This window comes from Lutjanus erythropterus, chromosome 5, assembly GCF_056507025.1.
Source record: "Lutjanus erythropterus isolate fLutEry1 chromosome 5, fLutEry1.hap2, whole genome shotgun sequence".
In the NCBI taxonomy this organism is placed as follows: Eukaryota; Metazoa; Chordata; class Actinopteri; order Lutjaniformes; family Lutjanidae; genus Lutjanus; species Lutjanus erythropterus.
The window spans coordinates 35,073,707-35,145,795 of NC_139321.1; the positions used below are offsets into that span (position 1 = coordinate 35,073,707).

Below are 72,089 nucleotides of genomic sequence, written 5' to 3' on the forward strand. Positions count from 1 at the left end.
AAAGGTGATAAAGGATAAGTGGTCACACAGCTGGTTGTCAACCCAGGGTTTCCAAGTCTAGACACGAGTGCGTTCACATAAACGGGGCAGCGTTTGCCGCATCTGACCAATCACAGCATGGACAAACCTACTGACAGCACATCAGCATACTTTACAAGTGAAGAGCAAACTATAATATTCATCAAATAATAAAGAAGAAGGTGATCATAATCCAGACTAAAGGAAACACCCCTGCAGCTGCCACATGCAGGAAGGACAGACAGCATTTTTTTTAAATCGCAGACTGTGTGAATAATAATAATAATAAAATGATGATTTATTTATTCTATTGTGCACTTTTCAGGATGATTTACACTTTTAAAGGACTACAGAGGATACTTTATGCTTTTAAATGTGTAAATTAATAGTCTTCACACTGCGTCTCCAAAGCCTCTCATGTGCTCGCTGCTGGGTATTTTCACAATGGTGCCTGATGTTTTCAGCTGGGGAAAAAAAAAAAAATCACTGTGGACAAAGAACCTTAAAATATCACTGCTCCATCATTAGAGCCTGACTATAATTACATCTGTCCAGTCCGTTAAATTAACGTGCTGCTTCTGTGTATTCTTGAGACAGTTTTAGTCTTATTCTTTCAGCAGCACTCAGCGGTGTCAAACTGACATGGGAGAGAAATCGACCATTTAATACCTCTGATGATCATCTGTCTGTCTGATCAGCAGACAGATGTTCAAACATATTAAATGATGTGCTTGTGAGTGTGATCCAGTATTCTTAATGCACCAGCTGGTTAGAGCAGATTTGGTGCAAATAAAAAATAAACCTAAAAACACAATTCAAAGCGGTTAGCAGGCTGACTTTCAAATGTTTTTTGAAGTGCAAGTACAAGGCTTTAGGGCTTCAATCAGTCTCAGTTGTTGGATGATATTGATATATAAAAACTTTTAAATAACACTTTTCCCTCTCGTGATCCAGGGACTGTGAGCCAAGCTCCACAGGATCTTGGTGACGCCCAGTCCTGTTCAATAAAGTGATTTTATTGGTCAGCAGGTGGTGCTTTATCCATATCGATGTCTTATCTGGAACATAACCTGCTCTGGAGCAGGTTAGGCATTCATCGTAAGTTACCATGGCAATCTATCCCGGTAAGAAGTGAACCACGGTCGTAGTACCAAAAACTTAGGGTTAGCCCTGAAAGTTACCTTGTTAACCACAAATCCTGCTTTGTAGTAAGGGCTCCAGAAATGGCATAAAACTTCTGGCATCCAAAATGCTGCTTCAATGCTGCTTGCATCTTTAATTGTAACTTATTTACTCACCATTTTTTAATCACTCTCTTTTTGTTGTTTTTTTTTTTCATTTTGCCTGTATTTTATCAACATAAGCACTTTGTAACTATGTTAAGATAGGTACTTTACAAATAAAGATTTTTTATTTATATATTATATAATATAATATATATTTTATAGCGAAAATGATTTGTCCTGCTCCTGGCTGCTCAGCTTCACCTCTTGGACAGAGGGTCTGCTAACTTAGCTGCCATCAGTGGGCAACAGAGACAGGCTCATCCGCCTACCAGTGTTACGAATTCAACCAGGAGGACCCAAATGCAGACAACGGGAAGCAGAGGGGAGAGTTCAAAAGAAATTTAATTAACAAAAGACCAAAAAAGCTTACATGAATGGTGCAGGGGAATCCAATATCCAGGCAGGGAGAAACAACCAAAAATCCATACATAGGAGAATGAAAATCACAAGGAAACACTGACAAGCACGGAGACAAGACGAGAGAATGAATCAACAAAGTAAAGAGGACAAGACACAGGATTAAATACACTAGGGAGGTGGGGGGGGGCAAGACACAGGTGAGGGCAGTCAAAGACAGGTAAAAATAATTACTGAATGCAAAGGGTGGGAAAACAGACAAAGACAGGAAGTAAAAACAGATACACGAGGGAGGACCAGAAACTACCAAAATAAAACAGGAAATAACAAACAAAATCCCAAACCATGACACCCAGTGAGACGGACAGGGCAAACAGTGCTGAAATCATTACTGAAGTCATTCAGGCTATTGGTTACTACGAGATGTCCTTCCCTTGCTGCCTGTTTTAACAGGTACAGTAATGCATTAATATGCAGCAGCAAATAGCACTCTGATTTCAGTTTAATGTGACTTGAATGAATCATCAGTGAATGTTTCCTGATTAACTCTGATTCAAGGAGTGTAGTAGATAATGATGAGTTACGGAGAACAGACTTTTGTGTCATGATTATTAAAAAGGGTATAAAAGTAATGGTCAGTCATGAGGTATTGAGGGACTATTTAACTACTTAGTACTACTTAATCAGCCCGAGTGGCACAAAATAGTAATGACTCCTTCATTAGTTACTCTTCTTGTACGCCCTTCAGTAAAGTGATTCATTTTCCTAAGTAGTAACATGTGGCTGGTCATTACCTCATGTTTAACATACCATTACTTAATCTGTTCTCAAGTAACTCATCATTATTTACTGTGTAGTGCCTGTCAAGGGAACACAGTTGACAGTTAACCATGATGGTTAAACTGGCAAATGTACAGAAATGTTTATTAATGTGCATTACCCCAGAGTTATTTAGGAATTCATTGATTGTTGATTCATTACTCATTCCTTAGTAAATGTGTTACTAATGACTCGTTGGTAGCTGTTGACCATTTGACCAATACAGTTGTGTGTAAGTTTGGAAGCAGGATGGGCAGTCATATGCCATGAATGTCAGGATCAGCAGGATTTTATTCTAAAAAACTCAAACCCCGAGACAGAAAGCATAATATATAATCCATGATGTCCCCTCCTGTGATCTGTGGATAGGTTGAAAACCTAGATAGTCTCCTGCCTCTGAGGCATGTCTTGATTTCCCTCCCCTGGTATAGAATATACAGTAACTGCCTTGTCTATGACTTACGATCTTTCTATAGCTCATACATGAGGCCCAGTCAAGTTCAAAGTACTGCTGCTGGCACAGTTTTGACCCCAGATAGACGAGTCAGGAATGGGATAGGTGAGGAATGTTTGGTGCCTCCCGCTCCAGGCTGTTCACACCTTCAGTCAGTGAATGCACATGGTTGTGTCAGTTTAACAGAAGGCACTGTCAGTTTAAGAAAAATGGCTTGTGTTTTTATATCGTAAGGTATTTTTTTCCCTCTTGGTCTGGGTTTTCTACAAGAGATGGATGGCGGGCAGTTTTCTCCAGCGTCCAAAACAGGACCATAGAGACTATAGCACATGGTGTGAAGTTATATGGCAATGAAAATACTTGATACCTTAAACCAAACACAAATATTAAAAAGTCTGTTATTTAAAAACTGTGCCATAAATCATTTAATTTCCTTTAATTATATCAATCAGCTAACATTAATGCTATTCATTCCCTGACACTTCATTTTCCACAATCCCCTGATCCACGTTATTTGACAAAACTGACAGCATCCAATCAAGTTGCAGGAGAAAACCATGAAGAGTTAACACTGTGTTACTGAGCTCCAGTTGGAAAAAATTATACCAAAGATAATTTTGTTACAGCGAGCTAATGCTAAGCTAACATTAGCTTAACAGTTAATAACTTTGTAAATTAATGAGGCTGGAAACTTACTTGTTTGCAGAGTTGGCAAAAGTATACTGATTCTTTCCTCGAGTCGTATTTATTCAACTTCTTTACTCAAATAAAAGTGAAAAAGTACAGGTTCTGAAATGTACTCAAAGTATATAAAAGTAAACAAGTAGCCCTCTGGGAACATTTCTACTGGCTGTTTCTGTGCAAAGCTAACTGAACCTCACCTGTTCTTTGTGGTCGAGTTCTGTTTTGTCTTATTATGTCTTCGTTTCCATCTTCTTATGTCTTTTACACAATTTCCGTCCTATGTCTTTTATGTTGTTTTTCATCTGTTAATGTCATTCACGTAATTTTAATTCCTTTTCATCTTATTCTTCTTGTTACATTTCTTACGTTGTCTTGTTATGCCAGTTGTGTGTGATATGCAGTGATGGATATACAAAGAAATTGTCTTCTCTGTGTGTTTTTGTCCCATCTAGTTTGGTTGAAATCAGTCTTGATGCTGGAAAGGCAGTACTCAATAATGCAAAATAAAAATAATCAATAATTCCCCTCGAATGCATTTAAACAAAAGTAACATGTCTGTTTTGAAAATGAACAGAGTAGACAGTGCAGATATTTCTGTTAAAATGAAGTAAAAGTAAAAAGCTGTTTACTCAAGTTAAGTACAGATACCAGAAAAATCTACTTACTAATTTACATACTTAGTTACTTCCCACTTCTGCTTGTTTGGAACTCAAAACTCAAAGTTTAGGACTTGTGACTTGTCAGTCTTGACTTGTGATTTGACTCGGGACTGTCGTCTTGACTTAGGAGTTGAGTTAACTCTAACATTTCTCTAACATTTTCTTCAGCATTTCTGACTCAGAGGAAGACTGCTGGGAAAAGTGGCTGTTGTGACTCAACCTGTTATTTTGGTTTGAGATGAAGGCTTTGTCTGCCAGGATATTTTCGAAAAGTGGACATCACATGCTCACGAAATGCTGCCAAGTGGAGCAGAGCTCTTCACTGTGAGAATAATTATTGCAGTAATCTCCACACTTCTGCAAATGGAGTCCTTAAAAAAAACTTCTGCTGTGCACCAGAAAAACAGTTTGACATAACCAACAAGTTCCTAATTGAGGAGACGTCACCAGATACATCTTATCATGTTTCCTTCCAAATCAGGTCTCTAAAAAAATTTAAAAAAAAGATCAAAAACAAAAGCCCTTCGTGTGATTTCCTGGGAGTTAATGTCTTAAATCACATGAGCAATCATCCTCAGTGGTCTCATTGAGAGTCTGCCTGCATGCTCCACATGCCACACTTCTCTCATCACACAATCTCTAAATATAGAATGTGACATATTCAGCCCACAACTGTTTGATTACCCCGTATATCTCGGGGAGCAGATGTTTGAGATGCCAGTCCACGGTCATGCCTCACCCCAGTTTTTAGCATGTGCGCTCATCCCTTTAATGTAGCTCCACGGCTTTAGATGTCCCTGCCCGCGTTTAGACCTCAAGTTATATGAGGAAGGTTCATCTCTGACCACGACCTGTAAAAACTGCGAGGACGTTTTATTTTCATTCTCAATTTGAGTGTTTTTATGCCATTTCTCAGGCTTTTTTCTGAGCAACACTTCATAATAGCCACCATACCACGTGGTGAACTGATAATTATATAATAATAATAAGTTCATAGTTATTTCACTGTTAACAGACAATAATAGGTTTGTGTTAATGATTTCCAAATGATTTGTAAACTTTAAGAAATCATTACAAAGAGAGATGCACCAGATATTTGTAACATGCTGATGATGGTTAGTAATTAGTTTGTAAACCAACAACAATGGATGACTTTTATAAAAATGCAGCCTGTGATTATAATACGATTCCTACTTACACGTTAAGTTGGACTAGGCTAAATTACAGTACATTCAATACGTTACGTGAACTTACATAAGTATGTATTTACTTTAAACTGATGCATGATCTTTTCCTAAACCTACCCAAGTAGTTTTTGTACCTTTATTTTGAAAGTCAACTCAGACATTGCAAATTTAGTATTGCTAATTTCACATGCAAAACTGTGTCACAGTTTGAAGCTTGACTCATTGAGAGTGAGAACATGTTGTCTATAAACATTATTTTGTTATTGTAAATTTATTGCAACTAATGTTTGTAATACTTTGCAAATAGTTAATAAATACTGTGTAGTGCATCTATAAACATTATTTAAATGTCATTGTTGCAACTAATGTTTATAAAACTGCTTAATAGATTATATAGCATATAAAACATTATATGAATGTTTGTTAGCAGTGAAATAACTCTTAACTAAAGTTTAATTAACTATAGGTTCATTAATGCTTACTGAGTAGTGAACTTTAGAAGAATTCCACTGTGTTTCAATTGAGAGCTTCATCCTGTTACCAGGGGAGCATTCAAGTGTTCCTGGGTTAGTTGAATAGGATGTCACGCCATAATAAGAATATTACTTGAGGGAAACACTGAATTTGAATGATATTTTGGAATGAATGATGTTAAAGTTAATGGCTGAAAATGTGAAAATATTGATAACATCAGCTTTCAAATATTTCATGCTGTCTTAAAAAATGAATTTAAGACAACATCAGTCCAGGTAAAGGCTGATGTTGCATAATGCTATTTAGCAAATAAACCATGAATATGTATGTATGTATATATGTTGTCCAATGTTACTTTCAGTACTTTAATGCTGAATTACCAGGAAAAGTGGGCTACTACTCTGTTTCAGTGTGTGCATAGTTTATGGTAATTTAATTAGTTTAAATGTGTTTGTTCATACTGTACCACAAAATTATTATTGTATTGTTGGATCATCTCATTCTTGTAAACATTATATCTGAAGAACGCCTTGAGGGAATTTCTTCAAACTTGACACGAATTTCCGCTTGGGCTCAAAAATGAGCTGCTTGGATTTTGGTGGTCAAAGGTCAAAGGTCACTGTGACCTCACAAAACTCAAGAATGGCTATAACTCAAGAATTCATATGCTAAATATGACATAATTTCACACAAGCAGTGTTAGATGCTAGATTACAGTTGGAGGGCTTTCATCGATGGCCTACCAGTCCTTTTATCCCCTCAGGGAAATGCTCAATTTGTGACTGTAGTCGTTCATTACAAAAACATTGAAATTAATGACACTTGTATTAAATATTTATAGAAATGTTTATTTTATGGTTACTGCTTTGTCAACTATTGATTGTGCAGTTTATAATAATTAATTAATTTAGTGTTGACATTAAGTAGTTTTCAAGACTATGATGTTAATAATTACAAATATTCCTTTTTGGATTGGCAGGCGGAGATCTGCACTCTACTGAGTGCACTCTTTTAGATTTTTTTCCTTCAAATTTTCTCTTTATATTGTGATATATCTGCTCTTCCTGTGGCCATGAGAATTGTGTAGTGAAAATCTGATATATGGCATCTGTAGCAGAGACATAGAGTTTTTCTGCAGTTAACATTACAATTCAGGGATTTAATGCAGCGGGAAGAGATTGAACATGAAGTATTCATTAGATGTGTGCATCTAGGCCGACAAAAATATTTTTTGTACTGTAGGTTGGTGAAGGTCAAGATTTTTAATGAGATGGAGTTTATGTTTCTTTAAGTCTGCCTCCATCTCAGCTACAGCTGAATAGAGTAAATTCACAGCATTGAGGTTCTGGTGCTGTATGAACCTTCCTCATCAGGGTCAGCTGTTTTCAGCATTACATGTTGACAGGGAAATTACTCCCTAACTCTCCCGTTGCAGCTGCAAAATGAAAGCAGGGCTGATGGGTGGTTGGACTGACTGACACTTGGATTGATCCCCAGTGACCTCAGATGTCCTGCACATATCTGCTTGAGCTACACACTGAATTTGAACCAGCTCCGGGAGAAATGTTCTGCAACCGACCCCACTCCTGACCTCCAGAACTCCTCCATAATCAGAAGTATGAAAAGTAAGTAGGAGACATGAGGCTAAGGTCTGGTTACACACCACAGTGGAGTCATTAATCCATGCAGCTGGCAGGCCTCTGCATCGTGCTTATAATCTTGTCTTGGATATATCAAAAATCATCACACTGAAGGGAGTTGCTCACTCGCTTTCTTCTCAGTCTGTCACAGATGAGCCTGAAGCGATTCACCCTTACCTCTTCACATGAGATATGGATTTTCAAGATGTTTAAAAATCAGAAACTCCGCCAGTGGCATCTGAGTCGGTTACTATTCAGCGCCCAGGTCAAGTTGATTCTCGACCTACTGCTTTTATTGAATCAGCTTTAAAAGATTACTGATATGTAGTGCTGGTACACCACCTCCGGCAAAACCTTTTCATTTGGATGCATTCCTACCTGACAGAGGGCTTTCTGAATCGGCTTCAGTTTTAACTGCAGCTTAAGTTTTGAGTGAACTTTTGCTGGGATTATTCACTCAGTATTCACTCATTACATTTATTTCTCAAGCAGTCGTTCTCAAATGAGGGGTTGAGACCTCCAAGGGGGTCAAAAGATAACTTTAGGTAATGCCAGATGCTTGTGGAGAATAAAATAAAATACTGTGGTAAGCGGCACAGATTGAGAGCCAAGAAACAGTCCTCAAGCCCATAAAGAACAAGCACTCAAAAATATGTAAAATATAGCTGGCCGCAACAGCCACCTCACCACGGACCTTTTCACACCACGGATGAAACGAAAAAAAAAAAAAATGTGGAATATTTTTTAACATTTTTTGTGCACCCAAACTTTTCCCACCAAAAAGTTAATTTATGCATCATCACAAAATGGACACTTCAAGCAGCAGCGGTTGCAACAAGGAATTTATTTTCTCCTTTTTAGTTGTAACTACATTAGGGATTTTACGCAAATAAATGGCACAAAACTGCAAATATTTCAGAGGCCAAATTTTTTGACATGCTTTCAGGACCATTCACAGCAAGTATGACATGATTTTGCAAATAAATTATTAAGCTTATGAAAAAAAAAAACTCACTCCAGCACACACCCTGACGGCTCAAAACAGGTTGTGAATCAGAATCAGATGAATAGCTCTCAAAAGAGGATAAGCTTTAATCTCTCAACGGCGTTGTGAAAAGAAAATGGTCAAAGCTATGCACTCTAAGAAATAAGGGTCCTTTCTGAAGGGTTCTATGGTACCCAGAACCATTTGCTTCTGAAGAACCCTTTTGTGCAGAAAGGGTTTGTCAAGTTCTTTGGAAGACTTAATGGATCTTCACATGATAAGAGAGGCAAAGTACAGAGCTAGAACCTCTACATCCTGCCTGCCTGCTATACAAACAGCTGAGCCACTTTTAGCATTCGATTTATCTAACTTCATAAGCTATATGATCTACAAATCTTATCGCCCACCCTGACTTTTAACATTTTGTTATGCATTACGTTTACTAGCAAGATCTTAGTCTGTTTTTCATTTTGTGTTATAGAGTTTGGGGAACCCTGAAACATTTTTCTTCAGTCTTGTGAGATTTGCGTATGTTGTTCCTTCATTGAAACGTCGCAGAAACGTAAAAATGATCCCTCTTGAGAGATCTTCCGTGGGTCTGGCGTTCCCTTCAAGACTCTCCCTCCTCTGCTTGTGTCACCTCCGTACATCTGTTGTCTCTTCTGCCTGCGTCGTCACATGCAGCTGTTATCTCACTGGCTGTGCTTTGAAAGGTCAGCGGCAAACGAGGTCAAAGTTCAAATAATTTCAGCAGATCCGAGTGGTGTGTCACACCGAGGGCAGCAGCGCTGTTTAGTCAGGCGCCGCTGCTCTCTCCATAGGAAAACAATGGGACAGCCAGCACAAAATGTATGTGGGGACCTTTAAGGTTCCTTGAAGAACCTTTTTCATGTAAAGTACCCTTTTTGGAAGAAAGAGCTCCTCAAGGATTACTGAAATTGTTGAAGAACTCTTTCATCAAGGGTTCTTTGTACCATTATATAAACGGGTCCTTGGTAGAATCCCCTGGGTATGTTCTCGATAAAACCATTGGAATTTGAAAGGGTTCTTACTAGAACCCCTGCAAAGGTTCTAGATGAAACCTTCAGAGTATAAAACTCCTGGATGTCTATATATAAAATATTCTGGAGAGGCTTGTGGAAGGAACCATTACAACGTAGAAGGGTTCTCTTTTAGAACCTCTCATAGGAGGTTCTGGGTGAAACTTTTCACAGATGGCTCTAGGTATAACCCTTAATGTTGGGTTCTAGATATGTTGGGTTGGATTCTAGATTCCACTTCTGCCCCAAGTGGAATCTATCTACAAGGTTCTACCAGGAACCGAAAAGGGTTCTCATAAGGGGACAAGCAGAAGGATCTTTGATGGTTCTAGTGAACACTTTTATTTTTAAGAGAGTACAGTTTGGACAATATGTGGAACAAGCAATCAACATGCCCCAAATCAGAAATATGCTTTTAAATGAATAAAATATCAAAAGAAATAAATGTTTAGTTTTTGTCTTCTCCTCATGTTGTATTAAAAGAACTAACAAAGGGAACTTTTAGAGAGGAAAGAGCAAAAAAATCTAAAAGGAGATGAGTTCCATTTCAACAGACAAGTGATGAAATATTCTAACACTCAAGGAATGAGAGGAAAGATCAGATATTTTCAGTCAGGACAGCTGAGCTAAATCCCCTCAGTCTTGTTCTTTTTCACAAAGAGGGGATGAGATTAAAGATCCAGGCAGCGTGCCAGGCCCGAAATGTTCCTACATGTAGCTAAAGTCATCAAAAAGACTATTATTCATCATGTGCCCTGCTTCCATAAACCTTCAAGCAAGGAATAATGTGGCCATTTAGTGAAACACGCAAGTTTTGACACGACTTCATGTGACACATGTTGACATTCTTTCTCCTCCAAAGTTCTTATCAGCATAAAGAACTTCCTTTCTAACAGCGAAAGAGGCAACGTGGCAGGATATTTTGTTGTGTCTGTGGGTTTTTGCGTTGAGGGAGACCAAAGAGAATCATTCTGGTGTTTTTTTCTCTTGTTATCCCCCCATATAATCCACCTCTGGAGTGCTCTGACAGTGACCACCCAGGTGCTGTGTTGATGAAACACTCCTGGAGACTCTTGGCAGTGAAAGGCAGTGCAGTGTCCCAGATGCTCTCCAGACTACACAGTCTAAGAATTATGAAGGACTTTTAAAAAAACAGCAATACCCATGACAGCTTCAAAGAAATATGAGAGCTGGCTAATCAGAGAAACAGAGCTGCAACAGATAAAAAGCTCCACTCCCCAAAATTAGTAATCCACTCTTTAATTCTTATGTTAATTTTAAAGGTTTTGGGATATTTGATATTTGTTTTCTTGCAGAGAGTCAGATGAGAAGATTGACTCTGACATCTGTCCTTTAAAGGACTGATGCGTAGGATTTAGTGTCATCCGACAGCTTGCAGCAGTCCCTAAATGTTTCACTCAGCAGGCACTGAGGACAATGTCCCAGGTTTCACTGTAAAAAAAAACATAGCCAATAACCAATCCAGAAGTCAAGAATGTGGGGGGGCTGTGTATGCACCTGCTGAGGTAAACGTCTTTGCTATTGGTCAAGGCTGTGACTCCGCCCCCTAAAAGTTCACCAAAGCTGAACTTGATGCAAGGACAGGATACAAAGTCACAGCCACTCCCCTTGATTAGAGTATGTATGACCGACCCCACAGCAGGGACTGTTGTGTCCAATAATGTGTACCCTTGAAAAAAAAAAGGCTAGTTAGCGGCCATTCTCACCACTAACTATTTTGCATTTAGAAATTCCCAAATGATCTGTAGGTGGCGAAATCTTAGATTATGTGGTTTCGTGACAGTGGCTTCCAGATGCAAACACCTCGCCTCACCCTCCTCTTCCAAGTGTGTAGGAGAACCATGAAAGTCATGTAAAATGTCATATTTAGAGCCAGTGTTCGGTTTGTCCATTCTGGGCTACTGTAGAAACATGTAGGTGCAACTTGGTGACCTGCACCTCTCATTCTAAGCTAACAAAATGATTCTTATTTCCTGGTGATGATACACCAGTGAAAATACACTTACAAATATTATATTCCATATCCACCATGGTCTGCTTATAAATCCCTGTAAATATTATATGCTAGACCTTTAACTTTTAAATGATATGTAGCATAGAATGTTTTAGAAAATTAATGAATTTCTTTTTTCTAAAGTATCTCAGCTGAAATAACACATTTTCATGATTTTAATCAACATCTGACCTTTAGTTAATAAATTAGACTCTAAGATTATCTGTGTAAAGAATCTGTTTGTTGCTTTCTTTCAAGTTTTGCATAAATGAGTTTTAAAAAGTGAAAAAAATAGTTATTCACATATATTTGGAACGCTGTAAACAAATCTAATCTTTGATTAAATAATGAGCTATTAAGATTTATAGACAAAACATCTTACTCTTCCATCCTCCCTGTGGTTCCACTACACTAGCAAAGTCCTACCAGCCATGAAAGTGAAGAAAAAGAGAAAAGTCTGAAGCATTTTGACCAGCGGCACCACAAAAATATGCATACACTCATAAATTAATCAATAATACAAAATTAAGAGTAAAATAAAGAGTAATAAATAATTCACACCTTTATATTATTGATCCTGTGTAGAGTAGGACAATATAACCTCCAGGATACAAACATTCAATATGTAATTATCAAAGTGGTGAAAATCTAATTCTTTATTTTGCAGCAGGAACATATAAAATCATACTTAAAAAACTAACAAAGTTGCCCAAAACTATAATAAACTTGAAAAATAACAACACTTGCCATTTTGAATTTTTGATGCAAATTTTGAGTATACTGATGAAAGCTGGGATGAAGTCACATTACACGAATACTTGACCCATCTTACATGCTGGACCTTTAAAACTGTGAGCTGTGGAGGTGCTGGTAGGGGGATATTATTTCCTTTGAACAAAAGGAAGCTAGCTGTTTCTCTCGTCTTATAATCTTTATGCTAAGCTCAGCTAACCAGCTGCTTTGTATTCAGTAGTCAGTGTACAGATACGAATGATATCAATCATCTCATCTAATGAAAAAGTCAGAAAGTGTATATCCCAAACTCCCTGGAAGCATCATGGACCAACTGGACAGTCTGTACTGAAATGTTCTAATATACGATAACAAAGCAGTTTGGCAAAGATGCTGAAAATGTGTGGAGTTCTTTGTGCAGTTACAAATGTATTACCTCGCAAAAAAAAGAAGAAAGAAGAAGAAAAAATCCATTGATTTAAAAATCTGCTCATTCAGTATATTCAGGTAGAGAGCATAGTTTTTGGTCACATGACGTTGCTGAACCTCGACCTGAGCAACTGAAGCAACCCCAGATCATAACACTGACCCCACAGGCTTGTACAGTAAACACTAGGTATGATTGGAGCATCACTTCATCTGCCTCTCTTCTCACCCTGATGCCCCCATCACTCTGGAACAGGGTAAATCTGGACTCATCAGACCACATGACCTTTTTCCATCACTGCAGAGTCCAAACTTTATGCTCCCTCGCAAACTGAAGCCTTTTCTTCCAATAAGCCTCACTGATAAGTGGTTGTCTCTCCACAGCTGTTTAGTCCCAATCCCATGAGTTCTCTTTATACTGTGTGTGTGAAAATGCTCTTACCTTCACTATTAAACATAGTCTTGAGTTGTACTGGTGATTTTTTATGATTTGATTTCACCAAACGTTGCAGTTATCTCTGACCGCTCAAGATTTTTTTCCTGCCACATTTCTTTCTTGAAGATGATGGTTCCCCACTCTCCTTCCAGGTTTTAATAATGCGTTGGACAGTTTTTAACTAATTTTAGTAGTTTCATCAGTCTCCTCAGTAGTTTTCTCTCCTTGATGCAGGCCAATGATTTGACCCTTCTGAAACAGAGTAACATCTTGTTAACATGGTTGTGTAAGAAATAAGAAGCTCCTCACTGCATCAGTTAGAGTTAAATTACTTGTTGCCAGCTGAAACATTAAATACTGCAGTAATCATCCAATTGAAGGCTCTTACTCATGTGCTTAGTTAAATCCAGGTGCTGACTGAGAGAAAACCAATTAAAAACATAAATGAATAAATGTCACAATAAATAAGTTGCTCTCACCAGCACAGTCAGAGTTCAATCAAGGTCAGTGGCAAACTCAGGAGAGCAGCGAATGGGAGAAGTGACATCATGGTAGAGCAGAGTGATTATCACCAGTGAGCTGAGGTTACGAGAATAAAGAGCTCCTCTGTTTGGATGCTGTTTGGAGTCAGACCAGGCAGCAACCAGCTGGGCACAGCTGAGATCAACCGTCCCAAATTATTCTCATCCACTGCCTCAGAGACAAAATCCTCTCCATTTCTAAAGTGAACTTGTGGGGTAAGAAGAAGAAGTGAAGGGCGAAGAAGAAAAGCAGACACGCTATGAGGCAAACCGAGCAACAGGTTCATTATCTGTGTAGACAAGAGTAAACACGCCATGCCTGTCGTATATAAAAAAAGAAACAATCAATGAAAGTTATTTTGTACTTTTCACCACCAAACCATTCCTGAAGCTAAACCTTGTAAAGTTTCCCGAAAGCTGATGCAAAAATAGTCGACTTTCCCAGCTTGACAAAAGCACAAACTTCCTCAGTGCTCAAGTCAAAACCAACTTAATGAAAAGTGGAAACTGAACCTCAGAGCACACTGCCTCTTTAATGTATTTCAAACTGAACAACTTGCCCGAGGAAATACAAATTGCAAACACTGCATTTTCCTTTAAGGCACTGAAGCTTTAAAGTGATGCATATATTAACCTTTCACTATAGATTTAACTGATTTTGTTGGTTGATGATTAAATACAATTTCTGTGTTTTGATAAATGGGCCTTAACCTATAAGAATGACTCAGCAGAATAAATCCATGTTAACAAAAGCAAACAAAGGTGTTATTTTATGTCACTGCACTTGTGCCTATTATATATATTCTATAGATCTATCTGTTTTATATCTATCAGTGACTTCAGTCAGTCCTGAAAGAGTGTGGCACAAACCCCGCCATCAAAAGGTGAATTTGCACAACTAAAACCAAAGTTATATAAGAAGATATTTACTGTGCTATATGTGGTACTATGCAGATTTTGCTACCTTTGTTTCCAGTATTGCTAAGCTAAGCTAGGCTTACCAAATGTTGGCTCCAGCTATATATTTACCATTTGAACATAAATGACATAAATCTTCTCCTGTAACTCTCTGCAACAAAGTGATTTTCTCAAAATGTTGAGCTAATCCTCTAAATGCTGCTTGGGATAATTCAGTATAATTGGCCCTTCCTAAGTCCCGCCCCTCTTCACTCTGCTCCCGTAACAGTTGAGCAAGCTTGATGTGAGGCGGAGCCGCTGTCAACTTTCTTCTCTTCCGTTTCCTGCCCTTCGATGTGCTATGTGCTAGGCTCATATATTCTGAAAAGAAAAACAAGTTTTAAAGATGATTTAAAGATGTCATGTCTTTTAACCATCATCAAAATTTGGTTAGTACAGAAAAAAGGAGGCAATTGACTGAGATTCAATCAAGGCTGTGCTTGTTCACAGTGACACAAATAAACAACACAAAACTGTGATTATTTCATTAGTAAAACTTTCAAATTTCAATCAAGCATGACATGATTTTGCAAATAACTTATTAAGCTTCTAAAAATAAATCCCACAGTGCAACAAAGATGCAATCAACATCAAGTGAGCATGACCGGGCGCTCTTTTTACTTAATAAAAAGAAGAAAAAGAACAAGATACCTGGGTACATCCAATATAGAGAAAGAGAGGACAGCTGCTTGGTTCAGGAGCTGCAAATGAAAAACAGCCACTTCAGGATGCGTGTCAGAACGGCACCAAACTTGGAGGAGCAGAGGGGTAATTTCAGAGAGCTGATTCATCCGGTATTATATGATTTGAAGAGTTCCACCTGTTTAACCTATTCATGAGTGGAAATGTTACACTTTTTGCCGTCTGCTTGTTTCAGTGTAAACCAGTCAAACCAGAGTCCCTGCTCAGACAAAAACCTAGTATAAAAATATTTCAATATATCGTAAAGCGCAGGTTACTTCAATGTATAATTTCACCACTTTCTCTCCAGACTTTACAGCACGTTTTCATTCAGTTGTTTACACACTACATCACATGAGACAAGATCACGAGTGCAGCTCTTGTTGCTCTGCCATCTTTTCAGTAGTTTTGACATCATGTCTGTTGCCTCTACCCAGCAAAGTGAATAAAAGATGTCATGGATTTTGATTTCTGGATTTCATGAGTGAGCGGAGAGGAATGAATACCTTCTCCTCAATGCCTGCAGTGCATTTTTCTGCTAATCTTAAATAACGCTGCACAGCACACTGTTGCTTACGTGAGTGTGTATGAGATGACTTAGTATCTGCTTGTAAAGGCTTGTTTGTCAGTTTGGAGTGCAGCATTTGACCTGCAGAACTTTACACACTGTTGTTGCAGTATTCTGATTTCACTCAGTGGGAGTGAATGTGGGGAAACTGTCAGGGAAGGTCAAGGCCCTAATGCTTGTGTGTGTGTGTGTGTGTGAGTGTTTTTACATATATTGTTGCATACATATATTGGTCAAAAGTCATCTTTTGTCTGTGTGTATGTTATTGTGTGAGTATATGTATACACGCACATGTGTAAAGAAAAGTAAGTTCCGCTGCAGAGCAGTCTGGGAACTAGAGGGGTCTTTCTAACACAAACACACAGAGGCATGGACCCCACTGACGCACTAATGCGGGTGCAGAGGGGTTAAAACAACAGCCGAGTGAATGCCCGGCACGGACACGAGAAAATAACCTACAAAGCCCCGTCGACTCCAACTCTCAGAGCCCCAAGCACACTGTTTACGACAGCATGAAGAGCAGACACCACGCTCGGGCTCAGATTTCAGAGCCACAGACTATTTCTGACCATGCTTTGACTGATGCTGTGTGGACATGAGAAAAAATGTCTTTGCTAATGCATTTTATAGATTTGATCTACTTTTAATAGTTATTTGATGGTGGTTTTGTCATTTAAGACAATATAAGTGACAATCTGAGTAAAGTGGCTCAAAATACAATTACAGGCCTGTTTGTGACTGACAAATGTTTTATAGTTATTGCTACTAAAAGGAGTTTTAATATTTTGTTGATGTTGAAGGCCCTTTGGACAAAAGCAGTAGTGTTTCCACAGTTATAACCACAAAATATAATGCCAAAAATAAAATTAAATAAATATAAATCTCCTCCTCCTTCTTTTTAACTGGCTAATGTATGACACACTGTAATTCTGTGTGGAAAAACATAAATACAGGCTTGTTTCTTCTGATTTCAAGCCAACCCACTGAGAGGCATTAAGAATAACTACATAGAAAAATCCACTCTTCTTGCAAACATCTGGTCAGCTTCTGCACAACCCCAATACCTATTATTCAAAGATTCAGAGAATCCAGAGAAATCTCTGCACGTAGGGAGCAAGGCCGAATACACGACCTGTGACCACTCAGACAGCACTGCATTGAACACCCACACAATTGTATAAAGGATACTACATGGGCTTGGAAACACTTTGTGACACAGTTTGACGCTGTTTCTACAAATGCAAGTTAAGACTCTATGATACAAAGTGAAAGCCGTCTACGAACATCATCCAGAAATTCTGCCGACTTCTCCGGGCCTCAGTTTATCTGAGATGGACTCGTGCAAATTGGAAATAAAAATACGACAACAGAGACCCCTGACTGTTGAGCTACTGAAGTCGTATATCAAGAATGGAAAAGAATTTCACTTTCAAAACTTCAACAATTAGTTTCTTCTGGTCCAAACACTTACTGAGTGTTGCAGGCATCAAATTTAAAATGTCTGTATATTTACAAAAAAACACTAAAGTTAATACTATCCCGTCTTTGTACTGTATTCAATTGAATGTAGGTAATTTTTTTGCAAATCAATGCAATCTGTTTGTTTTACACAACATCCCAACTTTTTTGGAATTGGGGTTGTAGGTCATACACAGCAGTGGCATCAGCATAAACTGAGACTGTATCATAACCAGTTAAAACTGCTTGTAGTAGCTTTAAGTAAAAATGAAAAGCTGAAAATCACCATTACTGACCCTTAAAATGATTTTATTGATCAAAGGTCAAATATTTGACAAACATATCTGTTCAACAATGTTCAACAATTAAAAAAGATAATACAAAAATAAATAAATACAGTGAAAATGGTCACAGCTAAAGCTGTTAATGTAGTTATATAAGAGTGCATATAAATGAGAATAGCACCATCTGATTCCCATCTGAAAGTTCTTCAGTTTATAATGTCAAATTGCTATGCCTAGTTCTGTCCAAACATGTTTCATTATGTACAATATTCATGAAAATAAGAAGAAAATATTTTTCTTTCAGTGTATGATAATATGTGATTCATGCCAATCAAGCCGAGAGCATCTGCGTGGTGGCTTGTTAGCTATGCTAAGACGCTTTATCAACATCTTAATTCCTGCCACTCAGTTGAGGAGCAGAGAAGAAAATAACATACCATTTAGTGCATTCCATTAACATGCAAATGGAACTTGCTGGAGGGCTGTAGGAGGAGCAAACGTTATAACCGCAGCGTATTGTGTACATAATGATGCCAGTGCAGTCGCCTCTGGGAAAGAAAGACATCGACTTAAGACATGAAAGAAGGAGATGAAAAATAGTATACATTAAGCGCATTTTAAATGTAAGAATTAGTTCAATTAAAGTCTCACTCAGTATATTATGCAAATGACATGTTTATGATTTCCTTTAATCTTAAATGACTTGCACAGCTTGTGCTATGGTGCTTTGCAAGGACAGAGACCAAGTCCTTCATTATGGTGTCATTTTTACAAACATGTAAAGAAAAAATATAAAATTACTCATTAATCTTGCTTCATTTTCCCAATATTTCCTTGTAAAATCCCACTGTCCTGAGGATTGGGGTCAGTTGTCAGAAATTACAGTACAACAATTTTAGACTTTATCTGATGTTTTTTATCCACACCTACTTTGAAAATAAACCTATTGTAGATAAAGCTCCAGTGTCTTTTAAAAGGACATTCTTAAAAGGACAAAGCGAAGTCAGATGCAGGAATCAATCCATTAATTTACTTTATCAGTGTCTCTTTGATTTGGCCGCTTGACTGGTGTGACTCTCATCACACGTTCATTGCGATGACTTTGATCCCGTGAGCGTTGATGTAGGTGAGGAGGACCTTGGAGCGCCTCTCAATGACATCGATCAGCTTGTCGATGCCCTGCCGGCCGCCCTGGCTCTCCCAGTATGTCTGGTCCAGGAACAGAGACTGGAGGAGCTTCTCCCTCAGCCGCCTGCTCTTCAGCACCGAAACCGCCTGCTCTGGAAGCCTGAAAGACAGAAAGGCACAAGCAAATTGAGTTTCGGTTTCAGGTTCATGTCTCAGAGGCAGAGCAGCTCGGCCGGGAGCAGAAATAATCCGATTGGTTCCTGCTGGGTGAAGCCATAATACCCTGTTTTTATAGTATACCAACAGAAAAATTTAAACTTGCCAAAAATAGAAAGAGTCGGAATCAAATTTGTCTTTGCTGCAACTTTATATCGGTTGTTTCTTTCTTTATCCATTGCAATATTAAGAAAGCAACTGCAACAGAGACAAAAGTGCAGAAAACAGTAATAACAGCTGTAACCAAATAACAACAAGGAAAACAAGGCAGTTGATTAGTTTGAAATAACTTTAAAATCTAAAACTAAATTTTACCCTTCTTGCCCTCATTGGTATGTGTGTAGGGGCACAGCTATGCAGCAACACACAAGAGTTGCGATGGCCTTCGAAGTTTGTGGAAGCAACAGTGGACTGTAAAATAAGTCACAACATTCATGCAATCTGAATAATGCATCACTTCCAAATATGTTCTGTACTTTTGCATGGATGTCTGTGCCAATAAACAGCCCTGATGTTTTTATTTAGCTGCCCTGTGCCCAATTTTGCAGTTTGCATCAAACTTGTGAGAGATGGGAGAAAGCAAACATAGTGTGGTGAGGTGCTTTTCACCGTCAGATAAAAATGCCACAAGAAGCAAAGCAGCAACTTTTTGAAACTTTAAAAACAACACACCATAAAAGTTTTATGACGGCTGAAAAAAAAACAAGAAGATACTTATTTTGTTATTATTTTATTATAGTATTCCTGTAAAATAGACCACTCTCAGTGATCAGTATTAATATTGGTTTAGTATGGTATTATGTTGAATTTTGGTATCACCCATCCCTAAGTAAAATCTGTTTTTTCAATTTGAGAATACAGATGTACCTCATATAACTAGGTTGCTTAGCACTAAACTGTTCACAGGAAAACTATTTTAATAGAAAACCTGGCCTATGTTTCAATGTCAGTTAGATGAACTGCAGTTGCTCTGGAGCTGCGCCTGCAGGTGCTGCTTTTAGAATGCTCATAAAAGTCATAATCATGAAGTGGTGATAAAATTAAGACAATTACTTTTCTGTATTTTATACTATATGTTGACCACAGCTAGCCATTAGCTCCCTTGACATCAGAAACGACAGTGGCTCTCTCCTTCCTGGCACCTGAAATTACTTTACCAGTCGCATTTGGCACTGGTTGCCTCTGTGGACGCTTGTAGTCAAAACTTCAGCTTGAGAGACATGAATGTTTTTTAATTATAGCTCTAGCACAAGCACAGACTGAAAGCTAGAAACCTTTCTGATATTTAAACAGTTTACAAGTGGGTCAAAGCTCCAGTCTGTGTCATGTGTGGGAGCAGGATACAGCAGTTGGACTTGGAGTTAATTTTTATTATTATTAGCGTAAGAGTGGAGGGGATCATGCGATCACTTGTGCTGGTGGGTTTGTGCGAGCGACCAACAGACCTAAAACTTGTCTGTAGCTAATCTCAAATACTACTGGACCGATCAGCCTCATTTTGAATTTTTGAAAATGTCATTTTTATGGCTCCATGCCGTCAATAGCCATTGCTACAGACATTATGCTTTCAGGTCATCCCTTTCTCATTCCCACTGAACTCAAGGATGAACTGATTTAATTCAGGCGTTCATGTCCGTGCCGTTTTTGTGAGGGCGAGATCTCAGGAAGGCTTAGAGGGAGTTTATTTAAACTTGGTACAACTGTCCACTTGAACTCATTGAACACATTTTTGCCCATAACTCAAGAATTCATATGCTAATTCTGAGCAAATTACACAGAAATATCTTCACTGCTACATCATACAGTTCATGCTGTGTTTCTCACTGGACATCATTCACTAAAATCATACATGTACTGTATATTGATAACTTGACCCATAATGGACAAAAAATACACTTGTCACATTGACAGCTGACTCTTCTTAACCTGCAGCTAAGGGCCACAAGTGGTAAACACCAGATTCAGTCTGCAATCTTGTTTCAGCTGGGAACAACAGAATGTTAAATGTTGTTGGAACGCTGTTGGTTGTATCTGGCAGTCATGGTGGCATTGCAATCAGTGCCTCACCATCTGCTGCCTGGAGGGGATGAAGTATGAATGTGGGTGAGTATCACCTCACACGTGTTGAACAAGAACAAGATAAACAAAACTAAAGCTGCTATTTGCTGCTTGATTCTGCTGCTTCAGATATTCTTTTGTTCCTCGCCTCACTGACTTTTGATTGGATTTTAGGACTGCCTGCAGAGGCGTTCTTCTTCAGAGAAATGCTTGTATAAGTAAGAGGACAAACCAGAAGAGAGAAAGGCAGCACATGAGTTGTGGTTATTTAATGCATTCAGGTTTTGGAGCAGCTTACACAATAAACTGCAATACCATATGTTTTACATGTCATTTTAGAATCTAAGGAATTTATTTTGCTTTGATAAAAGTCAAAGAAACCTGAAAGACATTCAACATACGATTAAAGAAAGATCAGGTATTAATGAAGTTGGCCTTGCACCTTAAGGTCAGATGACAACAGCTTTATCAAGATTTATTTTGCCTTTATGTCTGACTTGAATTCCAGAATGGCAGCCACAGTTTTGATGAGAATCACAAGAATTCATGTGTGGGGAGGAGATACCGGCGTCCTTGCCAAACCACAGTTTCTGTTCTGCCTCCCCAGTGGTGTGACTCACTGATTTATTGATCAAAAGATAGATGAAATGAAAGAAATGTCTCTGCTGTGTGGTTTGGAATTACAGATCCACACGGATCAGATGGGGATAAACAGAAAGAACATGTGTTCCTGCCCCCAAGATACATATCCAAAACACACATTTACTTTGTTTATCAGATCTAAATATTTACTTTTTCGACATTTAAACTATGGTTTTATGAGATCAAAACAGAATTTGAAAGTTTAGAGTTGACCTTTTTGTTTGTGATAACTGTTTCCTGTTTATACTCCTTAAATTCAGAATTTGACAACTTGGGAATGGCAACAGACTGATCTTACCTAAAAAAACAAAAACAAAAAGAAAAACACGATTGTATAATTGCATTATACACACACAAATACATCCATGTGACATTGACAGTGTTGTGATCTAAACTTACTCTTTGATTCCTTCCAGGAGCCTGAAGTCCAGGTTGTCCTCATTGCGGTCGAAGAAGCCCTTGTTGTTGGTGAAGACCAGGTGTCTGGGGTCATGACCCCTGTAGACGATGTTTGTCAGTTTTATGCGGTTCTGGTCTCGGCATTCGGCGTGATGGCCGAGTTCCACGCACGCATCCTCCCACCTCGGCCTGAATCCGCAGCAGCTCTGATCCAGACGGCTGTGAATCTGAAAAGAGAACGCTCATATTTCTTCAGAGAATACTTGAAGTCGATGTATTGAGGACATAATCAGAGCTTATCTCAAAACAGACCGTGCCGAAAACAGCGACAGAAGTGATGTTGTACCGCGTCGCACCACCAAACTTTCATAATGCACAAGTGTAGAATAAGTTTGGGTTTTGTAAGAAAAATGAGAAACACTGCTGCAAATCGTCATGTCACTGTGAGAGCAGGTAACACTTCACTGTTCCTCCACACTAATCAAAACCACAGCACTCTTCATATAAAACAGAGCAGCACATCATCTTACTGCAAAAATACTCATATTTTAAACAGTTTTAAAGTTTGTTCACAGTTTCTCATTTAGGCTACAGTATCTCATTTACACATGACACTCACAATAAGATGTTAACACCACTGTAATGTCTCCTTCTCTTTGTCTCTACTGTTGCTATATTAAGTAAAACTATCAAGATGTGTTTTTGCAACTAATAGTACTTTACAAATGTAGCATTAGTTGAATCAAAATGTAAAGATTCACACATTGCATTGATATGAATTGCATCGTATCGTATCGTATCGTATCGTATCGTATCGTGACAGAGCTGAGTCGTGTTGAACCAAATCATTGCCATTTAAATTCTTTTTTTTTTTTTTTAAAGATAGATCGTGTTGTTGAACATCGAGAAATGTATCGAATCGGTCTAAGTCAGTGAGATACACACCCCTAGTATTTATGGATATATGGTATTTATTCTTTTTTTTTTTAAGTGTCTGATAACCCTGGCAAGTGCTGTAGTTTTTCTTACCCTGAACAAGCTTGTTTCACAACACTGACTTGCTCCCTTTTATATTATCTCAAATGCTGTAATAATTTTGTTACCAGATAAAATATTGAAATTGTTTGGCAAAGAAAAAAAACAAACCCTTTCCAGCAGGTTTGTTTTTGTAGTGTCTCTTTGGCAAGAGTACTACTTGTTTATTTGCTTAGATATCGACATCAATTACCAGACTGCTTTGACTACACAGGGGACTTTTTAAGCTCCTGCTTCCTCCACAAGGATGGGCAATAATCCCATCTTTTGCTTCAACGCATCCTTCATTCTCTGTATATTGAAGCGTTTTATTGGAGCTATCATAGACTAAATAAAACCTATGTCACTGAGAGGTTTCAGATGGCATTTTTACAGTAGGTGTCAGGAGTAGGTGCCACTTTCAGAAACTTGGGGTTTAGGGCAACTTGGGTCGATGAGTATCCATCATGGCATGAGGTGTGATGAGCTGAAATACCTCCAGGATTCCTGTCAATCCAACCAACAAAACTCTAAACATAACCTTGTGTAAACCCTAAAAACTACACAACAGGAAACAAGAACTTGCCAAAACCCTGCCACACCCAACGTCCAGTGTAATTTGATTCTTTGGGCTGTGGGCTCAGCTAATGACAATACACTTTAAAAAGCTACTCACATTGGGCCTCATGCAAGAACCGCTAGTACGAACAGATTTGTTCTTAAGTGGTACGTACAAGTGATTTAAAAGAACTTGTGACATTCACCAATTTTCTCGAATTTTCCTTCAGATACAAACGCAATGTCCGAGTGGTCCAGACCTCTCGTAGAGTCATGTGAAGTCAGTCAGCTTCCATTTAACCCCCTCCTCTCGCTGCAGTTATCGATCACCCCTTACTGTGGCTGTGGCAAGTGATTTTTTTTTCTCTGAAGTCATTTTCATATTGAGACATTTCTTCCTTATTTCAGTGACAGTTCGACCCTCAGGTAACACAGCATTAACAGCACTCGCTTTTCCCGTTTCTCTGCCTTAACGGGGCTCGTAATTCCTCTGCTGACACTGTTAAAAAGACAGATTTTCCTTAATAGATCTCTGAAAGCAGGACGTCAAGCTCTGAAAGTTCTTCTTTTTTCTCTTTGATGCCATTTTCATGAATGAACACTTCCTGCCATATGAAGCAGGAAGCACAGCCTTATATGGTATTATTGGGGCATTAGTTATGCTAATTTACAAGTCTCATGCACATGCAGTCAAATATGCATGTATTTATTCACATTAGTCACATTCGCTGACCTCCTTCCTGATTCTCTGACGTGTATGATGTATCCTGTGTATTCCCAGAAGTTATAGCAAGCAGCAGCTTGTAGGAAACATTCCATTTCCATTTCCACAACTCTACAAAATACAACCTCGATTCCAAAAAAGGCAGAACGTTGTATAAAACATATATAAAAACAGACTACGATGATATGCGAATCCTTGTCAACCTATATTCAGTTGAATACAGAACATTTTACTGCAGGTCCATGCAGGAGTTATTGAGCTTCTCATAAATTAAGAACTTTCAGGAAGTGGAGGATTTTATTCATTTAAACACGGGGAAATATTTTCTACATAATGGAGAAAAAGTAATGTAGAAAAATGCCTCATTTATGGAAATCTTGTAAGAGAACTAGGGAAAAACTGTTGGGTAATCTTTTTAAGAGAGGGATGCTGGATGCTGAAGTTTTATCACTCACTTCAATTCAATCAGAGTGTCTCTGGAGTAATCACAGTGGCTATTACAGGCACCGCAGGAGTTCAGTGTGGCTGTTGTCTCTTGGGCAGCAAAATAAAAGTAGGTATTCTTTCTTGCACTACTCAAGAAAGTATACATAAAGTCGTGATTTGTCTGTTATTAGTATACAACAAAGCTTTGACAAAATGGCTTATATGCCCTGTGGACTCTGAATGGCATAATGTGGATTTTTCATGACTTATTTGTCTGTAAGGAGCCTGAAATAAAGAACTAACAAAAGATGAATAACCAATACTGTGACACTATGACCTCAGTGGCTGATTTAGTTCTTCGAAAGGTATCCAAACTATTTTTAAGTATTTTCTAATCCTTCATTCTACTACGATTGTCTCTTTTGATCAAGGAAAGAATCAAAAAATTCTCAGGAGATGTGTCCTCAATGCCAAAATCTGATCAGAGATCCAAACTTTCCACAAAGGAAACACAGATGTCTATTTATCCAAGGAACAATACCTCAAAGAATATTTAAGCTATTTTTCTTGCAATAACAGCTGCTCGAACAAATTGCTGATGTCTGACATGAAAAAGGATGTTTGCAAAAGTCATCTGAAAAGCATTTCTGGAATTCAGTAAAGCCCGAGGCAGCTGTAACTGCACAAAAGCAAACATATTTTTTCACATTCAGAGGAATCTGGAATTTATCAAATATGTCACTATCACAACAAGTTTTCTTTTTTGCACATTTTTATTACCTGTAGCAAGAAGTCAAACAGGGCTAGTTTACTCCACTCATAGTGATGGATTGTGGAGCAGCCGGAGTCAGCCTTCGGGCTGGTGTTCTTATGCCAACACCTCTGTTTCAGGGAGCTCTGATACTCCTCCCATGTTAACCCCACGGTGGACCAGCCTGCAGCAAGGTCTTCTGGGTAGAGAGACGCATCCCATGACACCACTGGGCAGGGCTGGCCATCTAAAAGAAAGGGGGATAAAAAAATTATATGGTCAGGTTTCAGCAACTGTTGAGTCTCAGTGAATTTTTTTGGTTTACCTATTTTTAACCATCAAAAGCTCACTGAGCAATGCAGATACTTCACAAATGGTGCTCTCACTAGTATTTATTCAATCCTCGAGTGACTTAGCAGACCAAGACAGGAGAGAAAGAGGCCAGAAATTGCACACCAGTTAATTGACACCAAATGTTGCTGCAACATTTTCTCTGGCAGATGGTGGAGTAAAGAGAACAAGTAAAGAGGATTGACCTTTCCTAAGTCCCACCCCTTTTTGCTCTGTGCTCCAACAGTAATTGCAGCTTGGTAACCAAGGGTTATCAGTTAACTTTTTTTCCTTTCCTGTTTCCTGTAGTAATCTACGATGTGCTGTGTCTATTTTGAAACCAAAAATAAATTTTGAAGATGGTTCAAAGATGTTGCTGGGGGGATGTGTAAAAGCGAAATATAATCACACCCCACAATTATTAACAAATATTAATAATTGGGGAAGCAACTGGTTAAAAAAGGATCCAAGCTGAATTTTAGTGATATAAAGGTCAGCATGATCGCATCAGCAACCTCGTGTTTGTTTATTTCCTCCATAGAAATCATAATCAATAACTTTATTTCGCTCTATATTTCTGCCCTGGTCATCCACACCCATCCTGCAGTGGCTCTGTGCCCTCCCAGTGTTACAGGGCCGGGTGTGGTCCCTAATGAACAGATTATGCTAAAACACAAATGTAAAAAGTTGAAAACAGTCTTAAATGAATATAGCGTGCCATGACTTTTCAGCAACAGTTTGCTCTCAGAGTCAGAACAGCATCAATGATATGTCATTAAATCTGCAGCTTCTGAAAAGTGCCCAGTAGAGCACAGTGTCTGAAAACACTAGGCTGCTGCAGTATAACCATACAGACATCTACACACATCTGACTGGTCTGTTATAACTTCATATTCTAGACTTTATTATGACGGAGATGTTCTGTTACCAGGGTTCATCTGTTTTCCAACTTTCTTTTCATCCTTGAAACACAATGCTGTGCAAACACTGTTGTATAACATGAAACAAAAAATGTAATCATATACATTATTATTATTACTAAAATAGCGTTGGTCCAATGTGATCATCACCAAATAAATTTCTTTATTTTTTATCTCTATTATTATCAGAACTACCTATTAGAATGCGACACTCTGGATATTCTGAACCATCCAGTTATTTTCACACATGAACTGTGACTGTCACAGCTGCTTCAGAGCTATGAGACCAGTGATCTATATTCACCATTCACCCAGCCCTTTTGCACGTTGCACCGCTGCACATTCATGAACTAAAATAGAAAATACACATGGTGATGCACAGTACATGCTCTCTGAACGTACACTCCAAAATAGGGTCGGGCTAATAAAAGATTATCAATCACTGATAGCTGACAGTCAATGACCACTGAGCTCTCTGTCATCGTAACATCATTATTTAAAAGCCTTCTGTGTTTGAGATGGAGTCGTTGGCAAAGTTGTGGGAAAGAAAATACAAAGTTGTTGCTGCTGGTCATTGCACTTGCATTGCATCTCTATGTTCCTTTATTATTTCCTTATTAAACCTGCCTATTTAGGGGAACAGAAGCTGCTTGGTTACAGTGGTGGCATTTGTATTTTTTTTTTCTATGGGCCATTTTGAGTGTGTTTCTGTAAATCATACTGTTGTTATTGGGACTATTGTTTTCTAACAATACATTTAACAATAATATTTGCTCTATTGTTTTCTGTAACTAAGTTAAGAACACGTGGTGCAGAGAAAGAAGCCCTTTTACGGCCGGCAGGTGGATGTTTGTCAGATGCTCGCCCAGCAGGGACGTGAGTTGATCTGGTGATGGGAGTCAGAGTTTTCTCGGCTGAGTGAGACCGCTGGAGGCAGCTGTCAGAGTGACAGTGGGACGCTGCGGTGAGCCGGTGAGAGCTTTTGTGCTATAGGACAGCCATCAACCACCCCCACAAAAGAACAACAATGTCATCATCCATCAGCTGTGTTTCTTTTCAGCATACACAAGCGTGGCACATAATATATCTACATAAGTAAACCAAGCAGAAAGGGGCAGAACTTTGGGACTTTCACAACCCAATACCAAATTAACTGGACTAATAAGCCATTTGTTGTTTTCAGTACATGAATAAATACTTTAGAATATAACATACTCTAATATTTCATTTTACACAGCATTTATTTCAGTGTTTAATGAATGTTCTAACAGATCAGACTATTATAAAAATGGGGTTGAAAAATGATCTGAGGTAAGGTGGAAAAAACAAAGAATTGTTTTGTTGCTTTTCTTTTTTCCTCAGATGTACGTGACAGATAAAATAATGATGTCGTGGGCAAAAAAGAAAGGTAGACAAGGGCTCACTGTCGCCTGCTGTGTATCTGCACCTTAACTGCTAGTTACATCAACTGAAATAGATCTTTACAGTGTGTACTGACATTTTCTCAAGGTCTTGACAAAGACGAAGTTTGATTATACCTTAAAATGTCTTTTGTGTGACTCAAAGTACATGTTATTACACTATTTTAGGGCATTTAAGACACAACACAGCTTCTGTACTTTAATCTTGTCACTGACATTTGAAAATGAAAGGTCCTGTCCCCCCGCTTACACTGAAAAGGTCAGGTCTTTTCAATGAGGATTCAGTCTTATCTCTCTTTTGACTACGTCTTATTTCAGAAATATTTTACCATGGGAATATGTGATTGTTTTTTGCAACTCGCAACAAAAAAATTGTCCTCACTATGACAACAGTCCAGGTAGAGAGCAGGTAGGTTCAGTGTGTCGCTCAGACACATGGTTGTTCATCATCATCTCTCCAATCAGACCTCAGCTCCAGAGAATTGGATTTAATGAATTTAACTTGTCCATAGCTTTATAGTGACTCGGTTATTAACACATCACAGATCAGTCTGTAGGTTACAGATATTTACTATGATTCATTCACTGCACAGGGGAACTTGCAGTACTATATTGTTATGGCTTTACCTACAAAATCACACAAATCTGTGACAAAGCTGCATAGATCCACTTAATCAAGGTGATATTATTCATGTTTTCAATCTATTGTATGTCTCCACTGAACTGATTACAGTCAGAGATGGGCAGAATTTCAATTAAATGTATTTAAAATATCTTATTTATTACTTTGGGGTATTTTATATTTTGTATTTGTATTTATATTTTGCTGATGTTACTTGTAACAAAATGCTGTAAGAGCTTGTATTTGTGTATTTGATTATTGAATATGTCATTTTTTTCTCACATAAGGCACATTTTTATCCCTAGGTTCAAAGTTCAGAGAGAAAACTGTACAACAATTTGCTTTACAGTCTTTAGCTAAATGTAAGTGAATCATGTGACCTGTTCTGTCTGATCCAGCAAAGTGTTTATTGTGAACGTATATCATTTGTATACCGAATGCGTATGTGACAGAAGTCGCATCATCTTAAAAACGGTCACATTTTGGTTAGGTTTAGGCCCCAAAACTACTTAGTTAAGTTTAGGTTAAAATTGGGTTAAAATAATTGTGTCCCGTTTTGTGAGTGATGTCATGAATCTCAGTCTCCTGGGTGGGAGCCCCTACAAGGTTATCCCTCTTTCCTTTCCTTTCCTTTCCTTTCCTTTCCTTTCCTTTCCTTTCCTTTCCTTTCCTTTCCTTTCCTTTCCATAGTGCGACCAAGGGTGCACACTTGGTAGTTCTGCTTCCATTTAGGCATATATTTACACAGTCATTGTCTCAGCATGTGGAAGTGAGTTGTATATTCATTCTGCTGTCTCCCACTGCCTGAGTTTCGTTGCCAAAACAGGGGCATAACCTTTTGCTCTGTTAAATATTGTCCTCGCACGTTTTCATGCTCATGTGACCTGCATAATTTCATTTCCTGTTAACTTTTGTTGCAAATAACTTCTGTTGGCTAAAGGGGAACATTTGTGAAAATACAGATCATTTTTGCTTTATATGTATTTGAAGTTTAAGAAGCTGTTAACGGTATATCTGGTAAGAAAATGCGCAGATTGTGTTTTTTTTATGTGAATACTAAGCCTAGTGGGAGGGGCACCTGGTTTAAAGGGGGCTGCTTTGGCCCTGGATGAGTCAGTCTTGTCTTGGTTACAGAGACAGTAACATCTACTCGACTTCCAGACTGTGTGCTGGACTCTCTTTTCACCTTTGTTGTTGAATTATATAACTGTTTATTGTGACATTTTGAAATCTTGTAAACAAGATATTTTTTTCGCCTGTTTTTCCATCCTTTTTTTTGCAAATATCACTGTTTGCACCTTAGGAGGCTGGCATAATAAATCACACCGTCATAATATTTTTCCAACTATGCCTGTGTTTTTCCAGTTTTGAGGAGTTTGAAATAGAACCCTGTGACAGACCGTCTCGCTCTTGATCCTATCATAATCACTATGGCCGCTAGAGGTCAGCACCTAATAATAAATGTAAATAATCTGCTTGCACAGATGATGTTTTTCTGGTGTTGATGCACTCAGACCACCCAGCATGCACCTCTGAATTCACAGCCTCCCACCTGATATCTTGATTGGCCATGTGAAATCTATGATTTTGTTTTCAATCTAGGAGGGTTCAGTTCAGACCCATATAGAGGCTGCCTAAAATCTGATAATATCATTTGATTAGAATGCATTTTTGTATAAAAAAAAAATACTTGTATTTTAATTAAATACATTTTCCATACCAGCATTCTGTATTTCATTTTAAATACATTTGATGAGTAGTTTGGAAGAAGATAATTTTTGATGTATTTGTGCTGTGATGGTGATGATGCAATTTCTATTCTGAATGCAAAGAGAGCTCTGATGATGAATGATGATGATTATGAAGCAATCAAGTTAGAAAATGGAATTTTTATTCCTCAGACAAATATTCACATCTCCAAACTGCTCCCTCTGTCTCTCATGCCTTAATGCTCACTGATACTCATCATCATCATCATCATCATCACTGTGATCAGTACATGTATGAATGAACTTGAAAGCACTTCATTTTATCCAGATTCATTCATTCATTCATTTTCTGTAACCACTTATTCGGGAAGGGTGGCGGGGGGCTGGAGCCTATCCCAGCTGACATTGGGTGAGAGGCGGGGTTCACCCTGGACAAGTCGCCAGTTCATCGCAGGGCTTGGCTAAATATTAATATTTTTAAATAATATTACTTTTACCAGGACACTCCATATTAATGATATTTCTGTAAATATGCCAGACTTAGACTTAAAACGTTTCATTTGGCACATCAAATTAACTTATCAGAACACCTGATTGATACACTAAGAGTTTGACAACATTGTTTCCATGACATTTTCAGCATTAACACTTTACAATAAGGCTATGTTCACACTTAAAGCCTTAGGGCTCGATTTAGCAGAGATTTAGATTTAGATTTTGCTCGCATCAGATATTTTCTGTTTGGCTGTTCACATGTGGTCAACATTAGATTCCAGTGTGAACTTATCACAGTTCTGAAATGACCTGCATGTACAAAAGAAAGACGTCAAATGCAGCATACTGTCATAGTAAAGTAAACATGGAGGACAGTGTTTAGTTTTTTATAATAATAATAATATATTTATAAGTTTATGTGCAGTGGAAGCCAGTGCATTAGTGAACAGGTGATAATGAGGATGAGGGAAAGAGAGACAAATTTTTAAACTTTGGCTTCTTGTGGAGCAATGTCTGCTACTTCTGTACAGAGGTGTGTGTGTGGATGCAGAGTTGGAGCCAGGAGTGGTGGGATTGTGACATCAACAGCCTCACAGAAACAGATTTCGTTCAAAAGTTCAGGATGTCAAATGGCTGCTTGTAACGACATATGTCAGTGCTTCTCTACGAGAGTCTTGTGACAAGACACAAGTGAGCAAAAAGTCAGATCTGTCTGGTTTAGGACCACATATGAAATTTGCTCAAATCAGGATTGAAAAGATCAGTTTCTGCGTGCTTTGTGCTGTCATGATACAATCAGATCAGTCACAAACAACATCAGAGTTGGGCCGCTTTCGCCTGCAGTGTAAACACAGCCTTGGGCTCCCTTTACTGGTTATATATTGGTGAGATTAATGAGATCCTCCCAAACAATGAGCCCACATTGATGTATGAAAATGTATGTGTTAATTTACTTCTAATCCATTAATGATCTCTAATTAATAACCTAATTATAAAGATTTTTTAAATGATTCGTAAGCCTTGTCTGGTTGTAAAGTGGTGCCATTTATTTGTCACCGTGTCTGTTGACGTACCGTGTAAAAAGCTGAACTTTCTGCTCACAGCTGGTAATGTCCTGTTGAGCCCCAGCACCCTGTCCAGATGAAAAGCGAAGACCTCGGTGGTGTCCACGGGGCTGCTGATTACTCCGCACTGCCCTCCACATACGTTCCTCAGTTTTGTGTGTTTTTGGTTGGTCAATGAACCGCTTGTGTCGCCCTCAAATATCAGGAGTGATGGAGAATCTCCATGAGAAACTTCTTTGATGCGCAAAACTTTGGCATCTGCGAGAAAGCGCATGGCCTTGACGTCCTGTGGGCTCAACCATGGCGGTGCCCTCTGGCTGTAAATTCGGATAGAACTAATGTGAGAGTCTGTTTGTGCACCTACATTAGATTTATGGATTATATCCAAAGATTTATAATCAACATCCCTGGTTCCTCTCCAGGAAGTCCTGCGTGTTAGGTTGCGCTTGATTTGGCCCGTGTCTTGCTCCAAAGTTCCAAGTTTGTTGTGCGTAAAAGCCGAATTGTCCGACTTAGTCCTTCTCACTTTCCTCCTGAGTTTCGGTCTGATTGTACCTCGAATATTAGCTGGTTTCAGCCGCTTAGACTTTAGTGTTATGTACACCACGTTGGAGCGTGTCGGGGCAACAAAGCTCGCACCGGTCTGTAAATCCGCAGAATCTGGCAGCGCATCACCAATATCCAAATTATACAATCCACGGGTGTGTCTGTACTTGTCCTTGTCTGTCCTTCTGCCCCGCTCCTGCTGCGAGTGTCCAACTTGTGTAACCACAAAAAACAAATAGACAACACATACGCTCGCAATTATCAGACTCCTTTTTGAAAGAGGGAACCTCCGAAAGATACTGGTCACTTTTAAAAAAGGGAAGCACAGCCAGTGAGAGCGAGACTTCCCCATTAGAACTTATGGTATTATCATGGTTCAGTGTCCCTTTTTTTGCGCCAAACTCAAACCAGGAGGAGCCCTCAACTTCCGAAAATCATTTTGGGAGAAGGGAGGATTTGTGGTCACGGAGATAACTGCGTACAGAGGGGATGGACGGGCTGGGAAACCACCCTCCAACCCAACATGAGACGACTTGATCTTTCACAGGGTTTTTTGGGTGTGTTTTCTTTCTCCTATCAGATATACAGTAGCTACAGTCCTGGTAGAATACATAATAGGCACTGATGACACTTAATAGATGTAATCCAGCTCACTTCCTTCATCAGCCTGCTTGTTCTGCCTGGATTCATTCACTGAACGCTCCTCGAGAAAGTATTGAACTTCAGTTTGCAAACTTTAGGCAATGAAATGCTCAACAATGAACCCAAGTTATTAAAAGTGGCATATAAAGTTGTCTTAATATTTTTGGATAGTCTCTTATACAAATGTTTCAGCTCAGTATAAGTCTCACTGAACAGAAATATCAGCAATTTGTGCCAAGAATTATGGTTTGACGCAGATTCATCTCAGTGAGGACATCTTGAACGTGGGGGATCATATTCATTAGAATTAAACACAGAGGGTTAGAGGTGAAGGTGAAGAGTTTAAATCCAAGCGCTATCCATTATACATCCACGCGTTTTAGGCGACATCTGCTGGTCCATTTCCTTAATTTTTAATTATCTGTGTGCAGGCTATCCCGTCAGTGTACAATAAGAAACGTGGAGTTGGACACGGTTAACATCAGGAAACAAATATCTCCTCCTGTCGTGGAGAAATGTAGGCTGGGCGCTGCAGCTCATACACAGGATTTCCCGTATCTCAGTGAAAAGAGGTTTAAATATAGAACTATTGTGTTGTGGCTGATGAAGACTGATGACCAGATAAGTGCTGCTGTCCTCCTCAGAATACCAGGCGAGCGAGCAGAACATGTTCCACCAGATCAAGGCAAACATATGCATATGTATATTAAAGAGTCCTGCACTTTGTTCTAATTGTAATTTGAAGATAATTAATGTGAAATCCTTAATAAAAACTATACTTAGAACACTGAAAAATTGAATTTTTGCATGTCCACACTATATTTCACCATAAAAACATATAGAATCCAACAGAAATCCTTCTATTATTCCATATTACTCCAAAAATGACATAAGAACATAGTTCAAAATATAAACAAAATATAAATTATAAAGAGTATTAGGAGCAAATGCAAAAAAAGAAGGAAAAAAAATAAAACAGTGTCTAATAGTGAGATAAGTTAAGTACAAAGGTAAGCTAAAACTAGAAAAAGTAGAAAAAGTTGTAATGGCAGTTACACTGAAAGTATATGCTGAGAAGTAATAAAAAGTTATATGTTAAAGTTATATTGCACCAGATAATAAATGTTAGAGTTGCATATGATATGTGATGAAATGTAATACTGAACATGATAAAACGAATGAAAGTACTATTGCCCATGGTAATGAAAAGTAATATTCAGGGGTGGAAGTAACTCATTACAAATACTCAAATTACTGTAATTGAGTAGATTTTTGTGGTACTTGTACTTTTATGAGTAGATTTTCAAGTCAGCACTTTTACTGATGCTTAAGTATGCATTACAAGTCCTAATCTACTTAGTTACCTTTAAAATCATAGTTGAGTACAATATCAATTAATATCCAAACCGTTCATCTGTATTTCAGCAGCCAATAAAGTGATCTAATTACATGAGCACACATTTGGACACTTTAATTGCCGCTAAGAATTTGACCAATTAAAAATGTATTCAGGGATATTTATCAAATAATAATTTTCACATCATTTGATATTGTTTTGTCTGGCAGAGCTGTTTGTTGAATAAGAAAAAATAAAATTAAAATGAGAAAATTGACAAAAAAAAAGAAAAAAGAAAAATGAAAGAAAGAAAATTAGGGGGGAAATTGTTTTGACTGTTTTATTAAATTATTATTGATTGTTAGTGTTTTCAACTATTGGTTAAGGAAAACGCGAAAAATTTGTAACCCCAGTTTGGAGAGGTGACTGTGACATTAACAGTTAAAGGTAACTTGTACCCTGAGTACTTTTTGTGACGAATACTGTGTACTTTTACTTAAATATATTTCTAACACCAGTACTTTTACTTGAGTACAGATTTCCAATGCTCTTTCCACCACTGGTAATACTGCACATCATATTAAAACATAAGAAAAGCATTATTACACACGATAATGAGATTAATTTTGCTCATATTGAAGAAAGTAATTCTGCACAGATTATTGGTATTATTGCTGTCGGTGTCCGATGTTTCAGTTGTCTTTAATGCAGCCTGTAAATTATTAAGGAGAGATCAAAAATAGATTAATGAGGTATTTCAGGCCACGGACGTGACGGAGGCTTTCATATTTAGGCGTTTTTTCTGCCTGTTCTACAGTATTTCTATCGTCGTCGCCATGTTTCCTCTGCAGCCTTTACGCGTCAGATTGATTGATTAGATAATTGATGACACCTGCGGCTGAGCGTCACTCCCCGCCACTGCAGACACACTGAGGGCCTCCGTAGCGAATTTTAACATTTAAGACCTGCTGTATCACAGGAAGCAAATATTAAGTTTTAACATGCTTGAAGCGAAATTCCCTCCTTTGCTTTTATTTGTTAGCGCATTATTGATGGTGAGCTGTCAGAGCAGTGAGCAGGCCGCTGAACACGGTAGGGTAAACTATAATAATCGGTCTGTGGTGATGAATGTGAAGAAGCCTGAGGCTGATGATGGCTGTCCGGAAAAAAATCAACCACATGGATGTTTTGTTTGGCTTTAAAATTCTTCCAGGTGCCAAATGTGATGAAAATGTTGCACCTGGCGAACTGGAAATGTTTGAGTTCACCTTCAACTCCACAAATATGACTCATTTCGCCTACGGAATTACTGCAAACGTGATAGCTGTGCTGTTGTTCGGAAGCAACTTTGTTCCACTCAAAAGAATAGAGACAGGAGATGGTAAGTATGCAAACTTTATTTTCTTCTTATTCTTATTCTTCTTCTCATTCTTGTTCTGAACTTATTATTTTAGACAAAGACTCAACTATTTGGATTTATTTTTAAGACTTTATTAGTGAAAATTGTAAGTGATATTAAAGGGACAGTTCACCCAAAACCTAAAACTTTTTGTTTGGCCTGTAGTGCTGTATATTGTCTTTAATGTAATGGGACAAGGGCTGGGTATCTGTACTCAGTACTTTTAAGGCAGGGCCCTATTTGCCTTCAAGAGACATTTTTCGCCAAAAATGAAATAAGTCTCCCTGGAGCGGCAACTATTCTATTTTCTTCTGAGACTTTTCTGTTTTTTTTTTTTTGTTTGTTTGTTTTTTGGCATCCATAGCAAGCCAAGCAGGAGACACACAACTAGCCACTGTTACAATGTTGAGGCGTTGAGTTGTACACACAAGCTATGATCAGTGGTGGAAAGAGTACTGAAAATGTCTACTCAGACACAAGTGCTGTTACTTTGCTAAAATATTACTTAACTACGAGTAAAAGTACTGGTGTTAGAAATATACTGAAGTAAAAGGTATTTGTTGGAAAAACTACTCAGAGTATTAGTTACTTTTACATGTTAATGTCAGTCACCTCCCCATTAAATATCCATTAATACTTTTTTATTGGTTAGATTATTAACAGCAATTAGTCAATGATTAATCATTTACATCCTTACTCTAAATGTGTGCCACCACAGCATTTTGTTTTGTTTTTTGTTTGTATGTTGTTTGCATGGGCACATTTGTGATCAGATCATCTTATTGGCTGCTGAAATGCAAATGAAAGGTTTGGATATCAACTCAAATTGTACTCAGTTCTCAGCTATTTCATAAGTAACTAAGTAGATTAAATTTTGCAATGCATACTTAAGTACAGACTGGAAAATCTACTCATAAAAGTACCCAAAAAACGACTTAATTACAGTAAGTTGAGTGCTTCCACCCCCGGCTATGATGCAGATTTTAGTTGATGAAATATTAAAAAGAACATTCTTCATTCAGTGTATAGGCTACAAATATGTGTAATTGCGCAATATAAGAGAGAAGAATTATTCATTTTCATTTAATTTTCTGTCAGAGCCACAGGGAACCACTGTAGAGGGGCAAAAGAACTACATGGGGCTCCAGGTTGCACCCTGCAGGTTGCTGCACCCTGCTTTAACGTATTGATCCATATCAAAACTTCTCTAGTCAAACCAGCATCCCATCCTTTTGGTGCCCAGATCTAGATCTATTTGTATGGTTTTGTTCACAGTTAATCACCACAAGCATACTTCACAAAGAAAAATCTTTGAAAAAAAGCTATTGTTATGTAAATGTAAAACATGACACCCAGCCCTAAATATGACTAGATGGCACTCAGCTTGTGGTGTTCAACATACCAAAAAATACATTTGAAAAACTTAGCAGCAATGTTTCTTTCCAGAAATCATGACTCAGTTCCTGGAGATAATCCATGCACCTTGTTGCCAGCAGATTCATGTAGGACCTACTTTCTTTCTAGGAGAATCTGCAAAATTACTTTCTTTCTGCAGCAGGATTTTAAAGAAAGTAAGTCCCTGTATGAAGCTGCTCACAAGGTCTGTGGATTATCTTGACTCACTGGGTCATAATATCTGGAAAGAGACATGGATACTGAGTCTTTCAAATGTATTTTTTGGATGCTTTTAGTCCCATTATATTCAAGAGAATGTCTACCTCCAAAGCTATTTAGATGGACAAATAAGACTTCAGGTAAGGGTGAAAATATGTATTTTAAATCTGAGGGTGAATTGTCCCTTTAAAAACATTGATGGCCTGTATTAAAATCTGTGTCTACTTACAGGTATGTTTTTTCAGTGGGTAAACTGTGCAGCGATATGGGTTGTATCTATGATTGGAGACGTGATGCTTCGGTCGCCCAAATTCCACCCCTTTGCAATGCTTGGAGGTGTCATCTGGGCTACAGGTATTGGCTCATGAAAGCAAAACTTCAACCTCAGATAAATCATTCATGTTTTTCATGTGGTCGAGTGCAGTTTGATCTCATGGTATCAGTGGTGGAAGAAGTTGTCAGATGCTTTACACCACACTGTGAAAATACTGTAGGAGTAAATGTACTGCATTCAAAACCTTACTTAAGTAAAAGTATGTCAGTAAAGCAAATTCTGCTTACAGTATGAAAAGTAAAAGTACTACTGTTTTAAAATAGTCTTGGTCAGTTTTTGGATTAATATTACTGCTGCATTAGTGTTTGTGTTGCATTTTACTGCTGTATATGTTTAAGGCTGTGCTCATTTTTAAGTATTGTATATACTGTTGGGCAGTTTAATCTACAGAAATGCATCATATTCTATGACAGTGTTTCCCCTATAGTGTATTTGGCAGGGCGCCCCACCCTCCCAACAGACGCCCCTGCCCTGCCAACGGGACGCCCACACAGAAATTCAAGTTGTAGCACCAGTACAGACACACCCACCCACACTCAGAGAGCGGAGGAGAGAGAGTTTCCGACCATTAAGGTAAAAAAAACACCAACAAACAAACAAAAATTGTAAATGGACGACCGGAGGTTCCCCAACTGTTCGCAAAAATATCTGTGTTTTTTTAAATGAACCATACGTGGTGAGGCGGGAAGCACAGGTAGCTCTGCGGCCAGTGTTAGCCAAAATGAGAGCATCTCTCCCAGACCCGACCACAGCGTTTGTCAATCTCCTGCCCCTGTTAACGTCGCCACGACTAGACCCAAACACACCTGTTCAGCCCTCCAACCGAAGCACGCAGTAAAAAGCTGCAGAAGGGTCACCACCGTCAGTCTGGCTTTGATCCAACATGGCTGTCAGACTGTAGATACTCCGCATGGCTGTACAAGAGCGAACTTGGTGAGTGAATTGATTAATGAAGATGGATTGATGGATGGATGGATGGATGGATGGATGGATGGATGGATGGATGGATGGATGGATGGATGGCGCCAGAATTTTAATTTTGAGTGGGCCACGGTAACTTCTGTTGGGCTTTTTAATTACAAAAGTTAACACTGTTTCCAACTGGTAATCTCACTTTAACAAAATCATACTGTGGATGGCGACGAGCACTTCCAGTTGATTATGACACTTTTATAATCTTTTGAACAGTTTCAGTCTGCAGTTTATATTTATTTCAAATGGCACAGGATATCTCCTTATCTATGTTTTCACTATGGATCATGTAGATCAGTATATCAGTTCATTAAGAAAACTGTCATTTTATTCCTTTTAATGCATTTTCATTTGATCTGGCTGGATTACTCTTTAAATTGATTGTAAGGAGAGAGAGAGAAACGAAGCGATCAGAATAATGGGTGAGCTACAATGACTTTTCACGGTAATGGGGTCCTTTGGCGAGAGGGTCCACGCTCATTCCAGCCAAGGCACCACCAACCCCCCCCCACCCCCCTCGCCCTGCCAAAGCAAAAAAGCTAGGGGGAAACACTGTATGAGATGATATTTTGGTAGCATTCCTGTCCTGTGTGAACCACAGATATCTAAAATGTCAACTTTTCATGCTGTCAGAAAAACAGCTCTGTTTTCAGCTTTGTGGCAGTGCATTTTTTAATAATGGAATAGAATGATGAATAGAAAAGAAAGATGAGACTTCTCTTGACCAAAGGAACACTTAATCCTTCAGTTTATCACAAGCCTTCACGTTCAAAATCGCCAAATTTGGAGATGCATGCTTTTTACTGGAAGGAAGGGTATGAAAAATCTTAATCTGAAAAGTATCTAGTAACTAAAGTCATCAGACAACTGTGGTTAATTACAGAGTAGAATATTTGCCTCTGATATTTAGTGAAGTACAATTAAAGTTTAAAGAGGCAGTCTGCTTCAGTCCATCTTAAAATGTTGGTACTTTTCCTGTGAAAGATGAGACTAACTTTGAAAACCAATTGTCCCAACATATTTGCTATATTAATACTACAAGATGCTCTTTACTTTAGCACTGTTGACAGTGCACTATTTTGGCCTAAAAATACTTGTCTGTCTGTGTCAGAAATTATACAATGAAAGCATGTACCAATAGCTGACTTGGAAAGCTCCTGACAGTTTAGAATTTAAAAGCCATCAGTACCACATTGTATTCACTTTTCCCAGCTTTAAGTTGTTCCTTTTTGTTGTGATATTGTGGGGCAGTCCAAAGAGTGTAGATAGTGTGCACATCCAACTTCAGTGGTTTGATGTGCAGGAAGAAGCAGCATACAAAAGAAAGGAAATCATCAGAGGCAATGATTAATATACAGTATTTGTTGGGGAGACCTCCTGTGTGCAGTATGTACAGATACATATAAGCTTCTGTAGTGTTCTGATATCTTTTTTTTCCCTTCAGATTCTGATACCTTTTTAATTTGCTATCATTTTTGTATGACCTGACTCAGGTAGAACCCTGAACATTAATAAATACATAGAGAGAATGTATGCCATAGAACACGATCTCACCATCCTGCGGGGAAACAGGAGTGTGCGGGTCTACGATCAGTGTTTACGCTTGCATACCAATTCCAGCATTTTAGGCAGTCTCAGAGGTATTTTCTGATATCTATCACAGGATCTCTTTCCATAACATTTTTAAGTACATTTTGTTTTGCAGTTTTGTACATGATTTTAATCAGCACAGTATGAAATGGTGATGTACCTTTTGTTCAGAGCCAACAAATTTATTCTCTGCACCTGACATAAATCTTTACATTTGGACTTTATGGACTACAGACAAGAATCAATCCAATTATTTGGAAAACTGTTGTCCCCACATTGTGTCAAAACCTACAATACTGACATTTTGGGTAGAAACAAATGTACAAAGAAGCTCATTTAGCCTAATGTTAAAACTTTGAACTACTTCTTCCATGTTTTGGAATCCCTAAAACCTTTTGTGCTCTGCAGTTTATGTCACTGCTGACTCTCTTGTTGGACAGTTAGTAGACAGTCATTTGTCATTAGCTTCATCGAAAGGAAAAAACAAGTGGGATGTTCACACTATCTGTGAGACATGCATGTTAACTTTTTCTACCATTTCATCTACAGGGAATATAACAGCCGTTCCAATTATTAAAACGATCGGCCTCGGTCTTGGGATTTTAATTTGGGGATCATCCAGTTTGTTGATTGGCTGGGCCACTTCAAGGTGAGTACGAGTAAATTCTGGAGAATTTAAACCAGTGAAGGCAATTGTTGGGTCCTGTATAATAACAGATGCCACCTCATGCCATCAGCAGATTTTCTTAATTAAGCAATTTATTCAAAGGAAACTGAGTGTGACTGTTTTTCACAGATTTGGCTGGTTTGGCATTGCTGCTCAGGATGTTTCCAGGCCGATATTAAACTATTGTGGAGCTGGGCTGTGTCTGCTCAGGTAAACTTTGAGAGTAAATTCTCCCACTGTCAAGTTCTAATTTAAAGTCCCTGTGCAATTTCCCAACTTAAAAGGATGGAGATATCAACTCAGAGGAGCAGGAGGAGTTCTTTAGTAAACTCTCACCTGAACTGGCAAAACAATTTCGAGATGTGTTCTCCAATACTGCATCCAGAGCCTTCAGCACTGTAAAAGACCAGCCGAGCCTCATAGTGGAAAGTGGTCTTCAAGAGCTGCCAGTGATAATGATGCTTCTTGAGGTTACATCTAACACTGGACCAAAAATTAATTGACATTGACGCTAATTGATTTAGTCTCAGACACCAATTATATAACCCACAAGGCTGCAAGCAGGCTGAATCTCAGAAATGAAGAAATCGCACTCGTCGTCCATGGAGTTGGAGGAATGAAGGTCCATGTGGAGACGAGGCGATATCTCCTAAAAGCCCCCAAAGATCCCCAAAGGCACCCTCAAACCACATCAATTAACCAACATCGCAGACATCCACAAGCATGTGACACCAAAGCAGCTCCATAAATTCTTCCCGCATGTTCTGTTAAATGAACTAAATGGACTAAGTGAACTAAATGAACTGAATCACTGCATCTTCAAATAAAAGAAGGGAGAAAAAGGAAAAACTGTTTGATCAGTTGCATGGAATCCAGTCAACTCTGAGTTTATCTCCATCCTTTCAAGTTCGGAAATTGCACAGGGACTTTAAATTAGAACTTGACAGTGAAATACCGGCTGCCCCTCTGCTTTTGTTGATGTTTCCAGTTGCACAGGTCCAGTGTGAGTTTCAGTCAGGCCACCACCAGCCCCTCACTCTAGTGACGTCTTCACCGCCACTGTTACTGTTCCCTCCTGCTCTGAGGCTGTGCACCACCTTTAAGGGTCCGGCTGCGCATGGGGCAATAGTGCAGTTGTTCCTCCTTGAATATTTTATTTGTCATCCATGTGGAAGTGGACTCTTGTGACTCATTCATTTCCTTTTATTTGTCAGCTCAGTCATTTTAATTTATGCTTTATTTCATCCTTTAGCCTCCATGATTATGGGAACCATAGTTTGACTTGACTCCCACCTTCTTGTCAGTTCAGTACTTGAATTTTGGAACTTCTTCAAGAACAAAAAACAAAGCTTTGTTTGGATGACAAATATGACTGTTTGTTCCAGTGGCCTGATCTTTTTCTTTGTGAGGACAGATGTAGAACTGCATCCTATCTCAGAATCAATTCCTTTACTCATTGACAGGGTGAGTACACTGATTGTTTTTTTTATTTTATTCACCTCTTTTGAGAAGTCATTCCTAATGTCACGCTTAAAGCAAATGTGTATTTACTGATATTCTCTCAAGGAGAATCTGAAGGACAGTCAATTCTTTAGACATGGTTTCTCAAAGTGATATGTGATGATGCTGTCTTGTTTATTGTGTTCTGAAGATGTCATTATTTTGAAAGACAACATGACTCCATATTAGAATGCTGTTCCTTTCTGCAGAGAGCAAATTCAGGCAGCTTTGGACCACGTTCCTCAGAGTTCTGGATAGATGCCATCGGACCAAGGCCCCGGCGGCTCATGTAAGCTCAACTCGTTGGCAGTCAGCAAGCTGCATGCACAAATATTGTACTTTCAAGCTAAAAGCACAGACAAGATATGGTTTATGAAACATTGATTTTAATTAAATTATCACTATAAATGTTCCTCAAGGATAGAATAAAGACAAATTTAAATATTTTAAGTGAAGCCCCAGGCTTTCACCAGAGGCTTTAGTTATTTAATGTACAGCTGCTGGCCATATTCATTTTGAATGCAACATTGTTTGTGTCTTGGCAAGTGCTTTATGTTGAGGTGGTGCACAGGCAGCTTTCCTTGTAATTATGTCTTAAAAGGGGTTTCGTAATTAAGACAACTCTTTGATCCCTGTGGGGAAATGTGCTGCAGAAGCAAAATTATACAGTAAGCACTCAATGAAACAACACAAAGAAACTGCAGAACTCATTTAACAAGTGCATCAAAATAATGCTGCAACTACTGATAGACAATGAAAGGACAAGGGAGTATAGCATCAATAGTTTGAGTAATACAAAATCCTCAATAAGTAGTTTGAAATTGTTTGCTAATTGGGCTGCACAATGTACACAAAATATATATTGCAATTATTTTTATAGATAAAACAATAATGAATAGAGGGAATGATCATTTTTGCACTACAATTTCCATTTTCAGTGGAGAAAAAAAAAAATTAATATCGTGAAGATTTGACATTTTGACATTTGTTGGAGTCTGTACCAAACAAACATGTTTTCTTACATCTGAAGGACAAGATTTGTAGGCCAGGGCATCTGTGCAGCACTGCAGTACTTCATTTTAATGCTGCTTTGTCACACTTTTCCTTTATGAAAAAAATACTGCTTCTGTGATTTGGATATTGCACTTGGCTATATTGTGATTTCATTAGTACTGTGCAGCTTTTTGGGCTAAAGATGAAATGTTAGAGGTGTACAAGCGTACACATCCCAGTGAAGCATGCAAATTCAATCCATTTTCATCTGCCTTGTATGCAATGCTTAATTTAGTTTTATAAATTCAACAGTATGTCAGTATAGATGTAAAATCAATCCATCATGCACTTTCTCTGTCGCCTCATCCTTTCAGTGGCTGCCTGCTTGCTGTTGTGTCTGGCCTGATGTACGGCTCCTCCTTTGTACCCATCCTCTACATTAAGAGCCATTCATTGTCCCATGACAGCATGTTCCGTGGAGCCAGTGTCTATGGTATGTTTTCCATCTTTGATACCTGCCTTTACTTTGGACCTTTCAAACTACTGTCAATCAGTGCACTGAAATAGTGTTGTCATTTCCTGGTCTTAAAGGCTGCATTGCAGTGAAGTGATGTCATTTTCTGAACTTAACAGGGCCCCGTTTCCCAGAGCCTTCATAGCGCTACATGCATTGTAGCCATTGCATTTTAAGGTCTCCCAGGCTGTTTCCCAGAGTTGGGAAACAGCCCGTAAGCTTAAGGGAGACCTTAAGCTCTGGGAAATGGGGCCCTGACTGTTCTAGCTGTTGTGTTGTTTATTTTTACCCTCTCAGTCATTATATCCTCTTTACTGATGATTATTTATCAAAATAATTTTGTAGATTTGTAGATTTAAGGTTGTACTAATTCTGACTACTTTATATACTGTTAAGTTGTTTAATCAACAGAAATATCAATGTAAAAAATGTGTTTTATAAACCATATCACCCAGCCCTACAATCAATATACCAAGACAAAATGGAATAAACACTAAAACATCCTCTCAGGTTTAAGATTGTACCACACTATTGGTCTATAAATAACACTGGAACCTACAGGGAGTCAGTTTTAATATCCAGCTCTCTGAGAGACTCCTTAAATTGACTGCCAGAGGGTTAGCTTATTTATTTGACGATAAAATGTCTTGCTGCTCTTTGGTATCACCTTAGCTCTAACCTTGATAATTACTGAACTCTCAATGTGATGCTATATTGATTTTTAGCTTTTTTACTGCAAACCTACTGGGATAAACACATGATTTAATACTTCCATTTTTTTAACTACTTCACAGAGCTAGACTATGTTTATGCAGAGTGCTCTGGCATTTTTGTTGCAAGCACAGTCTACTTTGCCATCTACTGTGCTGCCATGAACAACAGACCCAGGATCTACTCCAGAGCCATCCTACCAGGTAATACACAGTTAATTAGACACATGTTTTGTGAAATGGCCATTAATTTTGAAACATACATATTAATTGACAGGTAAATTGCTTGACATCAAGTCAGTGCTTTATTTAGGTGCTCCTGTATAAGATGAATCCTAAAATAAGTCTGTGGTCTCTAAAGAGCACTGCAAAACTTTACCTCTCAGTCAGTCATTATTTGCCCAACTTGAGTTTTATTTTCATAAAATACCTGGGGAAAAAGTGAAATAATCTGCCTGTGCAATATTTCGCTTTCATTTCCAATGCAAATCAATTTGTTTATTTTATAGCAGCAATCTACTGACTTTTTTGTCTTGTTTCATGATGGGCAATAACAAGTTGATCAAGTTGATTACTATTATAAAAACATTGAAATTGTCTGTATGCTCAGAAAATATGGACATATTTACAGACAAAAATGACCTGATGAGATAAATATTTTAGTCAGTGATATGTTAGTCAAAGAAATGTTTTGTCAGTGTGCTATATGCCAAATTCTGGATACTTCTATCTATTCAGGCCACTGAAAATCAATCCAGTGAAATGGTCTCAAAAAAGGAAATCTGCTCAAAATTCATGTCCAAATTCAGACTCATAATTTTAAAGGGCCAAAAGCTAAAAAGGTTAAGAACCACGTGTCTACACAAACCATGAGCTGCTGCCTGAGAATTGGTCTCTGCTCTAATGTTCCGCTCAGACAGGGAGACTGAAAGCTACGGGTCCTCGCTAAAGTTTGACACCATTTTCCACCAGCTGGTTTATTTCTGTGAACCACTGAGCTGTCATGCACAAGGGGCCAGCAGACTGTCTAATAATAGCTCCAGTTTGACTCAGACAGAGGTCAAGACAGGACAGGAAGAATCAGAGGAAATACAGCAACTTCCTTTGCCAAGCTGCATGTCAACACATCCACACAGAGATGGTTGGACATGTTGATTCAGGCAAAACTGCACATGTACACATTCATGTGAAAGTCCGGTTAGTGTTGTAGTAGTGTTGTCAATCAATTCCCCAGTGGGTGCTATATTGACCAAGAAAGCAGAGTTCTCCTGCTGCAAAATGTTTTTCTTCCTGCATCCAGTGATGTCACTGGATACAAGGAAAAGAACTTAAGACAATTTCAGTTTGGATTTCTAGTCAACACCTCTTGGTAGTGCTTACTGGCAGCAACTCAGTACAGCTGCAAAAGGATACCTTGTGCATCAGTATAGCTGTTTTCACATATGCACTCTGAACTATGTCCTGAGAATCAGGTGGATACGTCATCTGAATGTGCCCTTTTACGCAGGCAGCAGGCACTAGGAATTGTCTGCCTCACATACGTAAGAAATAATCTGTATGGTTTAGGTGAGGGGTGGCACCTGTAGAGCAAGGAGGAAGATTAATCACCTGTAATAATGACTGTTTTTGCACTGATGGAGAGTCTTGAAATTAACAAATGGTAAAAGAGGAAGGATTATAGATGCAAAGATCAGATTAGATTCTGAACGGGCAGCAAATTTTATTTATCTTTTATTTTATAAATAATTGCTGCCTGGCAGGAGAGATGCTGTGGTGTGTTGTTTTTCTGATTGTATTCTGTTTTCACCTCAGATATTGGAGAAAGGCATTAAGAGCTCAAACTATTAGACCCATGTAAGCTGACGCTGATTGGCAGTCTGTATAAAAACAAAAAATCAGTTGCTTCGGAGGCGACCAGCTGCACACTGAGCAGCATCAACCCACCAATCCACTCACTCTTTCCGGACAGTGAGCTGCTGTAGTCACACATGCAGCTCACTCAGGCTTAAAACAGGGAGCTGGCAGGGTTAAGTCTGGGACAAAAAATGTGGACATTGGTGTTCGTTCGAACAGCTCGTCGGGGGTGTTTTTAGATAAATGCAGTTGCCATGCAGGTGTGAAAGAGTTTGAGACAGTTGAGATACATATATATCCTTTATTTAACCAGGTAAAAGCCTCACTGAGATTAAAAACCTCTTTCAAGAGTGACCTGGCCAAGAGGGCAGAATAAAACATTGTTGCAAGTTGCAACAATACAAACTGACAAATACTGTCACACAAAAACTGAAACATACAAAAAGTGAAACCACAGTATCTGATTAATATGGAATACAAGGTCAAGAACAAAACAATTATGATGCAGGTACGATTTCTGAAATGATTTTGGTAAAAATTTAGGAACAATCACATTGACCAACGGAGGTGTTTCCTCAGTTCTTTAAAATCAACTTGAATTCCTGCAAAGTGATCAGTTCTGCCAATTTCAGATGCATCTGTAAATTATTCCAGGATGAATGAATGAATATTTTTTGTCCGGTTCTGTTCTCACTCTTGGAACCAGAATTTGTAGAATATTATGAGAGTAAAGGGCATATTGATTTTGGTGTATACACTTGTATGTAGACATAAGAAGGAGCCAGGTCAAGCAAACAAGCAAGCACATGAACCAACCAGTGCAAGAGCCTGCAGACATATAGAGATGGCCATTTAGCAGTGGCATACAGAGTAAAATGGTTTATGCAGTTTCCACAGGCAGTAATAAAACACAAAGCACAGTGATACAGTGTCTTCTCTCTTCTCTCTAATATTTAGGCACTGGTCAGGTGCTCTCATAAAAAGCAAATCACTATAATCCAGCAGAGGCACTAAAGTTGAGACAGCGGTGTGTAACCAAGCACGTGTCAGTGGTGGGTCGGGGATAAGAATGGGTTGGATGCTCACAGTGTCTTATAGTGCTGCTAATGAGTTATTGTTGGCATGAATAAGGGGTGGTGACACGTTTATATTTGACAAGTTGGAATGACAATGGGCTGGACAGCACAGCTCCTCAAGCAGAAAAACTCAACCTTTGTCAGTACAGCACGTGCTGAGGATTTTATTGCTTTGACTGACTACATGTACCACCAACACATAAAAAGTGCCAAATTAACCCTTTAATTTCAAGGCACCTTAGGGGGCTTGGCCACCTTGTCCACATATGTTCATTACTTACTGAAAATGAAAGAGATACTTGTCTGCATCTCCAATTTGTGACCCAGTTGTGTGCATACCCACATTAATAGATACCTACATTACACTTGGCCTACATGGCCCCATTGTGTTTTTCTGCTGAATCTGTAATCTCTACTTGCTTGCCTGCTGTGTATTTCACTCAAGGACAACTCTCATCTTTTTGTTCCAGGTCTATTGTCTGGATTGATGTGGTCGCTGGCTACATACTGCTGGTTTTTTGCCAATAACTACCTGAGCGCAGTCATTACCTTTCCTATTGTCAGCGCAGTAAGTACATCATGTCCTCAAAGCTGAGTGAGAGGTCACTGGAAATGATTACCGTTTGTTAGCCCCCACTTGAACTGTCAGACTGCCCTAGTGCTTATTCAGATTCTTGTTTTGTGGAAGTGAAGAACAAAAAGTCAGTGATTTTGCATTTTTTACATACCTCAATATGTCTGTATTGCCTGAAACTGAGATTTTTTGGTGGGTGGTCCTATAGGGAGGTAATTCTAATGGGAGTCTACACATTATGTTGTTGGTCTGATGGTGGGGCAGCAAAAAAGGTCAAAGGACAAAAAAAAATTAGGATCATTACCTGGAGACCACAGAAAATTACTTTTCACTATAGGTTTTCAAAAATACTGGTCAGGGGAAATTTTGACCCAAATGAAAGGTGACAGGTCGCCAAAACTCATCAATAGTAGTTTTCTGGGGCCAGTTTTAATGGCAGCTTTGCCAGTAGTTGTTGACATATCCAGCCCCAGACTTGATGATGGATAGACCTGCTGTTCCTGGGCCCTGTTATGTGTACTTTTATCCTTCTTCATGAAAACTTGACAGCATGAATTAAAAGAATTCTTTATTAATCCCACAACAGGGAAACTTGCAGTATTACAGCAGCAATTTAGATAGCACAGTAGAATAGAATAAACCTAATTATTCCCAAGGAAAAATTGTCTTGGGCACAGTGCAACAGACGTTGCTTCATGTAAAAAACATCCAACATAAGAATACAATGCTGCAGTCATAATGTATGAAGCATCATAAGACAGACAACATAGGTAGCTTTAGAAGAGAACCGAAAGAATCAAAATGCAAAAGTGCATATTAATTTGTGCTGGGCTAAAGTGGTGAGTGCTAAAGTACTTGTATTTATTGCATGTTGCTCTATTGCACCAAGGTTAACATTAAAATTTAGCAGCTTAATGGAGGTTGTCACAAATGATAGCTTCAAGCTGTTTGATTTGCACTTTGCCATTATAGTCCTCCTCCTGGCAAGAGATCATCTTCAGAGAAGAGGGGGTGTTCAGGGTCAGCAGTGATTTTTGTTGCTGCTTGTTTCACAACTAGTGTCTATAAAGACTCATATTCTTTCATCCGTATTCACTTCATGAAAGAACAAAAGTCCAGTAACAAGGTGCATCAATACAAAGCTATAAAAAAGATATAAACAAGAGAAAAGAAAATGATTAGAATGGTATAAACGGGAAACAGATTCAACATTTACACCATTGTAGTAGTAAATATTGATGGTGCAAGAGTATGACTTGATATTACACCTGAGTGGAATATTGATAGTGCACAGTTGGTTTACATTAATATTGCAGTGAATTTGTCAGCTTGAATGCAGTTGGATGTAGCATGTAGTTTAGTTCTAACACTGTTGGTCATTGACTGTAATTAACATGGCTGCTTCTATAGGCTCCACACAGGGCTTTAGATGTTTGACATGTTATTCTAATTCAGGCATGTCAAAAATGTTCCATGAAGGGCCATGTGGCTGCAGGTTTTCATTCCTACCAAGCTGGAGCACACCAGGCTCCACTCATTTAATCAACTGATTTCAGTCTTCAAACAGGTGATCAGTCGAATCAGGTGTGCTGTAGACTGGTTAGAACAAAAACCTGTAGCCACTCGAGCCTTTATGGAATAATTTGGACATGCCTGTTATAATTCCTCATGAGAGCAGTGCAAATAGTCACATGTTATGGCCCAGTAAAATTTATCTTAGCCTATTCATTAAAATGGGCTTAAGGAAAAATATTAATGCTTGTTTAGACAGAATAAACAGAGCCTACACTATGTAAATTATCAGTGAATGTACAGTCGCATGAATATGTATGTACAGCATAACAAACTGTCACAGATGATGCACCATCACTGCTACAGGTACAGTCACACAAATTCATTTTTGGCTCTTAGAGTTGGTGCTCACCAGTGTTTTTTTTTTTTTAAAAAAGAAGAATCTTATCATAGTGTGTGATTCTCAAAACCCCTCTTTTGCAAGACCTTCAGTCCTACCTAAAACTTCCAACCAGATGGCAACCAGATTAAAGTCAATTATTTGAATCATTGCTCAAAGAGTTTGGTTTCTTCTCTGTAGGGATACGGTCTGGTTGCAGCACTGTGGGGTTCCTTGGTGTTCAGAGAGGTTAAGGTAAGAACACAACAGTGATCATGATCAATCTACTTACAGCTCAAACACATGCCGTGCTCACCTAGTACCAGTTTACCAAGGAGAGCATGTCTTTAGACATCATCCAACTGAGGGCTCACTCACCAGCATATAGCATTGACTCTGAATATGAAATGTTTTTCAAGCTTTGCTGATTAAATTCCAAGTCAAAATAACATAGCAGAAAACAAATATTCTGAGTAGAGCTGAACTGAAACGAGTTTTATTCCTCTCAGGGATTGACCAACTGCTTCATCTTCTTCTTGGCCACCTGTGTCGTGCTGACCGGCTCCCTGCTGACTGCCATCTCAAAGCTCGAATAGTACAAAAAACATCTGGTGATTGCCATATCTTCATTATATACACACTCCAGTCCTCCAAATGTCTTAGAAAAGAATGTCCTTGGTTTTATAAAGCACTTTGAATCCCATTGAAATAAACCAGAATGCATGGACTGAATGTAAAGCTTGCATACATTTGGACAATGTCATGTTTAACCAGCAGATATTATCTTGTGAACCAACATTTGGCAGCATGTCTTACAAGAATGACACCTCCTTTCTGTCTGGTTCAAAGGGGAAGTTTGCTGTCACACTACATATTTGTTATAGAAAATATATTTGTTGTTAATGTATTTTGTCACCTGTCCTTTGTTTGGTTTCTGCAGTATTTTTAACACTCAAAAGCTGTTGTTTCAGAGGGACTGTCACACTGAGATAGTCAGGTGTTTAGGGCCGCAACCATTGCAGGAACCTATCACCTACCTATCACAGGAACAGTGTGACTGTCTTTCTTCCTCGTTCCGTGATCACAGTTGTCTTGATGCCCCGCCCACACTGCCCCAGCTGATTTCACTGTTGTGTCCTCTGGTGTCTAAAAACAGTACTGACAGGAAAGAGGCAGTGTCTTTTGTTGAGATAGTCATTGGGCAACATCAAATTAAATGCTGCACACATAACCAGAGGTTGGTTAGATTTCAAGTTCAGTATGAACCACTGGAAATCCCAGCAATTGAAATGCTAACTAGCATGAGAAAGGGATTGTGCAGACTTTTTTGTTTGTTTGTTTTTTATTCAATATAATCCACATACCTTGTTAGCATTGACAGAAGTATTGACACATATAAAGTTACTTTGATCAGCACCCTTAAAAGTAGAATCACCAGGATTTGTCCAAGCTGTTGGTATATGCACCAGAAAGATAGCTCATTGTTGTCTCATTCTCAGGACGTCAAATATCGATGTTTTGGGTTGGTAAAGTGTCAGAAACACATCAAAATAATGAGAAGTACAGGCAGAGGGTAGGGTCTCTGCAGATACAGACATCTACACACACTTCTAGTGGGTCATAAGTGATGATTGGAGTGGATTATGTTTTCTGAGTTTATAATTTTTTTTCTTCAAGTGTTACATATTATGCCTTGAATGTTACGCTACAGTTCTCCAGTTTACACTCTTATCATAAACAGTCTCAGGTCTGCAAACAGCGAGGTGATCAGTCCGATAATGAGAAACTTCATCAAAATGACTTAGTATGTCAGAATGATTAAATATCTCAAAATATGATAAACGTCTTCAAAATAATGAGAAAAAGACTATAGTATCTCAAAATGAGTTGGTATCTTAGAATGAGAAACTTTCTCAAAATAATGACTTGGTATCTCAGAATGGCTTAGTATCTTAAAATGAGGATTCATCATTTCAAAATAATTACAAACCTGCTCAAAAATGGCTTTAGCATCTCAAAATGATTCAATATCTCAGAATGAGAAACTGACTGACTTAGTATCTTAAAATGAGTTAGTATCTCAGTAAGAAATGTCCTCATAACTGAACTCAATAATGAAATAACTCTAATAGCTCAGTACTTTAAAATACTACCTTATTTTGTGTTACTTGTATCTAAAAAGTAATATATAGTATATAAAATAAAATCAACCATAATCCTTAAATTCTATACATTATTTCTGTGGACTTATAATCACTGTTAATCGTCATGGTAACTCAGATTAGCTAGAAAGCACAGTCGGAGTTTGTTCAAATTAAAAAAAACATTTCAGCTAAAATTTATATCTGCAATACTTTCTACCCAGCTTGCCAGTTCTAAAATTATTGAAAATTATTAAAATTATTCTGGCTGTGGTTGGTTATATTATGTTAGTAATGTAGCTAACACGTGTTTGTATTCGTTCACATATGAACAATGTGAATGATTTGGTGTTTTTTTTGAATTTTTAGGGCCAGCCCTGAAGATCACACACATCTATTCATACTACACTGACAGCTGTTTGTGTATCACTGTTTTGCTGTCAGTGAGTTTTTGTTTTTCTACCTCCTGCTATCAAAACATATTTGATACTGACACATACCTGCATACTTGTGCTCCCACAAACATTTCCTATTCATTTGCTCATAGAAATCTGGCATATCTCTGTCAGCACTGGTTGTTTTCTCACAGTTCACAGCCTTGTGCTCGTCTTCCCCTCAGAGAGCTTGGTTTGTGGGGAGCCATGTGACATTAAAGCAGTGTGGCTCTGGCTGATTTGGATGATACATATGGGAGCACATAGATGATAGCGCTGTGTTGACAGGAGCGTCCTTTCTGAATAAATACATGAGATTTATTAAATCATGTAGGAGGTGGAGGTTGTGTTAATGAGGTTATGTGTTTCATAACTAGTCAATTAAAAGACTGACTATATCAAACACAATATGGAAAAAAAAAAATTAGATATTTAAAACGTTGAATACAGCACTTTGAAAACCTGAACTTGGACCTCAGTTTGACAGACAAATGTAGAGAATTACATTTACATGAATTATTAAGAGGTAGCAGATCTTCATCAGTGTGCTCATGAAGTGTGTAGGTTCATTTTTAATTTATTACACTTGAGCAACACAAAGGTCAGATTAATTTAACATTGCAGGAAATATTAAAGGTCCTCTCGAGAATTTGAGCTTGAATTTAATTTTAATGCCTCTAGTTTTAGTTTTCAACAGAACAAAGTCATGGTGGTGCTAATGGTTGATATCACAATTTTGGGACAGTAAAACATCCTAAATGTTTTGTGAAAACATTAAAGGTTCCTGCTTTTTTTTCATAAATCTCTTAAACAACTTCAAACTTGCTCAAAACATTCAATAATTTTAGGATTTTAACCCTTTATTTATTAAAAAAAACAAAAAAAAATAAATTTAATTATTTTCCATATAAATAGGAGGGGGATGGGGCTTCGGTGGTGATTAGTCTTGGATATGTCAAAGATTAGCAACAAAATTGATTTGATTGCATTAGTATTTTTCATGTAGTGCCAGTCGCCTCTCGTGGTCAAAAATGCCTCATTGATTTACATTAATACCACATTTTTTAATCTCGTTGCCGTTACAGTATAAAAACATGCATTCTGTAATGTCAGCATTTCATTTTGAAGAAATGTAGTGATATTTGACATTTTTACTTTATTCCGCCAGATTCAACTGTTTTCCCACTGTAGGCTGTTGAAATTCTTGTATTTTCACCAGTCATATTATGGAGCCGTGTGACTACCAGAGGGCCCCAAGAGGTTTTTTTTTTTTTTTCAATGTGTGTGTGTGTGTGTGTGTGAGAGTGTGTGAATCTGTAAGAATGCACTGATCATTTCAGTGGTGAAAAAGGCTTTTTTTTTCTGTGCATTATATCTACGTGTGTATATTTTGTTGAAACTTTGAAACAACATGTACATGACTAAATTTTAGTGACAAATAAAATAATGCAGCACTTAGGAAATGCTGGCTCAATCTACACTGGTTTTGTTCTGCATGCTCTCATGGTCTTTGGGAAGTGCTCTTTGAAGCGTTGGTCTCCACCAGATGTGATGTGTGGTTTGTCAGCATTTTCATTGTAATACATGGCAGCCAGGTAGAGTCTGGAAGTACAGCAGTACAGGGAAAATCAAAGATGTAAATAATGACCAACTGTACACATTTTCACAAGTTCAAAGTAACCACAATTTTATGTACCTGCACAGCATTCAGTGATTATCTTAATAGAATGATTCTGTATATGAGTAACACACCTGTTGTCAGTCATTTATTCTTGTCCCTTGTGTCATCATATTATATTGTAACTGTAAAAACACCAAGAGTCTTTGAAAAGCTACTGAGATGATATGATGATTTGATGATGTGCAATCATACACTGCTATGGGTCTAATACATTTATAGTAACATCTACTATGTGTGTGTGACTTGGTCATTCTTACAATGCCCATTTGTGAGTAAAAACTGATAACCCATGCAGTGACATGATTTTAGGAATTGTATTGATATCAAAGCAAAACAGTCGTCATTTAGGACACGTCCGTCTCCTCCGCCTGCATGTCCTGCACCCCCACTGTGTTGTTTGTAATGTAATGCAAGACTGCTGTAACCGTACTGTTGTCCTGTAGTGCATGCACATCAGTGGTGAAGCACTGAATAAAGGAGGGGGTGGTGTTGGCGAGAAAGCTGTTGAACCAGAGAAATAAAACTTATTTTCTGATTGTTTCAGTTCTTCCGCTCTAAGCACAAATAAGCACAACCGCATGCCTGCGCTATTCACAACACCTGATTTAGTCTGAACACAAGTTTCTCGGCTTGATTTTGCAGCAGGTCGCTACACGTTTCAGGTACGAGACACTTAGCAGCTTGGTGCTAATCGAAGTTACACAGCACCGCCAGGCAGAGGAGAGAGGAGGCGTCCATAGCAACAGAGCCAACAACACAAACCTGGCAGTATAAAGTCTTACAAAAAGTGACATGAAAAACATCCTTGAGCTTCAGATTTGAAGTGAATCTTGTTTTGTACTGACCCTCATTGAAGAAGCAGTCCTAAGTAAAATGGTTGGCGTGCACACACACACACAACACTTTATTGAGTTTTGTGGGGACATTTCATTTAAAAATAAAATAAATCCACTGGGTCTTCTCTGGGTCAGACGAGGAGAATAGGTGAAGACTTGTGTGCTTATTCCTGCAGCCAGCAAGAGAACAATCGGTGTTCTCTCCTCGAACCTTCTACATCTTTGTTTGTTTACTGCAGCAGTGTGGGAAGTGTCACCTCCCCGGGGGAGGGGCTTTTCCCCTTTTGACGTCACATGGGGAGCCAAATCCGAACTGAGCCTTTTGGCCTACATTCGCTGAAAGGTGGAGCAAGCAAGAGAGGGACAGAATGGACTGTTCTCATATAAGGAGAGTCTGTAGGCAGGCCGGGGACACATATTTTCACTGGAAAACTGGGGAAAAAGTGCATTTTGCATAATATGGGACCTTAAATGTTAATAATGTGAGTGCTTATTTGTGGATTTGTATAACTGGGAATGAAGATCTGTGGGGTCATGCTGTAGAAAGCTTATTGAGAGATCACAAATTCAGTCATGTTTGTAAATAAAAAGTGTCAGAGAAAACAGTTTTTGCAGAACCATGTCCCCAGATTCCTCCAGCATTTCTGAGGATGTGCCCTTAAAGACTTTGTGGCATTTATGCTTCAGTGGACAGGTCACAGTGACAAGAGACAGACATAATAGAAATGAGAGACGACACTAGTTGCCTGGATAAGACAGGTTTTCACCAGCAGAGACGACATTTAGCTGGAACATTTTACCCAAACATCAGGCCATCTTTCTCATTTTCATTCTCAGACCTGCTCATCTATCCTCCTCGGCAGCAGATAAAAATACAAAATGGCAGTGCTGGTGTGTCCGAGTGCTGTTTGATGCTTAATACCCAAAATGTGTAAAAGTGTAAAATCCAAGGCTCTATTTCATTTTGTTTTTATAGGGCTTCTATGAATGTAACCACTGTATATTTCTTTTGCATCACTTTGTATGAAAGTTCAGTATCACATACAGCATGTTGTGCTACCTTTACTGCGACTTTTAAGTCTTGTGAGGTTGAACAAACTTGTGCACACCATGCAATTTTAATTTTAAATTCACTGTTCAAGCAGAAAACAATAATTTACATTTACTTTTTCTTTTTTATGTTACTTTTTGGCATTGATTTTAAATCTAGTTTATTAGATTTTAATGTTTAGCTGGAACCCATGCTCGTTTTCACGCAGCGAAAAATGTTAACCTTGACAGACAGCTGTGTTCTAAATGCTTGAAACTGCCCTGAAACAGGACTAAGATAAACAAACACTAACTAAAAGCACCAGTCCCCTCATCTCCATTTTTTTAACACATAGAATGATGTGAGCTGACAAGTTCAGAGAGAACAGCGCCTCAATATGAAACGTCCTCGCAGGCAACGGCTGAGTTCAGAGCTGTTATCTTCAGTTCCATTTGTCAAAGTTAATCCAGAATCCAAATTAACCCATTAAGCAGCTTGTGTAATTCATTGCAAAACATACTTAATCTTCAAAATTGACTGGCCCACTTGTCTATCCTCAACTGTGTCAGTGTATAATTAAAATTTTCAAGTAAAGTGGAAAGTCAGTACATGAAGTGGGGGATTGGACTTGACTTTAAAATCCCCTCTTAATTAGAGGAATTTAACTGGCATTTCCACCTCCCTGCATTCTTAAACACAATAGAGTGCTGCAGCAATGAGTCCTAAAACCTGGAAATGAGTCAGCATATCTGGGTCCCTTGTCTTGAAGTCAGTGAGTTTTTTGTTAGGTCCCTAAAAAAAGGTATGTAGTTAACACAAGCTTAAGAGATTTTCATGTTTTGTTCAGTAATTAGCCTACCACAGACCATGTGGACAGAGCCTCTGCAGAGGTGCCTTAATCCTGCATTATTTGTAATGTCCAGGAGAGGGCGACTCCATAAATTGCAAAATGAAGTCTGGTTTTATGTACCTGGCAAAATGACCCTACTTCTCACCTCAGTAAATATTTTCCTAAAGAGGTTTTGATTACAATCATTTCAGATATTCTTATGTACAGCATAATGTCCATTTTGTAAATTATGGTCCTATTATAGTAAAATAGATAATGAAACAAGGTATGTTTTAGGACAGGGCTTCTCAAAAAACTCTCAAACAGTCAATCTAGGCAGTGCTGATCAGGTATTGGTCAATAAAAATGTTTTGGAAACATATTTTAGTGCACAGTTTAGGTGTAGTATGAGAAAGTTTGTGGCCAGACAGGCTGCTATGATTTCCTTCTGAATGAACAAGCCAAAACCAAACATGACCCAAGCTAGAAAATATCACCCACCAGCTTTATACTGTCTTTGGGATTGCTCTGGCAGCAAAAAAAAAATAACAAGATGGTGACCCCCATGATTCCAGACTTACAGCTCCAATTGTTGGCTCACAAATGCTTTTTCATCTCTTGCTAATGTGCCCAGGACAAAAACAATGTGCTCTGACACCGAGCAAAAACTACCCAGTGGGTTCATAATTCCCCAACTGCCTTAACAATAAAGAGCAGCATTAACTCTGCTATTTATAAATCAGTGATAACAGAAAATAAAAATATTTCCCTTTTTCCAGTGTTTTCCTGTATTTTCTTCACTTAATATGAACTTCCAACTTCAGAGTGAGCACAGTCATGCTGGTAACTCTGACTACAAAGCCTCCTGTTAACTGTTAACTGATTAGCTAGACAATACATATTTTACAAATCTGCTGCAATCGGCAAGAATACAAAATCATCACCTGTCATCCTTAGTCTGACAACATCATTATAGTCTCATCTACCATTTCCATATCTCATCTATTTTTATGGGGTATTTTCCTGAACATAAATAAAAAAGACACATCTCAGCAGTCACTTGTTTTTGGCAGTACAACCGCTTCTGACAAGTGGCTAAATGAAACTTACACAAGTTTTCAGGGGCAATAAAAATCATCATGCCAAACACTTGCCTGCAATGTTCCCTGAATGTTATTTCCATAATGTTCCCACAACGTTATGCCCGTAATGTTCCCGGAACATTATTTCAGTAAGGTCCCCATAACGCTATTTCTGTAATGTTCCTGTAATGTTATTTCCATAACATTCCCAGAACATTATACCTGTAACATTCCCGGAACGTTATTTTTGTTTCGTTACATGAACGTTATTTTCAGAATGTTCCCTGAATGTTATTTTCGCAATGTTTCAGAAACATTCGTTGTAACGTTCCCTGAACTTTATTTCCATAACGGTCCTGTAGCATTATTTCAGTAATGTTCCTGAAACATTATTTCCGTAATGTTCCCTGAATGTTATGCCTGTAACGTTCTCAGAACATTATGCCCACAACGTTCCCAGAATGTTATTTCTGAAATGTTCCCATAACACTATTTCTGTAATGTTCCTGTAATGTTATACCCATAACATTCCTGAAACATTATTTCCGTAATGTTCCCTGAATGTTATGCCTGTAACTTTCTCAGAATGTTATGCCCACAACGTTCCCAGAACATTATTTCTGAAATGTTCCCATAACGTTATTTCTGTAATGTTCCTGGAAGGTTATGCCTGTAAGTTCCTGGAAACTTATGCCTGTAACGGTCTCTGACGTTAACATTCCCAGAATGTTATTTTCGTAACGCTTGTGTAATGTTATGCCCATAACGTTCCCTGAATGTTATTTCTGTAACATCCCCTCAACATAAGTTTCGTCAGCCTGTCTTCAGAGCCAAAGTTCATCATCGTTGAAAACGACACCCAGCGGCCTGTCATTGGAGCCAAAGTTCATTGTCATCAAAAACGACACCCGGCTGCCTGTCTTTGGAGCCAAAATGTATCGTCGCCAACTGTGGTACTCCTCATTTTTGAGAAAAAAAAAAGCAGAAATTCTGAACTATTTAGAATATAGTTAGGATCTGCGGCACATAAGTTAATGTATTATCACAGACTGGTATATGTCAAAGTCCAGTCAGGATACTGTTTTGAACCAAGACTTTTTAATGGCAGCAAATAGTCACACCTGCTGTCCTCTCATGTCAAAATTGACCCAGTGTGGTTTGACTGTTTATAAAGTATAAAATAATCACTCAATTCTGTGTTGCATATTTTTAGCCAACTTCATTTCAACTCATGACCAGTGGTGGACAAAGTACTCAACCCCAGTACTTGAGTCAAAGTATAGATACTCCTGGTCAAATATTACTCAACTACAAGTGAAAGTTGTTCAGTCAAAATTTTACTTGAGTTAAAGTACTAGAGTTCTTGCTTTTAAAACTACTTAAGTATTCAAAAGTACATGTTTTTAAAAATACTTAAGTATTCAAAAGTACAAATTACAAAGTACATTTTCTAATATCAATACATGCTGTATTGTTTTCATGATGCATTTACAGAAGCTTGTAACTCTCTGAAACCATCTAATGATGCACTGATGCTTGTAGAACCACTCTGCTACACAAAGTCTATAGAAACACCTATAAATGTAATCAAAAACAAAAAGGACAGATGTTGTCATTTTCTGATGTAACTGTTTTAAAATCACTGCATAAAAGCAGATTGAAGTTAACTGTAAGTTGTTCTCCAAGTCTGTTAAATAACTGAGATTTCTTTCTGTCCTCAGAGGCAGTATATATACATGAATTATGTGGTATTTTTCACCCCGATAAAAACAATCCAACTTTAAAAGCTACCTGGAATAATGAATAATTATAATAACATCTTGAGATTTCATTTTGTCTTTCTCCTGCTGTCACCATTACTGCTTTTTGTTTGAATGAAAGAAGGAGAGTTTGCTTGTTCTTGTTACAGAGCGCCTGGATAATGTATTTCCACTTTTACATCAATCCCATTTGAGAGGAGCTACTGTGATTGGTTTCTTTCTGTGAGGAACACAGCATGTGACCAATTACATTTTAGAAAAGAAAAAAACACCAACAGCTGATTTCAAAGCTCAGTCAAAAAATAACAACAAACTTCCTACAAATGTAGTGGAGTCAAAAGTACAATATTTGTCTTTGAAATGTAGTGGAGTGAAAGTCAGAAGTTTCCAGAAAAACAAATACTCAAGTAAAGTACAGATACTCAAAAAATGTACTTAAGTACAGTACTCAAGTAAATGTACTTCACTACTGTCCACCACTGCTCATGACCACCAACTTTTTACACTTATTCTTTTTATTATACTTAATTTATGGACAAGATATCTCATTTACATGAAATTATACCATGTTTTTAAGTAAAAAAGGCAGAAATTATGTGTTATTTTGGATTATCGCTCACTGGTATATGTCAAACATTAGTCAGGATATTCCCAGGTCAAAACTGACTGATGCAATTGTATTCACAAATAAGAGAGAGCAAACAAATATGATTTACAAAATGCAACATTTATTTCCAAAACTATTTTGAACTTCATGTAAACACAGATAAAGTATGTGTGTGTGCATGTGTGTGTATGTATGTATGTACGTACCTATGTACAGTATCTCACAAAAGTGAGTACACCCCTCACATTTCTGCAAATATTTAATTATATCTTTTCATGGGACAACACTGAAGAAATGACACTTTGATACAATGTAAAGTAGTCAGTGTACAGCTTGTATAACTGTAAATTTACTGTCCCCTCAAAATAACTCAACACACAGCCATTAATGTCTAAACCGTTGACAACGAAAGTGAGTACACCCATGAGTGAAAACATCCAAATTGGGCCCAAAGTGTCAATATTTTGTGTGGCCACCATTATTTACCAGCACTGTCTTAACCCTCTTGGATGTGGAGTTCACCAGAGCTTCACAGGTTGTTACTCACCTGGTTGCCGCCACACACGCTTTGACACCATCTGAACCAAATAAGTGTATCTTGGTCGCATCAGACCACAGGACATGGTTCCAGTAATCCATGTCCTTAGTGTGCTTGTCTTTAGCAAACTGTTTGTGGGCTTTCATGTGCATCATCTTTAGAAGAGGCTTCCTTCTGGGACGACAGCCATGCAGACCAATATGATGCAGTGTGTGGTGTATGGTCTGAGCACTGACAGGCTGACCCCCCACCCCTTCAACCTCTGCAGCAACGCTGGCAGCACTCATACGTCTGTTTTCCAAAGACAACCTCTGGATATGACGCTGGACACGTGCACTCAACTTCTTTGGTCAACCATGGCGAGGCCTGTTCTGAGTGGAACCTGTCCTGTTAAACCACTGTATGGTCTTGGAGACCGTGCTGCAGCTCAGTTTCAGGGTGTTAGCAATCTTCTTACAGCCTAGGCCAACTTGATGTAGAGCAACAATTATTTTTTTCAGATTCTCAGAGAGTTCTTTGCCATGAGGTGCCATGTTGAACTTCCAGTTACCAGTATGAGAGAGTGTGAGAGCGATGACACAAAATCTAACACACCTGCTCCCCATTCACACCTGAGACCTTGTAACACTAACGAGTCAAATGACACTGGGGAGGGAAAATGGCTAATTGGGCCCAATTTGGACATTTTCACCTAGGGGTGCACACACTTTTGTTGCCAGCGGTTTAGACATTAATGGCTGTGTGTTGAGTTATTTTGAGGGGAAAGTAAATTTACACTGTTATACAAGCTGTACACTGACTACTTTACATTGTATCAAGGTGTCATTTCTTCAGTGTTGTCCCATGAAAAGATATAATTAAATATTTGCAGAAATGTGAGGGGTGTACTCACTTTTGTGAGATACTGTATGTACATATGTATGTATGTCTTCATGTGCATGAGTGGCAGTGTGTGGTTTCGATGCAACTGCTTTCCTCTGGCATAAAAAACTGACAGGCAGACTTTATGCTATCAGCACCAGAAGCTGCGTACCTTGTTGGCCCTCGGGGGCTCCTCTCTCTCTGCACCTAACATACGTCATCGGTCACTTGGAGGAATGGAGGACTAGAGTACATTTCCATTTTTGGATTGGAAATGATCTTCAACTTCAGCAGGTTCCTCTTCATCAGTTGATTCCTCCTCATCAGTTGGAGTATAATCCTCATCATTTTCAGTGAGGTTCTCTTCCTTTGACACTTCTTCCTCTTCTTCTGCAGGTTCTTCCTCATTTCTCTCCTCCTCAACAGGGCTCCAGATGAGCTCAAGAGCCTGTGCTAAATTGTAGCTCCTCTTCATTGTGCTGTCTCAGAGTGAAATGTGAAATGCCCCGAGGAAGTTGAGCTGTTATTTTTATTAATGTAGGGAAAGGCATATTAGGAACACAAAGTAGGAAAACCTGTTGCTTTGAAATGTGTGTGTGTATGTGTGTGTGGCAACATGTAGGTAGAGGCACATCAAAAGTTGTCATGAAATCAGGTTTATACATCAGTAGCTTTAAATGCTAGAGTGTGTGTGTGTGCATGTGTATTCATGTTGTATGTGTGTGTGTATGTTCATTTTGCTGGAAAGCGCAATAGTATGACACATTTACATTACATTACATTACAACACTACAGGAACGTTATGAAAATAACTTTCAGGGAACATCAAGGACAAAACGTTCCAGGTACGTTACGGAAATAATGTTCTGGGAACATCATGGCAATAACGTTCCAGGAAAGTTGCAACAGGTGGCCGAGTGTTGTGGTTGGCAATGATGAATTTTAGCTGCGATAACAGGCGGCTCAGTGTTGAGTTTTAGCACCATGAATTTTGGCAACTGGCTGTTGTGTTTGATGACGATGAATTTTGGCTCCAACGACAGGCGGTCGGGTGTCATCATCGTTGGCAACGATGAATTTTGGCTCCGATAACAAGCGGCCGGGTGTCGTGTTTTATCACCATGAATTTTGGCTCCAATCACAGGCAGCCAGGTATCATGGTCAGCGGTGACGAATTTTAGCTCAGGTGTTGTGGTCAACAATGGTGAATTTTGGCTCCCACAACAGGCCCCTGGCAGTTGTGTTTGATGATGATGATTTTTGGCTCCAACAACATGTTGCCAGGGGTCGTATTTGATGACAATGATTTTTTGATTCAATAACAGGCTGTCGAGATAGTGGTCTGAGGTGATGAATTTTGGCTCAGACAATAGGTGGCCTGCTGATGTGTTTGATGTTGATGATCTTTGGGTCCAGTGACAGGCGGCTGGGTGTTGTGGTTGGTGACATTGAATTTTGGCTCTAACAGCAGTCTGCTGGGTGAGTTTTGGACAACGATGAATTTGATTTGGATGACAGGCTGCCAGGTGTAATTTTTGATAATGATGAATTTTGACTCCAATGACAGGCCATGGGTGTTGTTTTTGACGATGATGAATTTTGGCTCTGACGTCAGGCCGCCAGGTGATGTTTTTGACGATGATGAATTTTGGCTTCTACTGGTGTCATTTTTGATGACAATGAAGTTTGGCTCCGATTGGTCTCATTTTTGATGATGATGAATTTTGGCTCCGATGACAGGTGGCTGGGTGTTGTGGTCGGCAACAATTTTGGTTCTGACAACAGCCCGCTGGGTGTCCTTTTTGATGACGGTGAATTTTGGCTCCGATTGGTGTCGTTTTTGATCACCGACCACCTGTCATCAGAGTCAAAATTCATCCTCATCAAAAATGACACCCAGCCGCCTGTCATCTGAGCCAAAATTGATTGTTGCCGACCACAACACCCAGCCGTCTGTCGTTGGAGCCAAAGTTCATCAACATCAACCACGACAGCTGACCGTATATCGTCAGAGCCAAAATTTATCGTCATCAAACACAACGCCCAGCCGCGTGTCTTCAAAGCCAAAATTTATCGTCATCAAGTATGACAGCCAGCCGCCTGTCGTCGGAGCCGAAGTTCATCGTTGCCAATCCCAAAATCCGGCCACCTGTCATTGGAACCAAACTTCATCATCATGAAGCATGAAAGCCGGCTGCATGTCATTAGAGACAAAATTCATCATCTCCAACCACAACACACAGCCGTCTGTCGTTATGAATTTACCCCTGGTGATTGCACATCAAAATCATAGAAAAGGTGTTCATTTGTCATTTTTCTTTGCTGCAGGGCTTTTTTCTGTACTAATCCAAAATTTGTTGGAAGAATCACATTGATTTTGTCTAAGGATTCAGAGTGATGCCAACCTCCAGGTTGGCCTATAAAGTTACATCTTCCCTGCAGCACTTTATCAATAAGAATTATATTTCAACACAAGAAATTTGTTGGGATTGTCATCATGTGTGATAGCTAATGGCTGACTTTTCACAAACATTTGTAAGGCATTCAACTTCAAAGCTGAATTCTGCCCCTGTTATGGAGAGTGAGGCATGAAATTGAAACAGGCGGTCATTTAACTAGAGCAGTGCACGCTCTGTGACTGTTCAGTGAAGAGCTTTAGGTTGAAAGGAAAATTTGTCATAATGATGTTCTGCTTTTGAACAGGATTATCACACTGAGAGAATCCCATCCCTTTAGTCATGTAAATCCTGGATATACAGAGACGCAGTTAAATGCTTTGTCAGCTGGTTAAAGCACTTTCACTTCCACACACACACACAATTAGAGCTTGCAGTGGTTTGAATGCATGTATACATCATGCGACCAGAACAAGAAAGAGGTTTCTAAATAAGGCACAAACGGGAACAGTGGCTTTGGTGTTTTAAAGGTAACTGTTTAAAAATACTCACTTTCCAGCCTGCACATGTATTGAAACCAAATTTTGGGCCAGGTTTGTAATTTTTTCCACTGTTAACATGACACATATTAAGAAAATAAAATCACCCAATTGATTTTTATAATGCAATTACATGTACTGAAGACTAAAACATTAGAGGAACAGCTGGAGAGCTTTCGGTTTTCTTGCTGTGATGTAGATAATATAAGTCTTATGCTTATGAAGTAAATAGGAAGCTACACAGTCAGCAGCAGGTTAGTTCAGCTTGGCATAACAACTGGAAACACAGGAAACACCTGGCTACCAGAAATTCTAATTCTCACAAGAGAAAATGATATGTCTTGTTTATTTAATCTACACATAAACCAAAATGTAAAAAGGACAAGTTTTGATTTTACTGTTCTGTGACTTTTTTTGGCCTGAATCAAATCCTTACTAACTTTAGACATACTATCTTATCTTACTTCATCTTATCTTAGGTTAAACATAAGATAAATTCTGAATACTCAGTCCCACATTATTAACCTTGCTTAGCTTATGAACTCTGTCTTTTACAGTACCTATCAACTGATGCAACTTTTCATGTCCTGCCTTCTCACTGAAACATACTCAAATATACAGAAAATGTAATAAAAAAAAAAAGAACAGCCAAATAGACACTTTAAGACAGATGAGCTAGAGGTGGCAGTAACATCTGTAGAGATATCCAAAGATCTTTTGTTGAGGGGGAAATTTACAATAACAATAACTCATGAGATAAAATCCCTATCCTGCATCCAATGTGTAAAAGCAATAAAAAAGATTAGTTATATGGATTATACAAATTAGCTAACATTACCTGATGGAAAAGTTGAAACCACCTAACAGTTATCCTAAAGTTTTGGGAAGTTGGGATGTTTGAATAATAATACACTTTACCTATCAGAAACATTGACTTGGGAGCTGTTCATCTGTAAAAGTTTTCTTCCCAAATCAGGCCCTAACCCTTATTGGCATGGTTATGAATACTAGCAAATAGTGGAAATGTAAGTACACCAACATGTTAATTACTGAGCTTGAAATGTACTGGTATGTGGATTTTGTCTTCTATATAACTCACTAATGAACATATCCTATCTTCAAAAATATCTCCTAAAATGTTTAACACAAGACATTCTTTATGACTTTATGCATTTAATTTTTCCCCTTAAATTTGAGTAGAACTGTTTATCTGCATCCAATAAATTCTGGAGAACCTCATGTATAACTTGATGCATGGTAACATTTAGTCTTGACATTACATTAGTCAGCCAAATGGTGTTTAAGCTTTGCATCAGTGGGAGCAAATATGGTCATAATTCATTTACGAAGTACATGATTACAACTGAGGGCATCACCTGATCTTGCTGTTTTGCATCTATCATGTCTACCTGCACACTAAAGCAAGATGTGCTGACTTGCATCAGTAGAGACTGTGTGTATTATGAGTGTATTCATTTTCTTTATCTTCTTTGTAATGTGAAAACCGCAGAACAAATCCAGACATCTTAATGATTTGATGCTTTCAGCTAGAAATATACCACACATGATTGGTTACACCAGTCACACCAGGCAGGGGGTGTGTAATTGAATATGTTAGTCTAGTCTGGTTGAATATCGGACTGAGGTTTGTGCAAGTTAGAATCCATGGCACAATTATAGCTCTGAAACATCAGTAGTCTAACTGTGCTGTGTGTTGATAAATAATTAGTTTGCACACAGAACTAATAGATGAGTGGATTATGCTGGTTTTCTCTGTCTCCACTCCATCTTGTAGCATGTTGAGGCACCAGCCACTTATGCTTGGGTGATCTTCATGGACTTTAGCTCAGCTTTTAAATAAAATGATCACCACAAGGCTTTAAGACATACTTTTATATCCTGATTTCAACCTGTTTCTGTGTCTCTGGGTCTTGTACTTCTCGTTAGGTAGAATGCAGGTTGTTAAAATTAGCAGCAAATCCTCAAACTCATTGACTATCAGCACAGGCGCCCCTCAGGGGTGTGTCCTTTCACCACTGTTCTTGTCGTCATACACCAATGACTGTATTTCATTAACTATAAATTGAATTTGTGATGGATATCTGAAACGACCAGGCAGAGCTACTACCGCTTAATTCCTCAAGACTACTATCTCCTCCTCCCTGGAATTAAGTGTATGGGTTGGTAATTCTGCCGCTCAAAAGAAATATCTGACAGACAGAGTTGTGCACACAGCATCAAAAATAAATAACTGGTTGTGCACTTTTTACCATGACAGACCTGTACCACATCTGCATTCAGCAGAAGTCTGAAAATATCTGTTGTATGAATATGCGCTATTGTCTTTATTATACTGTTAGTGTAATGTAATTTGTCTTTGTGTGTTCTTTATGTTATTTCTTATTGTATTTTGTTTTAGGTTTCTTTGTTGTGTAGAGCACACAAACTTCCAATCGGCTGTGGTTGATATGGCAGTAACTTGAATTGAAATCCATGGTGCTGTCCATGGTGCTGAAGTAACAGACAGGTTTGTAATTGTGCCTTTCTCTCACAGTCCCTCCCTTCTGTCAGATTCATCTTGGATCTATAATATTCTCTAAGTTATGGAGCATTTTATATTATAAATACTTAATGCTATATTCTGTATTAGCCCATATACTCTACTCTATACCGCACACCCGATACCACGTCATGAAAAGTAGCTGCTTGACACAAGCAAATGACTAAAGTACCGCCATGACGCAGAGTTCAAGGCGTTTGCGGATGCTTACCCTCTTTTTTGGCTGTCATTGTCAGCAAGAAACTTGCTGTCTTCAGCATCATCTACTAATCACCGCAGCAAACTTTGGAAACTGTCTGTAAAATTGTAAAATTCCTTGTAACAGAGTGTACAGAGTGCACCTGCAGGCCACAGCCAGCCACTGTCCAATAAGTCCTGACAGGCGTAAACTAGTTAAATGCCTCAACTAATTAATCTGAAGATGAAGAAAAGACACTGCTGCCACCAGTTTTTAACCCTCTTTTCTTCGTAATAAGCTGCTACAACTTTTCTTTGTGTACTTAATCTTCACCATTTACTTGACAGCACAGTACAACCAACTTCACTCTCTGGGTTTCACAGCAGGGTGAACAAAACTGTTGCACACATGGCACCACACTCATACCTGTCCCCCCTAAACAATGACAGGTAGGAACTAATTAGTTCTTAGACAAGAGGGACATGAAGAAGAAACTTAAATACTACACAAGTAAATAATTATCATATTTAACACCATATGTAACAGAAAAAAATAATTCTTAATTCAAGTCCATGATAATGTTGTGTAATCATTATAGTGAAAAATATAGACAGTAAGCTGCACAGCTGAATAAGGAACACAAAATCAGTAAAATACTACAAATAACCCAAAAATCTAATGTGTATAGTAACTATGGTTACACTTGTAGCAAGAAATGGCAACAATGATTTGTCATATTTAGAAAGTGACCATCTGATGAAAATAAAACATGTTTTTAAAGTTATTGTAAGAACTGTAATGGCTTTATTAAGTACTGGTATCGGTACTCTGTACTTACTCTGTAAGTACCCAAATGTAAGTACTTGTACTTGTACTCCAAAAAATGGTATCGGTGCATCCCTGCTCCATAGAGTAGTGTCACCTTCATGATCCAGATTATAGCAACATTTAGTTGTGGGAGATTGAGAGGAACATGGAGACATGCTGCTGCCTGTAGTGTCCTGTAATATTTCTAAGATAATTCAGTGGAAGATTCACCTGTAGACCAAACCACCTCTGCATGATTTATATGTTGTATTTTTAGGGCATGTTTTATGGCAAGACTGAGGGCAAATTTCCACATTGTGAACAACGATGTTTTCATGGTCATGTTTGTTGGGTCCATCCCTAATAAATTCACCCACTGCAAACAGATAACTGATGATGGATGGACCGACAACCAAACAGTGTGTCTGGTAGCTCTCCTCCATATATACAAAGAAGCTGGACAAATGAGGAGAAGCTAGGCAGGCAGAGGGCAGGGTCATGTAGTTAGCTGAAGCAAAATCTTCAGTAGTGATAGCTGGTGGACAGGTGTGGAATGAAAGATGAAGAAACAGATGAGGTTTCTATGAAAAACAGATATTACTCAGATGAAGAGGAAGGAAGAGACAAGGAGGATGCAGCTGTCACTCTGCTATAAATAAGGAATGAGGATCTTATGCCTGCATCATTTTCACTGTAACATTAATAATTAATGAAAGAATTATGCACCGCATGTGTAGGATCATTTTAATAAACTGTTCAGTCAGCTGATAGCTAATTTATACTGCACATTTGTGAATATGTTTGGAATAATTCTTTCACTTCTGTCATCCAGTCAACCAGATTACTGCTTCTTACTGGATAATAGGTGAAGAGCAGATTTACATGACAGAGATCCAGCATGGTGACGGGCAGGTTTAATGCAGAAACTGAGCTCAGAGTAGATGTGATTCGGTGAAACTTAATGGTCCTCCGTCTCATACCTCTGTCTATGAACCTGTCCCCATGTCTTCACAAGCAGATTAAAATTGCCTAAGACCAAAATTTACACATATGGAGTGGTTTTGAAGGTTGAAAGGATTGGGGTTTCATTAATATGAAGGACTGCACTAAGTGTGACTGAATCTCCCAAACCAGTCAAACACCCCAACCGCTGCACAAAAGACAAATGTAAATTACATGAATCTAAATGTAGGTGAAATGCTGTGTAAAGTTACAGGGCTTGTCATTTACAATCCCACCTCCAAAAAGGTTACAGTGCTGTGCAAAATGTAACTAAAAACAGAATGTAATGATTTTCAAATCCTTCTCTACCTATATTATATTGAATGCAGCACAAAGAGAAGGTATTGAATGTTCAAACTGATAAACTTTATTGTTATTTTGTAAATACACACCGATTTCTGAATTTGATGGCTGCAGGCAGGACACTTCTCTGCTGCACTGCTCTCTACTTATAGCTTTTTAGCATATCTGGCGATCTCTCAGGCAGCTGCTTTGACATCTGATGGAAAAAATATTTGTTTTCACATGATTGTTGAATATATCTACAAATGCATAAGTCATGGTAATTTCAACAGAGTGTCACGCAGCTGCTGCTTTACTTTAATGTAAAGAATAACATTATCAGTTGACAACATTTTTGGTGACATGTCCTCTTTTTACTTGCATTGACTGTGATTGGTCTGTCATGTTACTCACAGCTTATGCAATTCATTTTGCATGCAAGGCCAGTTCTGGAGTGTGTAAATAACACACTACAGCTAATCTTTTTGTAAGTCACCTCTGGGCAAACTTCACAAAGATGCATTTTAAAGCAACAATACAATTACTGTTCTTAATTATAGAGGAAATTTCCTGCCACATTATTACCCCCGTGCTTTTAATTAATTTAATAATTCCTACAATACGACTTTACAGCACTTTTAGTACTTGCTACCAGCCTGTTATTGAAGCCACAGAAAGGGCACAGCTTTGTTCTCCTTCATTTATTTCATGGGGAACCATGGCTATTCTTTTCAAGTCACCATGGGACTTCAAGCTGTTGCTAAATCTGCTACTGAGGGTGCCTCAGTGGAAACAGCTACTGCGCTGAGGGTTTCATTAAAATAGTTATGGTTATATATCTCTCCCATCATGTCAGGCTCTCTCCCCTAATTTCTCAGACGACAGCAGAACTTGGTCTCCTCCTGAGCTCCTGCAGAGATTCTTCATAGAGAGCAAGCCTCAAATCAGACCCCTTAAGTGGGAAGGACATTATGTCTGAAACTGGAGAGTTCATGATTCATTGTGCAGCCAACGGTCATTTGGTAAGCAAAACTGTTATGTATCTATACATTTAATAATAGCTACCAGCAGCTATGAGTCACTGACTGTACCATTTGTCCACATTCTGCCCTGTGGTAGGAGTTTTTAATAAAGTGTTGTGTTAGAACGGGAACAAATGAGAAATGATAATTGGACAGAAAACTTCATCCCAACATCAATATTAAGTGCTGATTTAAATGTGACAAAAAATGTCTATTGTGCTTCATGGAGATGTAGGTCGGGTGGAAGTCACATAATCGTGACCCAGCTCCAAATTTGTGTGTGGACATTCTGATACCCAAAAGTAAATTAGTGATTTAACTATTGTGGTTAGATTATTGAGTGGAATTAATATTTTTTTTAAATCAAAATTGGCCTTAATTGTAATTTATCATTCTTACCATAGAATGGTATACCTGGAGTCAACATAGTTTCACTCACTAAAAATGCTTCTTGCCTTTGTATGTTTTCCTGCTGTTTGATTTCTGATCCTTTCCACCTGCCTCCATAGATGTAATATATAAACTTAGATAGGGTATTGCTGCTCAGCCTTGCCTTTAGTTTTTCCCAGTCATCATTCATAGTATTGGAGTGAAAAATTCCCCTGCAGACCAAAAACCATTTCCCCCTTCAGCCACTATAATAAAAGAGACGTGTGTAAAACTGTTGGCAGTACATCACAAACTGCAAACAAGTTAAATCATGACATTTCTATAATGATTTTTTTATCCATGGAGGATGTAAAACTTTCCTATAGAGCCAAGAAAAGCAATTTTAAAAATCTGTGACATCATCGCAGTGTAAAGTCGAATTCAGTGACCCGCATATCTAGGAAGTAAACCCAGAAGCTAGAAAACTCTTTTGGCTTATGCACCAGGTGATCTACGACTGCTCCTGTCGAGCCTCACAATGTATTGAGTCTTGTGTCAGTTTGTCGAGCGTTCCATCCATTTTCCCATTGTTTGCTTCCTCCTGCCTGAAAATGAGTGATAACCAAACTCATTTCCCATGTGAGGCAAATAGTCAAAGTTGATTGTTTTGAAGTTCACCTCCAGTCAAGTTTTAAACAAAATGCTCTGCAAGAAATAATAAATTGTCTTTCTTTGCAAAATAAGTTCAAATACCTTTTTAAAATGG

The 72,089-nt window shown here is 38.4% G+C and overlaps 2 protein-coding genes across 2 annotated transcripts; one reads left to right on the top strand and one right to left on the bottom strand.

The window, feature by feature from the left end:
- Nucleotides 1-17,688: 17,688 nt before the first annotated feature.
- On the bottom strand, nt 17,689-33,161 carry gask1b (golgi associated kinase 1B). The gene is made up of 4 exons (XM_084719728.1): nt 32,167-33,161; nt 25,626-25,843; nt 22,124-22,350; nt 17,689-18,968 (listed from the first exon to the last, which is right to left on the bottom strand). Exons 1-4 carry the CDS (start codon nt 33,053-33,055, stop codon nt 18,761-18,763), a joined length of 1,542 nt encoding a protein of 513 aa, XP_084575854.1. The 5' UTR covers nt 33,056-33,161; the 3' UTR covers nt 17,689-18,760.
- Nucleotides 33,162-35,599: 2,438 nt separating this feature from the next.
- On the top strand, nt 35,600-51,267 carry tmem144b (transmembrane protein 144b). Its single transcript, XM_084718462.1, has 12 exons — nt 35,600-35,773; nt 35,895-36,062; nt 37,926-38,048; nt 41,140-41,239; nt 41,387-41,467; nt 42,643-42,721; nt 42,967-43,046; nt 44,125-44,243; nt 45,059-45,178; nt 48,375-48,472; nt 50,571-50,624; nt 50,879-51,267. The coding sequence occupies exons 1-12, from the start codon at nt 35,683-35,685 to the stop codon at nt 50,963-50,965; spliced, it is 1,200 nt and encodes a 399-aa protein (XP_084574588.1). The 5' UTR covers nt 35,600-35,682; the 3' UTR covers nt 50,966-51,267.
- The last annotated feature ends 20,822 nt before the right edge of the window (nt 51,268-72,089 follow it).

Coding starts and splice junctions, on each gene's coding strand:
- tmem144b (XM_084718462.1), top strand. CDS start 35,683: ATGCTTGAAGCGAAATTCCCTCCTTTGCTTTTATTTGTTAGCGCATTA. Junction 36,063..37,925: donor AAGAATAGAGACAGGAGATG/GTAAGTATGCAA, acceptor GTCTACTTACAG/GTATGTTTTTTCAGTGGGTA. Junction 50,625..50,878: donor TGGTGTTCAGAGAGGTTAAG/GTAAGAACACAA, acceptor TATTCCTCTCAG/GGATTGACCAACTGCTTCAT.
- gask1b (XM_084719728.1), bottom strand. CDS start 33,055: ATGGGGAAGTCTCGCTCTCACTGGCTGTGCTTCCCTTTTTTAAAAGTG. Junction 25,844..32,166: donor AAAGTTCAGCTTTTTACACG/GTACGTCAACAG, acceptor CCTTTCTTTTAG/ATGGCCAGCCCTGCCCAGTG. Junction 18,969..22,123: donor CTCCTGGAAGGAATCAAAGA/GTAAGTTTAGAT, acceptor TCTGTCTTTCAG/GCTTCCAGAGCAGGCGGTTT.